The sequence below is a fragment of the Hylobates moloch genome, unplaced genomic scaffold, assembly GCF_009828535.3.
Source record: "Hylobates moloch isolate HMO894 unplaced genomic scaffold, HMol_V3 SCAFFOLD_13, whole genome shotgun sequence".
NCBI classification, from domain to species: Eukaryota; Metazoa; Chordata; class Mammalia; order Primates; family Hylobatidae; genus Hylobates; species Hylobates moloch.
In genome coordinates this window covers 66978886-67050974 of record NW_026652288.1, presented here as the reverse complement: position 1 = coordinate 67050974, position 72089 = coordinate 66978886, and the positions used below count along the sequence as shown (strand labels likewise).

At 37.2% G+C, this 72089-nt stretch overlaps 2 protein-coding genes across 2 annotated transcripts in view; both read right to left on the bottom strand.

The window, feature by feature from the left end:
• AADAC (arylacetamide deacetylase) overlaps positions 1-3970 on the bottom strand; it is a 14451-nt gene extending 10481 nt beyond the window's left edge. Inside the window, exons 1-2 of the mRNA XM_032172241.2 lie at positions 3788-3970; positions 413-635 (exon numbers count right to left, since the gene is read on the bottom strand). Of these exons, the coding sequence (XP_032028132.1) occupies positions 413-635; positions 3788-3925 (361 nt within the window). The 5' untranslated portion in view covers positions 3926-3970. The remainder of the gene's footprint in view (positions 1-412; positions 636-3787) is intronic.
• A 30433-nt stretch (positions 3971-34403) lies between these two features.
• Positions 34404-63551, bottom strand: AADACL2 (arylacetamide deacetylase like 2). Its single transcript, XM_032172240.2, has 5 exons — positions 63414-63551; positions 54074-54296; positions 50870-50939; positions 49348-49519; positions 34404-35006 (listed from the first exon to the last, which is right to left on the bottom strand). The coding sequence occupies exons 1-5, from the start codon at positions 63549-63551 to the stop codon at positions 34404-34406; spliced, it is 1206 nt and encodes a 401-aa protein (XP_032028131.1).
• Between the last annotated feature and the right edge of the window lie 8538 nt (positions 63552-72089).

The following is a 72089-nucleotide window of genomic DNA, read 5'->3' as shown; positions in this document are numbered from 1 at the left end:
CAAAGTGCTGGGATTACAGGCGTGAGGAAATTTTGTCTATTCAAAAATGTATTCAAAGATCTAAAAATATTACCAGGCATATAGTAAATATGAGTAAATGGATGAAAATATTAAATGGTTCTGTAATATCAAGTGGAGAATGATAGAAATAACAAGGCTTTCTTAGAGTAATTGCGATAAATAGAAAAAAAATGTTTCTTCTCACCTCTACCTGGGTTGATGAGGAAATGCATATGTGGAAAAGAGTGATATAAAGCTTCAAGGAAAAGTAAAACTTCACCAGCAGAACAAAGCACGAGAAGATAAAAGAGGCGGTAACGTCCATGCCGAAGGGCATGTATACCTACTGAAGACTTAGTAAAATGTTGGCGAACTACCTCAGTGACAGAGATTTTTCAAAGCACTCACTTACCAGCACTTCCTATGCACCAGCCTCCACCATGGATGTAAAACAACCCCCTTCTTAGTGCTTCGGACTTTCTCTTTGGCACATATACCCGAACAAGAATGTTGTTGAATTTTGTCTCAGTCACAGTGACATTTTCATCTGAGGTTGCTGGGACTTCATAAAAGCTCCCGACAACCTTAAAGGAATCCATAAAATGGTGAAGTCCCAGCAGCTCCACAAATGTAGCCTAAAAATGAAATTCACAAACATCTTGAAATTCAAGTATCAAATGGCAAAGAGATCTATGGACTTACAGGTAGACATTAACCCTAATAAACTCAAATGGAATGAACTAAATTTTCATGCATGAATCCTGTTTGGTCCTTTTAAAAGAAACCAGAGATTGTGCCACTGCACTCCAGCCTGGGCGACAGAGCGAGACTCCGTCTCAAAAAAAAAAAAAAAAAAAAAAAAGAAACCAGAAATGCAAAGGTTATACCTAGGGTGGTTCTTAAAAAACAGGGAGTATACTGTGAAGGAAATAAAAATATTTCATCCCAAAATATATCTCCTTGACATATTGCAAGGTGGCTTTTCAGAAGGGCTGGAAATACAAGAATAGCTGGAAAGCTTTTCTTTTGTGGAGGCGATTTGCATCTGTAGAGAAAATCTGCATTGATGCAGGCTTTCTCTGAGAGCCTTCATTTGTCCAGATCTAGGAAAAAGCAACTGAGAATCTGACACCTTTAAAAGTCGGAAAGAAATTTTTACCATCTATTCTCTCTGAGGGCTGCTACCTGTGAGGATCCACCTATATAACAAGACCACTTGTGCTAACCATGTCTCCTCCTCTCTCCTTCCCATAACCTGTCTTGCCACCATATCATTTTTTGGCCAAGCCACCATTCTTTCAGTAACCTCAAGAGAGTAAAAAAAAAAGTGTTAACCATCTGGCAATTTCTTTGAGATTTTATATTTTGTAAGTCTATTATGTATGCTAAAAATGTATATGCCTTTTTCTCCTATTAACCAGACCTGTCAGTTGACTTTCAGCAACCTTCAGAGGGCAAAGATGAAGTTTTATTTTGACCCCTGCTACTAATTTAGTTCCTATTTCACTAAAATGTGTCAGGCTCTCTACCAAGCTTTAGGTTTTCAGAAATGAACCAGACAAATGCTCTTCTCAAGAATCTCAGAGTTAAGTGTGAAAGACAAATAAATGCTTATGAAACAATGTAAATACTATTACAGAGCTCTATACAAGGTACTTTGGGAGCAAACAGCAGGTGATTACAAAAAGCTACTTGAGAGTAGAAACTGGAAAAGCAATTTTGTCTGAGGCTTGAAATAAATACCTTTTCCTAAGCCTTTTGCTAACCAAATAAGAAAAGGAAAAACCCTGGCAGGTCGAGGAACTGGTTTAGTTTAGAAATAGGGAGGTGCAGTGAGGCGTGGCTATGGAGCTGGTTCCACATGAGAGCTGGGAGTCAGGGTTGGGAGGCAGGGAAGGAATGAGGGGGAGAAAAAGGGAGGGCAGCTTGCCTGCCTGCAGCCCATCCTTTCACTGTAGAATGAGTCAGTGTTCTGAGCACTCTATTGTAGTCATCTCAGTAATACTAACAATTTGCTTATATGGGAGGAAGATAACATTTTCTTATCCACGTCAGATATGAGGAAAGTGAGCCCAGGAAGGTTAAATATGTCGTCCATGCCTACACAGCTAGTAAATGATATTTACCAGGATTCTCAATCCAGTAGTTTGATTCTTGATGTAATGTTCATAATGTAATCCTTTAATAAAGGGTATGAACACTCAAAGATTGCCAGACATTTCAGAGAAGCCAGCAAAACTAATCAGGAAAAAAGGGACAAACCAGGAGCATAAACGATCACAAAAAAGCAAGCAAACAAACAAGCAGATAATTCGGGAATAAGAAAGGGCATTAAAACAACTTTTAAAAGGTATATCTACTGAGAGCTCTGAAAATACGTTACTTTCATAAATTGTGGACAGAATGTAAGTAAATGAATGAATGAATGAACTAAAAGGCTACCAGAGAAGAATATATATATAATTGCTTAAATAAATAAAAATTAATATAAAGACTACAAGAAAAAAATCAAAGACCTCTCACATATTGTAGCACAGACAGCAAATATGAGGAAAAAAAATGTGTCCCTTAAAGCTTTTTAATAGCTCTGCATCACATACAGAATTAAATCAAAACTTACTACCAGTGCCCACAAAGCACTGTATGATATGGCTTCTAACCTCTCCAAACTAATTGCAACAATTTCCCCATTAAACCCAAATGTTTCATAGGATTTCTTGGACTTGTCAATATTCTGTAGCTGGGGTGTTTGTACTTGTTGCTGTCTCTGCTGGAAAACATTTTTCTTAGCACTTAGAATGGTTGGTTTCTTTTCATTCTTCTGGTCCCTAAGTAGATGTTTCCTCTTCAGAATGGCTTTTTCTCACCATGCATGCAGTAGCCCACTCTTGCCTTCTGCCCGAATTACTCTCTTTTCTTCCATCTTACCTCCTTCAAGGTATTTCTCATGAACTAAAATCATTTATTCATTTAATTCGAATTTATTTTTTTCTCCACCAGTAGAATGTCAATTGTGTGGGGACAGACTACTTGTTTGCCTAATAGGATTTGAGAGAGTTGAATTGTTGAATAAATGCAAAATAAAAGATTAATCCAGGAGTTACAACATTCATCTGGTTTAAGTTCTGAAAAGAGATTTGTTTTAATGAAGATAATAAAATAACCAAAGAAGTAATAGTAAAATATCCTCAAGGATCCAGAGAGAGCTACACCTTTTTAATTTGCCAGCATCCAAGCTGCCCAGTTGCCAGGACACCCAGGTCTCCCTCCCTCTCTCATTTGTGCATACTGTGCCCTCTTGTGGTTAACACTAGGCATGTGCCAACCAGCTTGTGCATTGATTCTTTTCTTGAGAACTTATTTACCTGTCCTTAGTCTATATTCTGAATCCCAAAGATAAATGCATAAAAATCTATAATTAACATATTGCTGCATAATCAGATGATCTCTAATTTGAGTATAAAATTTAAGTAACAAAGCATACCTAAGATAAGAATTTCAAAGGAGAGCCACTATCATGACATTAAAGCTACCTAAACAAAGTACTTTTTAGCAAAACCTATTCAAATGACTCCTTGCTTGTTGTTCTTGATATTTTTTAACATGATTCCAATACATAAGACAGAAAACAAACAACATTTCTAAGTAATACATTGTCAAAGGCCACAGCAGTTATTTTAAAAGATGAAGAAGTCAATAAATCAAAAGAATAGAATCTTGAAAAACTTAATTCTCTGGGTCAAATGGTGGTGTATGCACATCTGAATTCATAAAATTCCAAACTTACCAAATTTTGCATAGTTTTCAGATGTGCGTTTATCCACATTATTCTCCATGGCTCCTCAACGTTATCTGGGAGAGGCGTATAAATATAATATGCTATGAGGATCCCCAGAGTCAGAAGGTACAGCGATTTTCTTCCCATGGTGTACGTCCCGCTTCTTGGTCTCTAGAAACACAGAAAGTAAACTTATATGATATGCCTGATAGTGTACTTTAATAAGCAGTGTGCTTCAGCTCCACCCAAAAGCTTTATCTTGCTTTTTTGAATATAGAGTTGCTTACTTAGTTCAAGGGTTGGCATAATAAGGTCAAAATTTTACCTGTTATCCAGACACAGTCGTGTTAAGTCCAACTTCAAAGTTTAATGATTAATAGGAAACTAGGGCAAAGTTTGTCAATGATCATACTGTTACCTGTATTCCAATAAACAGCAGGTATTGAGTAATAACTCAGGAACAAATTCTTTAACTCTAACAAAATTATCCATAGAAAACATACAGAATTCAGAATCTTTGTTTTAAAATAGCTTATCATGGAAAAAACAAATTATATATATACATATATATACACACACATATATACACATATATGTACATATATACGTATGTATACATATATGTACGTATACATACATATATATGTACGTACATATATGTACATGTATATGCACGCATATGTGTACATATATGTGTGTATATATGTACGTATGTATGTGTGTATATATGTACATATATGTGTGTATATGTATGTATATATGTACGTATACATACTATATGTGTATACATATATATGTACATATATGTGTGTGTATGTACGTACATATATACGTACATATATACACATATATATGTATGTATATATGTGTGTATATGTATATACACACATACATATATACATATATATGTACATACACATATGTATATGTATATACATATACACACATATATATGCACATATATATGTGTGTGTATATATATATTTTTTTGATACAGAATCTCACTCTGTCACCCAGGCTAAGTCAATAAGAAGTGTTTTGTGTCAATAAGTCGTTTGTTTGAGGGTGTGTTGGGCAGTGGGATTTCCATGCACTGGGAAGTGGGGACGGGGTTTAGGCAAGTGCTTCACCCTGAGATTTCTGTGCAGGGCCTGTGTCAGTTATTGCAGAATCCTGATGTTTCTCCTGTGACTTGGGTCTGACGGGGGTTGGAGATTTTGAGAGTTTGTGTGGGGTTTGTTTCTGTTACTGTTTGGATGCCTGTCGGGGGAGTGAGTGTTAGGGTATAGTTGCATAAGCTAGAGGAGAGGGTGCCTAGGGGCACTCCTGAGGAAAGTTCGCGTTCTATGCATAGGGATGCTGGTTGGCTGAGTTCTGAGTCTGAGGTAAGTGTTCCTAAGATAACCTTGTGTTCTGAAGTATGTGTGGTAAGATTGAGTTTGTAAGTTTTGAGTGCATTTACTTCTCCAAAACTTTGGTAGCGGGGGTGGAGGGTCATATTGGTGAGAACCCAGTCTTTGAGGGGAACTGGGAAGGCATCTTTTGATATGGTTTCTGAGGGGTGTACCAGCAGGCCTTGGCCAGGGAGGGGTTATTTTGACTGAGTATCATATGTGCCTGTTGAATGGTGCACTGTAGGTGGAGTGGTAGCAAGAAGGAGGAGGGAAGAAGGAGTAAATAGACAGAGAGCAAGTGTAAAGGTAAAGAATTCGGCTTCATCTGGAGTGAATTCCTGTAAATCTCCTTGAAATATAAGATTGGTGATCCAATCAAGGAATGCTGTGAGGGTGGGATGTTCTGGGTAGGACCATGAAAAGTTTTCTGTGATGCAGTGAAGGAAGAGTGTGAAATGGCAGGACTGGCAAAGACAGGACATTTAGGAGGGGCAACTATCTGTTGGTGGTGGCTATTATACCTGCTATAAGGAGGATTATGAGGCAAGAGGTTACGGATATTGAGATTTTTTTTTGTCTGAAATTCCACCCAAGAGGCGAGACAGTATATATTCCTATGGCAAAGAGTAGAGTAAGTAGGGTGATTCCTGCAAGGGCAGCATAATGGATGATTTCCATTAATAAGGGTTTGGATACTTAATGGTAAGGGATGATAACTTATCTGCTATGGTTCATGAGGGAAGAGTGGGGTCTTCAGAGATGGGCGTTAGGCGGAGTCGAATTGGTCCGAGAAGAGTGCTGGAGTATTTGCAGGGAACAGCTGGTTGGTTATTTGGTGGCAGGTCAGCTGCTGGTGCTCTTTTTAACCTGGAAAGATGGTACCAAGAGTTGTGTCCTGAAAGTTTGGCTGTGGTGGGGGTAGCGAGAAGGACTTGGAAAGGGACTTCGCACTTTGGTGTGAGACTTGTTGGAGTAAGGGTTTTTAGGAAGACATATTCTCCTGGAAGGAGTGTTTGGTCAGTGGTGCCTTGGTGGGGTTTTGGGGGGCCTGGTCAGCTTGTTCGTGGAGGAGATGATGGATGAGGGAGAGTGTTGGGAGGTATTCTAATTGAGACTCAGGAGCAGGTCTGTTTTGTAAGAGGAAAGGGCATCCATACATTAAGTCGAATGGACTGAGGAAGGAGGGGGCCTTTGGACTGGCTCTGATATGAGCCAGTGCTATGGGTAAAATGGAGGTCTAAGGTTTTTGACCTTGAGAATTCCATTTGCCCTTTGGACTTTTCCAGATGACTGGGGCTGGTATGGGATATGGAGGCGCCACTGAACACCAACGGATTGAGAGACTTGCTGGGTAATTTGGGAGATGAAGCTAGGCCCCTTATCTGATTGTATGGGGCGAAGGAGACCAAATCTAGGGATGATTTTTGTTATGAGAATTTGAGAGATTTCTGAAGCTTTTTCTGAAGGGGTAGGAAATGCTTCTACCCAACCTGAAAAAGTGTCTATGGGAGTAAGAAGATATTTAGTTTTTTCGACAGGAGACATGTGGGTGAAGTCTACCTGCCAGTCCTCCCCTGGGAGTGTTCCTCTGAGCTGATGTGTAGGGATGAGGAGAGGGCGGAGGGCCCCTTGGGAGGAAGTAACAGAGCATATGTGACAGTTTGAGGTTATGTCCTTTAGTGAGGTGAATAGATGGGGGGAGGAGAAATAAGGGCAAAGGAGTAGGTACAGGAGGCGCCCACCGATATGGAAGGATTGGTGAAGAGATGTTAGAATTTCCTTGGTTTGCTCTTGGGAAAGAATGAGCTTTTGGTTTTTGATGATCCAGTCCCCTTGAAGGGAGCCTCCTTGCTGTAGTAATGAAGCGTTTTCGGTGGGAGAGTATCTGGGTTGGACTGCTGAGGTGACAAGGAGGATGGGAGCAGGGATAGGAGAAAGGGAGGCCTGTTTTGGTGCCTCATCAGCCTATTTCCTCTTGAGATTTCATCTGATCCTGCCTAATGTCCTCGACAGTGTATGACTCCTGCTTCAGTTGGGAGGTGTGCAGCCTGAAGGAGTTGGTAAATAAGGGGGCTATTAGTAATGCGGGTTCCTTTGGTGGTAAGGAATTTTTTCTCTTACCAGATGGCAGCGTGGGAATGAAGAATGTGATAGGCATACTTGGAGTCTATGTATATGTTGACCTGTTTGTCCTTGGAGAGGGTTAGGGCTCTTGTGAGAGCTGAGTTCTGCCTTCTGGGAGGAGGTTCCTGGGGGTAGGGGTTTAGCCTCAATTGCACGGTTTAAAGTAACTACTGCATACCCAACAATTTTAGGAAAGCCAGGGGCTCTGGAAGAGGAGTCATCTATGAATAGTTGGATATCTGGATTAGTGAGAGGCTTGGAGGAGATGTTAGGGAAGTGTGGCTGCAAGTGATCCAGAATGTCAGTGCAAGAATGAGTAGGAGGGGAAGAGGATATGGGGAGTAGGGATGCCAGTTTGAGGGGGGCACTTTTGGCAAGGCTGAATTCAGGATTTTTGATAAAGAGGGCATAGAGCGACTGAATTTGGGAAGGAGAGAGGGAGCTTAATGCCCAGGAGGAGAGGAGATCCTGTAAGTTGTGAGGGCTGTGAATAGTGGTGCTTTGGCCAAATGTTAGTTTTTTGCTTTCCAGAGGCAAAACGGCTGCTGCTGATGATGCTTTAAGACAGGTTGGCTGCCCTTTGACAGTGTTGTCTAGTTGTTTAGAGAGATATGCTACAGGGTCAAAGGAAGGAGGATTTCCCTTTTGTTGCCCTAAGACCCCAAGAGCTATTCCTTGGTTTTTGGCGGTATAGAGAACGAAGAGTTGGGAGAGGTAGGGTAAGGACAGGGCAGGTGCAGTGATGAGAGCAGTTTGGAGTTTACAGAAACTGGGAAGTATGTTGTGTATGGGGCTTAGGGGTTTATTGAGGGGGCCTTTGGCTGCTTTGTAGAGGGGTTGAGCCAGGAGGGAAAAGTTGGGAATCCTTCTTCTAAAGAAACCTTCTAGTCTTAAGAAAGAGAGAATTTCATTTTTTGAGGAAGGCAGAGGCAAGCTGTTTATTAAGGTTGCTTGTGCCGGGGTCATGCCTTGGGCCCTGGGGGATAGTTGGACTCCTAAGTATGTTACTGTCGGGGCAGATAGCTGGGCTTTGGAGAGGGAGACCCTATATCCTTTGCTAGAAAGAAAGTTTAGAAGGGTGATGGTGTGAGTTTGGAGTCCTCTAGGGAGGGGCTGCAAAGAAGGAGGTCACCAATGTATTGGAGGAGGCAGCTGGGGGAGGGGTTTAAGGTGGTGAGGTCTTGGGCTAGAGCTTGTCCAAAGATGTGAGGGCTGTATCTGAAGCCTTGAGGGAGGACAGTCCATGCGAGTTGTGACTGAAGAGTGTCAGGATCTGTCCAGGTGGAGGTGAAGAGGTCTTGGGAATTAAGGTGTAAGGGAATGGTAAAGAAAGCATCCTGTAGGTCGATTGCTGTATAGTGGGTGGTGTTGGAAGGGATGAGGGAGAGAAGTGTACAGGGGTTAGGGACCAAGGGGTAAATAGGGAGCACAGCCTGATTGATGGCTTGGAGATCCTGAACAAGTCGGTATGAGCTGTCAGATTTTCCAACAGGGAGGAAGGGGGTGTTATATGGAGAATGTGTTGGTCTAAGAAGATTATATGAGTACAGCTTGTTTATAATGGGTTGGAGCCCTTTTGGTGGGTTAGGGAGATAGGGTATTGGGGAATGTTAGGAAATTTGGAGGGGTCCTTTAACTGGATTTTGATGGGGTTATGGGGTGCAGCTATGGAAGAGTGTAGGGGGACCCTCGGAAACTATTGCTATGGAATAAAAGATGAAATGCTCCTGATTATTGTAAATACAAAATTGCATGCAGGATTGTGTAAAGACAATGCCAGGTTGGACTGCCAGAATGAGCCAACAGCGCGTGATGTGCCTCCCCATGCAGAAAGCCTATGAACGGATGTGCAGTCATGGAGGTTTCACATCACCAAGATTCCTATCCCAGAAAAGCAGATGTTCATAGCTCTGGGAATGGAATGCCACCCTTGTGGAGAGCCTATAAATGGATGCATGAGGGGCACCTGTCCATATGGTAAGATAGGGCTATAAACGCCCTCATCTTGCCACAGCTCTTCTAGGCCTCTTTAGGGTTAAGGCATACTCCCTTCTGAGAATATCTGGTCTAACCGGTTGTCTACCTTCACGTCCTGTTTCTATGGATTGTTTGTAACCAGCTTTTGCTGCAACTGTTACTGCTGATTAATATCTGGCTAATCATAAGTTATGGAAAGACTGTGTTCTGTTTTAAGGCTCTGTTAGAAATTACTGATGCACACACTATATTGTAAATTCTTATCTCTGCATACTGTACTTCTGCATACAGATGTTATGTTAAGAATTACTTCATCCCCATGTGACCATCTCATCTCATAATCAAATGACCCTAAATCCCTCAGTAACCTACCCCCACCCTCACTAAACTTAATAATAAATGCTGGTATATCCAGTGCATTGTTGGCGCTGCAGGACCAGAAGGTGGTGATCCCCCTGGACCCAGCTTTCATTGTCTTGTGTGTGTCTGTTACTTTTCGACCTGCCGATCTGCCTGGGAACAAAGAAAGAGCCCCGTTGCATTGTGGGCTGCTGGCCAGATCCTGCAATAGAAGAGGTGGTGGTATCCCACACCACTGGGTTAATGAGAGAGGAGGGAAGTGGGTACTGGGGAGAAGGGTCAGGGGCTGGACTAGCGGAGAGGAGCAGAAAGGACTCTGGTTGAGAGAGACAGAAGAAAGTGATGGAATCTTTTAATTTAGCTAAAAGGTCTCGGCCTAGAATGGGGATGGGACAATGAGGCATGATAAGGAAGGAGTGTGAAAAAATAATATTAAACAAGGAACAAGTAAGGGACTCAGTGGCGTGTGGATGAGAGACGAATCCATCAACCCCCATGACAGAGATCTGAGAGGGATGAGTGGGTCCTGAAAATTCAGGCAAAGACAAGTAGGTGGCCCTGGTATCAATTAAAAAAGAGATCAGCTTACCTGTTACTGGCAGAGTTATCCTGGGCTCCGAAGCAGTGATGGCAGATGGGACCGGGGACCCTGGGCTCTGTCATTCTTCAGCGGCCAGACCAAGGAGCCGTGGTAGGGTGAGTGATCTTTCACTCTCTGCCTTGCCAGGGCTTTGAGGAGTTGGTCTGTTAGCCTGGTTTTTAAAAGGACAATCAGACTTCCAGTGGCTGGTCTGTTGGCAGGCTGGGCAAGGAGTTTTTGGTGTCCTTGGGTTAGGACATGCCCATGCCCAGTGACCTTTGCTGTACTTAAAACAAGGCCCAGGAGGGTTACCGCCATTGGGTTTTTTGTGCCCTTGGGTACTATGGCTAGGTTGATGGATAGCCGCTGCCAGAAGCTGGTATTTAGCACCATCTCTTTGGGCCTTGTCTAATTTAATCTGTTCCTCCCTGTTATTGAAGTCTTTGAAAGTCAGGTTAAGGAGATCTTGTTGTGGAGTTTGAGGGCCATCTTTGACCTTTTTAAGTTTGTGCTGTATGTTAGGAGCAGACTGAGAGATGAAATGGGTATTAAGAACGATAGTTTCTTCCTGGGAGGTGGGGTCTGTGCGAGTATATTTTTGGAGGGCCTCTGTAAGGAGAGAAAGAAATTCAGCAGGATTTTCACCGGCTCTTTGGGCTTTGCGCTTTCAATTTCTTTGAGCTTTTCAAAATTTATGGCCTTATGGGTTGCTTTGTTAAGGCCTGCGATGAGGCAAGTAATCATATGGTTACAAGATGCCTGGCCAGGGTCTGTGGGTTGGTACTTCCAGGGGGGTTCCTCCAGGGGAACTGCAGCAGCCCCTATGGGCTTAGTAGGGTCTTGCCGACGAAGATCGTTGGCATGTGCCTGTGCTGCAAGCCACACTCTTTCCTTCTTTTCTGGAAGGAGGGTAGAAGAAAGGATAATGTAGAGATCATGCCAAGTGAGTTCACAAGATTGGGTAAGGTACTTAAATTCTTTGATATAAGTGTCAGGATTGGAGGAAAAGGACCCAAGATGTTTTGCAATTTGGGAGAGGTCAGAGAGGGAGAAGGGAACGTGGACTCGAATGATGCCTTCGGCTCCAGCCACCTGTTGGAGGGGAAGTATGGGGGCTGGTTGTTGGGCATGCTGAGTTTGAGAGCGGGTATGAGGTGGAGATGGGGATGAATCAGAGTCAGAAGCTGGGTGGTTGGAGAGGGGGGGAAAAGAGGGAGGGCAGGAGCTGGAGCATAGGGCAGAGGGTCGTGGTGATTGGGTGGAGCATTATTATGTTGACTGGGCAGAGGTGGGGGAAGACGTCGGCAGGGTCAAAGGAGGAGGAATCACTAGAAGGAAGGGGAGCTGAGGATGAGTCTGGCTTGGAGCGGGCGAGGAGGATTTGGAAAGTGGAACAGGACTGATAAAGGGAGGGGCAGCTACGGAGGGCAAAAAAGGCCTGAACATAAGGGATTTCAGACCACTTTCCATTGCGATGGCAAAAGTTGTCTGGGTCCCTGAGGATGTTAAAATCGAATGTGCCATTTTCAGGCCATTGGGAGCCATTGTCCAATTTATACTGAGGCCAGGCTGTGTTACAATAAAAGATGAGCCTTTTTGGTAGAATTTCGGAATGGAGGCCCAGGGCATTAAGATTGCGGAGAAGACATCCGAGGGGAGATGTCTTTGAGGGAGTGGACTGAGAGGCTCCCATGGTAGAATGAGTGAGGGAGGGGTGGAGATGGGAGAAGTGGCCAGAGACTAGAACGATAGGAGAAGGCATCCCCTGTCCTACAGTTCAAGTCGGAGAGGTGCGATAATTCCCCATTCAAGCATCCCTGAAAGGCAGACACCAAGGGCCTGGAGGCCGGGAGGAGGAAACCCTTGGCCCAGTGCTGCATCTTTTGGGAAGGAAAGAGTGGACAAGGGTTCCGGACAGAAGGCAGAAATCTCCTTTACTCACCCCTGAGGTGGCCCTGGTGTTGGATGTGTCTGCCAGCAATGGAAAGGAGTAGGAAATCCTCTGGGTCTCCGGCAGGTTCTGGAAGGGGGAGTTCGGCCGGGGGAAGGGGGAAGGGGGAAGGGAAGGAGAGAGGGAGAAAGGGAGGCCGAGCTCTATCACCTTCCCGGGTTTTGGCACCAAGATGTAAAGGGTAATTGGAAGGATAGCCAAGAAAGGAATGAGGCCAACAGACCCGAGTTCAGGCAAGCTGATTTATTGTCAGTCCTGCTGGGCTACCTCCTGACAAAAGCAGAGGAGGCAGCTGAACTTACAGGCTATAGCAAGGTTTTATAGGGTGTAGAACTGGGTCAGGGTGAAGGAAAAAGAAAAGAGTTGTGGGGTCCTTTGTGCCAGGTGTCTGACCACTTCCTGGGGATGTTTTTCTTGCCAGTTCTGTTGTGTAAGGTAGACGTCTTGACTGCATCCTGGAACTGGTCAGACAGTTACAGGCGGGTTTGGTGTAGGAGGTTTTACTTTTGACCTTTGGGGCTTAGGTCTATGGGAGGGGGAAACAGTCCAGTTGGGTGAACCCTAACAATAATAATAAATCACATTCCTACATTGCTAAGCTCACTGATGTTGACACCTTCCTGTATTTACTGTCATAACTTTTTTTATACATACGTAAATCTTTCCTGGCTGAAGCCTAGAGTAAATAATTTCTTCAAGGAGTCCTGGTTTCCTTTAGTGTCAAATGTTAGTAGAGAAAAAAATCTTGGCATTATATGTACTCATTGGTACTAAGCCATTTCAGTTTGCAGAGCTAGAAAAGATAGATTTTGAAAATATGAGTTTAAAATGATGTTTAAATTTAATACTACAAGATTGTCTTGATTTCATTACTTTTACAATTTTATATAGTTTTTCAAGTAAACATTTCATTTTCATTTTACATTACTGAAACCTTATGTTCTGTTGTATAAAATTATAAAACATTTATATGCAAAAAGGAAAATTAATAAGTCCATCCTCTTTCCTGATATTCTCCTCTCTTGGCTTCACGTAGATCTTTAGCCCTTCTCAGTCACCTAAGAGTGTACCCTCCCTCTTCACCATTTGCAAGTTGCTTCATGTCAGCACTCTCTAAGCCCAAACTTGTAACACTGGCAATCAGAACCTCCCTTAAATCTAGGCAATTGAGGCCTCCATCCCAAGCCCTACACTTAAAAGGACTGTCTGGCCTTCCTCTGATTGCCAGCTTCACTGTAGGGCATAGACTAGCAGAGCAAGGGGCCATGTCCATTCCATTCTAGGCCATACTCCCAGCACCCTGGACCTTGAGCCTTGAACAGTCTTTCTACATTTCATCTATTATCTTGCTCATTGAAATATCCCACATGAAAAAAAAATACTAGCTATTTTATTAAACATGAAAACTGAAGCAATTTTCCTGGAGTACATTTTGATCTTGGAAAGGATAATAATATTGTTGGAGAAAAAATTGAAAGGAAAGTACAACCCATTATTTAATCCTATATTGTTAAACAGGAAACAATTCAAAGAAAGCAAACTATGCTTTAATATTCAATTATTTATTTTTATTTGTTTTATAGACCGGGTCTTACTACTGTGCCTAGATTGGTCTCAAATTCCTGGCCTCAAATGATGCTCCCACATTGGCCTCCCAAAGTGCTGGGGTTATAGACATGAGCCATCATACCCAGCCAATATTTAACTTTAGTATATGGAAACTCTGCAGTTTTCCTACCTCTATTTGGGGACATAAGAGAAGCATATTTGGAAAAGAATTATTTATTTGAGCCATGAAGGAAAAATAAGTCATTTCCAGCAGTATGTTGGCAAGCTCACAATGCAACAGTATGTTGGCAGGCTCACAAAGGAGCTTGGTAAATCTGTGAAATTTGTAAGTTCTGTCAGTGAATGGAAGGGTCAGAAACTCTTAGGTAGGGTAAAAAACTATTAAAATATTTCAAAGTTCAACTGTTACTAAACTTTTATTTAGATTGAGATTTCAAAAATTCAATTAATTCATGTTGCTTTAATGAAATAAATTTAGGAAGCAGGAACATGATATTAATTTGTAGATTATGATAAAAGAGTAGTCAAAGTAGTATCGAAATTGTATTAAACAAATTTTCCACTAATTGATACTTACTGTTACTACTCAAACATGAGCCACCACCATGGTTATAAAATAAGCTTCTTCTTCATGATTCTGTCTTCCATTTTGGCACACATATGCAGACAACAATGTTGTTAAATTTACTTCTCACAGTTACATTTTCATCTGAGGTTGGTGGAACCTTTAGAAAGCTTGAAAGGAACATCATAGGCTCTATCAAGTTGTTTCGCCCCAACATTTCAGCAAACAGGGCCTAAAATAAAACACATACACATACACACACATTCTAAGTGTCAAAAATATTTTTGAATAAGGAAGTGCACATTAATATCTGATATGATCCCAATGGTCTTAAATTACATACTCTCAGAAAAATGATACCATCTGAAGATACAGAAGCTCAAAAATTGTAAAATAAGAATTATTCTAAGTGAAATGAATCCTCATTTATGCATCACTCAATAGGAATACCATGTGGGTCTATAATCCTGTTGCGAAATACTGTGAAGACCAAGCAGAATCAAGTAAATTCATCATCCTAAAACAAAACAAAACCACCACCAGCAAAAACCTCAGAGCCAAATGAGAGACATGAATGACAAAACAAGGTCTTACCATAGATATAGACAAAGTTATTTGGGATAATCATAAAGATGTAAGAGAAAGAAAAGAATTTCAACTTGGAGTTAAACTGGAACTTGAAAAGAAAGTACAGTTTGGACAACAAACTTAGCAGAAGGCCTCTCAGGCAGATTAAATGAGCTTAGCCCAGAGAAAAACAAAAATATAGGAAGTGAGAAGTGCAGGTCTTGTGCTATCCCTATACTTCTGGGTGTATGACAGTGGGTAAGAGGAGCGAATCCTTAAGAAAAATTTAATAAAACACACACATGTTAAGGAAAAAAAACAAAGGAAACCATCAAAAGCCGTGATAGAAATATTGAAAAATTGAGTTAGTTAAGATTAAGAATTTATGTTAATCAAACTGTCCTATAAAGTGATTGAAAAGACAAGCTATGACCAGGTATGGTGGCTGGTGCCTGTAACTCCAGCACTTTGGGAGGTCTAGGCAGATCACTTGAGGTCAGGAGTTCTAGACCAGTCTGGCCAACATGGTGAAATCCTGTCTCTACTAAAAATACAAAAATTAGCCAAGTGCGGTGGTGGGCACCTGTAATCCCAGCTACTTGGGAGGCTAAGGCAGGAGAATCGCTTGAACCCAGGAGGCAGAAGCTCCAGTGAGTCAAGATTGCGTCACTGCACTCCAGCCTGGGCGACAGAGCAAGACTCCAACTCAAAAAAAACACAGAAAAAAAGAAAGAAAAGACAAGCTACATTGTGGACAATGATATTTGTAATACATACAAATAAGAAAATATGAAAATATTAGTATATAGAATGTACAACAAACTTGTACAAAGAAGGAATAGACCAACAACTCAATAAAGTAGATGAAAAACTTCTACAGTTTTTTCATGGAAAGCCTAGTTACTGAGATTTCAAAGAAAAAACCTATTCATTTTTCAAGTATATATTTCAAAAGGAAATACCTATAAAACAAGATGGTAAAATAAGCACTGTTTTAGCATCCTCTCCATTCTCCAAATATTATTAAAATGGTGAGGCCAGGTGCAGTGGCTCATGCCTGTAATCCCAGCACTTTGAGAGGCAGAGGCGGGCGGATCACGAGGTCAGGAGATCGAGACCATCATAGCTAACATGGTGAAACGCTATCTCTACCAAAATTACAAAAAATTAGCCAGTTGTGGTGGCGGGTGTCTGTAGTCCCAGCTACTCAGGAGGCTGAGGCAGGAAAACGGCATGAACCCAGGAGGCGGAGCTTGCAGTGAGCCAAGATCGCGCCACTGCACTCCAGCCTGGGTGACAGTGCAAGACTCCGTCTCAAAAAAAAAAAATTATTAGTTGGCGATTAACAATCCTATCTCATTAATTCTTACATGGTCTAATAACAGGTTATTATTACTAGAATAATATTCTCCTTTTAATTATTGTTATTCCGTAATTAGAACAAGCGTGCAGCAAAACCGTAGGCATATAGAAAATTCAGTTTCTTGTAGAGCCTCCGCAAGTTATAGGTAATGTCAGAGCAAACATTAACATTTCATGGTACAAATGTACATTTAAAATTAATTCAAACTTTTATAAAACCCATTACACCAAGAGTAAAATCTTTTCTAAAGAATTCTTTCAAAGGAATCATCAACTCCAGATGTACTGAAATTTATATTTTAAATGTTATCAGAAATGTATCCCAATGTTGTCACAGTCCATAAAATACTCTTCCCAGTTCTACTAACAGTTGTATCAGAAGAATGAGCCTTCTCAAAATTAAAAATCATCAAAACTTAATTTCAGTCTTGCATTTGCGGAGAACAGCTGACTTCACTTTCAATTATGTCAATTGAAAATGGGCTGGGCACGGTAGCTCTCACGCCTGTAATCCTAGCACTTTGGGAGGCTGAGGCAGGTGGATTGCCTGAGCTCAGCAGTTCGAGACCAGCCTGGGCAACATGATGAAACCTCGTTTCTACTAAAATACAAAAAATTAGCCAGGTGTGGTGGCACACACCTGTAGTCCCAGCTACTCGGGAGGCTGAGGCAGGAGAATTGCTTGAACCCGGGAGGCAGAGGTTACAGTGAGCCGATATCACACCACTGCACTCCAGCCTAGGCGACAGAGCAAGACGCTGTCTCAAAGAAAAAAAAAAAAGAAAAGAAAAGAAAATGAAGCTAAAAAAATTTAATTTGAATGATAAATTTACAAAAAAGTGGGCCAGAAAAATCTTATGATCAATCAGTATATCACATTGATAAATTGTTGTTATTCATTGTATTATATAAAATGATACAAACGTGTTTTTGCAATTTGTAACTTTATGTCATATTCATATCACTATTACTCCTATTACAGTTTATAAATAATAAATGTTTTTTTAAAGAAAAGTCTTTAAGTTTTAATATTTTTAACTGCATCTTTAAATCTGCCTTTTGAATAAGGTTTCCTTTATTTTTATTTTGCTCTGCCCTCCACAAATTATGTAGCCAACTCTGATATGCACTTTTATATGCACATTGGATAATATGGATGTACAGAGGAGGAGGCTAGACTATTATGATGCTTCCCTAAAAGAACAAATATGTGAGCCCATGTCATGAATATCAGTGTACTCAAAAAACTGCCCGAGCTAGTAGTTACAAAGGCGAAGACATCAGATATTTCCTTAGTGTTGTGTAAGCATTCCCAGACTTAGCACACAGTAGTAGCATTGTAACTCAGCTTAAAGGATTAAATGTGGAAGAGAAAGTTTCTATTCTCTGAGCTCTTTAGGCAGAGTCTAGGGGCACCCTTACTAATAGCTTTGGTGTCCTGTTATGAAGTTAGCAGACAAATTGGTCCTTTCTGGGTCCACAACTCTTTTCTGCTCTTCTTCAATAATAGATAGCCCTGCTAGTGAGAAGTGCTGTGGTGTGTGCTGTCAATACTGTTTTAAATTCAAATGGCTATGATAATATGCTGTATTGATTTACAGCAGTTTTAGTGCTGGCTTAGCAGGGTTAGTGTTTTTCTGCAGCAATAAAGGTAGGTTTATTTGGTGGCCTCTGATTCTCAATATCCCATAACAGTGCATTTCATACATAATACTTTTATGAGTCAGGCTGTTTTACTTAGGTGAGGTACAACATATTTCTTGCCTCTCTATTCAGTGAGAACTATTCAGTGACCATAATGTCAGATATACCAAAACCTGATACTCCAAGTTTGTGGGCAGATTCCAGTATTCCTAGAAAGAAAGATATTTACTGAGAAGCTCAGACAAATTTGGCAATAAAAATATAAATCCAAACAAAAATAAGTTTCCAAATGCTTGAGAAGAGTCTTGATTTGCTACTGAAAACATAATTAATCATCAGTACCTATTAGGGCCACCCAAAATCTAGATTTTGATTACTATTTAAATTCCAAAAGTATTTCCCTGAACAATTTTGAAAACTTTATCACGGCTAAAAGTTTGAAAGTCATTGACATTACCTGACTGGGTGAATTCTTTTTTTTTTTTTTTCAATGCAAGTGAAACTTTAAATAAAAGAAAAAAAATCCAAGCTCCAGGTTCATGGTAGGCTGCTGTGATGGTTTTCTAGTGTTCTGAGGACAGTGCTCAGAAACGCCATTTTCACCCTCATTTTTGGCCACTCGTGCATTTAAGGGAAATCTGCTCCTTTATATTGAATGCACCACCACCATTTTTCTTGGAAAGAAAATGCTGTGCTATTCTCTCCATGCCTATCTTTATCTAATTAAGTCTCCTAGATTATGGAGGAAGAATTTCCTTTCAGCTTTTTCTTAGATGCCTGACTTGCACGAATCTTTTATAATTATCTTAAATCACAAGGGACTTTCCAAGAAATGGGACTTGGATAGAAAACTGGAGAAAAGTGAAAGTTCAATCTAAACTTCTCACTACTTATCAACATAAATTCCAACTGAAGCAGAGATTTGAACATAAAAAAGAAGCCAGGAAAGCCCCAGAAGAGACTAAAGGGGAATTCTTCTATAGTCTTGGAGTATAGATAAACTTCTTAGCTATGAATCAAATTTTAGAAGACATAATTTAGAAGACCAATAAATTTTGATTTAAAAATGAAGAGTAGTAAAAAAATACTTCATCCTGGCCAATTTATTGTAATAAGGACAGAGGACAAACTGGGAAAAAATTGTATTTTCCTAATATAGAAAGAAATTTAAAAAAAAACAAAAACCCAATTAAAAATTGGACAAAGAAGCTTCTTGGAGTTCAAAGGAAAATAAATGCAAATGTCTCAAACATAAAAGATTTAAAAACTTACTCTTAGTAAGTGATGTATAAAATTAAATTATACTAAGATACCACTTCTCATTTATATTAGAGAAATGAAATCCAGAAAAATCATAACACACTTCATTGAGAAGCTAACAGGACAAAGATATACTCATGCCTTGTTTGTAGGAGTTGAAATTATTAAAGGACAATTTTGCAAAGAGTAGCAAAATTACAATTGACCCAACAATCCCACTTCATAGATTATTTATTGATGAAATCTAGCTTCCAAATTAAATGTTATTATATAATACTGTATTCATCTGTTCTCATGCTGCTAATAAAGACATATCTGAGACTGGGTAATTTATAAAGGAAAGAGTTTTAACTGACTCATAGTTCCACATGGCTGGGGAGGCCTCACAATCATGGCAGAAGAGCAAGGGATGTCTTACATGGCAGCAGGCAAGACAGAGCTTGTGAAGGGGAACTCCCCTTTATAAAAACCATCAGATTTTGTGAGACTTAGTCACTATCATGAGAACAGCACAGGAAAGACCTCCATGACTCAATTAACTCCCAGTGGGTTCCTCCCACAACACGTGGGAATTGTGGGAACTACAATTCAAAATGAGATTTGGGTGGGAACATAGCCAAACTATATCAAACACCATTTTATTGTTTGTAAAGACAAAACATTGGAAAGAACAAAAGTTTTCATCTGAACAGATCTGATTAAATAAACTATGGTTTATACAGATATTGAGTCCTATGCCACTATGTAAAAGAATGAGGACAATTTGTATGTAAAGCTGTAGAAACTTCTCTAGGATGTATAATTAAATGAAAATGTAAAGACCATAATAGCATACATGTGATGCTGTTTCTTATGTAAGAAAGAAGGATAAGAATATATTTTTCTATTATCTGTATTCATTATCACTAGTATTATTTGTATGCAGAATACCCAGGATGGGTCACAAGAAGCTAATAAGACTGATGATCTATAGACGACTGGGTTGAGAATAGGATGAATAACGTTAGAAATGGGAGCAGGATGTGTCATTGTGTGCTTTTTTTTCCATATTGCTTTGATTTTCAACTGTTTAAATGTATTACTATTTAAAACATAAAATTTGCTTTAAATTACCTTGGAAACAAGGAGTGGGTACATAAGAAAGTAATGCGCTCTCCATTCTTGGAATTGTGGATGTTAAGATCAAAGACCTCTTCCTGTGAAGATCCAGCAATTTCTAATCTCTACCACTAAACAATTCCTACTTGTTACAGTTAAACTTTACTCTCTCTATACATTGCTATATATACATATATGTACACACACATACACATATTTATACACACATGCATATATACACACACACACATATATATATATAACTGTGTTTACATACACATACACATACAGAAAGAGAGAGACTGAGAGAGTTAATTTTGTAGCAAGAAGATTTGAGGAGACAGACTGGGTCAGGTTCTCAATGAAATAGTCATAGTAGAGAGAGAGACATTCTTCCGAAACTACTAACCACATCTCTCATAGTTTCTATGCATTTTCCAGTCAGTGAAGCTATAGCATATTTTCATAAGAACTTACCCATCTGTAGTGTATACCCCAAATCTTCTATTAATGATTAAATGTCACAGAGTAGCTCAAACATATGACTTCTGGGTGTTGTATGAATCATACCTAAGTAAAATCATACCTAAGTAGAAGAATGTTTTAAAGTTATTGTATATTTTATGACTTTACTGCTATTAGAATAGGTCATTTTTATTGTAAATATAATCCGAATATCACCTTGTTCATCTTGTTAGTTGTATACTTTAGGATCATTCAGGGATACAATAAAGAAGCCAGTAACATTTGGCAACAAGAAACCAAGTACATATAAAACTTATTTTGTAAAAAGAAAACAACTAGAATCCTAAAGAACTTGTCTTTCTTGATGAATAAAATTTTTCACTTACCGAATATGACGACTTTCCATAACAGCATTTAGCAGCATTATTTTCCATGGTTCCTTAGCATTATCTGAGAGGAGTATATAGATACAATATGCTATGAGGACTCCCAATATCAGAAAGTAAAAGAATTTCTTCCCATTTTGTAACCCTGTTTCTTCCACAAGACAGCATTATAGTTTACATCAATGCCTGAAATTAAATAGACATTGGAAAACCCCCATCCAAAACTATTATCTAACTTTCTATCCCAGAGAGTTCTTATTAGCAAAACAGCTTGTCATGTTGTATCAAGTTTTACCAATAACAGTACAAATTCCAGTGAGCACTGTGAAAAAGGAAATACTTCTAGCTACTTCTGTCCAAGCTGCCAGCATTATTGTATCTTCAGATCGTCACTGGGCAGAGGCCTGTTGCCCACCGACTTGAAGAAAAGCATGTTAATTATCAGATATTCTGGAAAATATAGTAGAAGCACATCCCCCAGTGGAGAGAAAAACAAACTGATTCATTAAAAAGTTCTGATATACTTTAAATAATTAACTTTATTTTATCTTTAATAAAAGCCAAGTAATTACGGGCAAATTGAGTATCTTAAGTACTGATTGGAGTGGTTTGTAGTGAATAATGGAAAACCTTGTTGCAAAAGAAACTGAGTCATGTCTTAGAAAGGCTGACTGGAAGATAAGAAAAATAAAGGACTTTGTAATATAAAAGGCACTAAAGTAGGCTTTAAAAATACAACTTTTAATCTATATAACTTCTTGCTCTTTCATATTCTATCTTAGTTAATATATGACCTCACCTGATATGTTGTTGAATATTAAGGTACTTGATAAGAAATGAAGGAGTCCTTGATGTGTCTTTAAGCTTATTCTGCTGTTCTGCTGTCTTTAATGTAAGATTCACTCGTCTCTTTCTTTTCTCTTTTCTTTTCTCTTTTCTTTTCCTTCTCTTTTCTCTTCTCTTGTCTTCTCTTGTCTTCTCTTCTCTTGTCTTCTCTTCTCTTCTCTTCTGTTCTCTCCCTTCCCTTCCCTTCCCTTCCCTTCCCTTCTCTTTTCTTTTCTTACAGAGGGTGTTTCTCTGTTGCCCAGGCTGGAGTACTGGAGTGCAGTGGTGGAATCATACCTCTTTGTAGCCTCTACCACCCAGGCTCCAGGGATCCTCCCACCTCATCCTCCTGAGTAGCTGGGACCACAGGTGTGTGCCATCATTCCCAGCTAATTTTTTTAAAGAAATTATCTGTAGTGATGAGGTCTTGCTATGTTGCTCAAGTTGGTCTTGAATTCCTGGGTTCAAGCAATCCTCCCACCTTGGCCTCCCAAAGTGCTGGGATTACGTGAGCTACCACGCACAGCCAAGTCTTACTCTTTCTTTAACACGGTTCTGTGTTCTAGAAAGGCAAGAAAACAATTTGGATAACCACCTTTTTCTGTGTTGTCAAGAAAATTTTTGCATGGAGAGTGGATAATATAAATGGAAACATTTCAATTTACAGCAGCACTTGCCCAGGAGAGAATCAAAATTTAATGCCGTGTTTCACTATAATTCTTCTGACACTATCCTCTTAAAGAACCAGGACCTTTAAGTAATCCTGCTAATCCTGACATGAATCCAACCAAAGATTCTTTCCTGATGAATCAGGATCATTGGGGCTTGTTTAAAGCAATTGTGTGTAGTCATTTGGACTCATCTGTACTAGAAGGGCATCTAGTTTTCAGTAAGCGATAACAAATAGTGAGGTATGATTTCAATCTCATCCAAAAGCAAACCTTTCTCACATGCCACAAATATATCACATGTACCCCATAAATACTATGTATCAATCATAAAACAGATATGTGAATATTAAGCCTAACTTTTAAGGTTTTGTTTTTTTTGGGGGGGGGGTTGTTTGTTTGTTTTTTGAGACCGAGTTTTGCTCTTGTCATCCAGGCTGGAGTGCAATGGCGCCATTTCGGCTCACTGCAGCCTCCACTTCCTGGGTTCAAGCAATTCTCCTGACTCAGCCTCCCCAGTAGCTGGGATTAGAGGCGTGTGCCACCATGCCTGGCTAATTTTTGTATTTTTAGTAGAGACGGGGTTTCACCATGTTGGTCAGGTTGGTCTCAAACTCCTGGCCTCCGATGATCCACTGGCCTCGGCCTCTCAAAGTGCTGGGATTACAGGCATGAGCCACCATGCCCATCTTAAGGTTATTTTCTTAACTATAATATTCTCATTTCAAATGCTACTCCTCCTCATGGCATAGAAGGTTTTGTTGTTGTCATTGTTGTTGCTGTTTTTTATTCCCTTCTGCCAAATGTGATGTATTTTCACCAGTGCCCTAGGGCAGCTTTATTGGTGTCCTTCACTCCTGTATATTAGGGTTTTATTTCTTAAGAGAGATAGAGGACAAGGATCCCAAGGGACTTCTGCCACCATTCTGCAGCAGCTGCCATTTCCCTCCCTGGCCCACACCATAAGGGAAGCTTTCTCAGCAGTCTCCCCAATCTTGTGTTTGTGTGCATAAATCTATGTAATATCTATCTATCTATCTATCTATCTATCTATCTATCTATCTATCTATCTATCTATCTCTATCTATCTATCTATCTATCTATCTATCTATCTATCATCTATCTTCCTACTATTATGTAATCAATCTATGTAATCTATCTGTATAGCAGATATATATCACAGATAGATTTCTCTTCAAAACATTATAATTTTGAGCAGGTTGCTTCTTCATGATTTTCAATGTCTGAGTTGATGCTCCATTGAATTCTATCTTACTACTCTCCATATTTATTTACTGAATCCCAAGGAAGAAGAGTAAAATAAAAAACAATATGAAGAAAGAATGCTAAAATCAATAGACTTCAGCTGAAGTTCTAGCAGGAAACACTTTTGCAATCGTCACTTTGTGGCCAGTCCATGTTGGTGTGCTGCACCCATTAACTCATCATTTAGCATTAGGTGTATCTTCTAATGCTATCCCTCCCCCCTCCCCCCTCCCCCCACCCCACAACAGTCCCCGGAGTGTGATGTTCCCCTTCCTGTGTCCATGTGTTCTCATTGTTCAATTCCCACCTATGAGTGAGAACATGTGGTGTTTGGTTTTTTTGTCCTTGCGATAGTTTGCTGAGAATGATGATTTCCAGTTTCATCCATGTCCCTACAAAGGATATGAACTCATCATTTTTATGGCTGCATAGTATTCCATGGTGTATATGTGCCACATTTTCTTAATCCAGTCTATCGTTGTTGGACATTTGGGTTGGTTCCAAGTCTTTGCTATTGTGAGTAGTGCCGCAATAAACATACGTGTGCATGTGTCTTTATAGCAGCAAGATTTATAATCCTTTGGGTATATACCCAGCAATGGGATGGCTGGGTCAAATGGTATTTCTAGTTCTAGATCCCTGAGGAATCGCCACACTGTCTTCCACAATGGTTGAACTAGTTTACAGTCCCACCAACAGTGTAAAAGTGTTCCTATTTCTCCATATCCTCTCCAGCACCTGTTGTTTCCTGACTTTTTAATGATGGCCATTCTAACTGGTGTGAGATGGTATCTCATTGTGGTTTTGATTTGCATTTCTCTGATGGCCAGTGATGATGAGCATTTTTTCATGTGTCTTTTGGCTGCATAAATGTCTTTTTTGAGAAGTGTCTGTTCATATCCTTTGCCCACCTTTTTATGGGGTTGTTTGTTTTTTTCTTGTAAATTTGTTTGAGTTCATTGTAGATTCTGGATATTAGCCCTTTGTCAGATGAGTAGGTTGCAAAAATTTTCTCCTATTCTGTAGGTTGCCTGTTCACTCTGATGGTGGTTTCTTTTGCTGTGCAGAAGCTCTTTAGTTTAATGAGGTCCCATTTGTCAATTTTGGCTTTTGTTGCCATTGCTTTTGGTGTTTTAGACATGAAGTCCTTGTCCATGCCTATGTCCTGAATGATATTGCCTAGGTTTTCTTCTAGGGTTTTTATGGTTTTAGGTCTAACATGTAAGTCTTTAATCCATCTTGAATTAATTTTAGTATAAGGTGTAAGGAAGGGATCCAGTTTCAGCTTTCTGCATATGGCTAGCCAGTTTTTCCAGCACCATTTATTAAATAGGGAATCATTTCCCCATTGCACACTGCTGAATTCGACCAGAGGTACAAGGAGGAGCTGGTACCATTCCTTCTGAAATTATTCCAATCAATAGAAAAAGAAGGAATCCTCTCTAACTCATTTTATGAGGCCAGCATCATCCTGATACCAAAGCTTGACAGAGACACAACAAAAAAAGAATTTTAGACCAATATCCTTGATGAACATTGATGCAAAAATCCTCAATAAAATACTGGCAAACTGAATCCAGCAGCACATCAAAAAGCTTATCCACCATGATCAAGTGGGCTTCATCCCTGGGATGCAAGACTGGTTCAACATACGCAAATCAATAAATGTAATCCAGCATATAAACAGAACCAAAGACAAAAACCACATGATTATCTCAATAGATGCAGAAAAGGCCTTTGACAAAATTCAACAACACTTCATGCTAAAAACTCTCAATAAATTAGGTATTGATGGGACGTATATCAAAATAATAAGAACTGTCTATGACAAACCCACAGCCAATATCATACTGAATGGGCAAAAGCTGGAAGCATTCCCTTTGAAAACTGGCACAAGACGGGGATGTCCTCTCTCACCACTCGTATTCAACATAGTGTTGGAAGTTCTGGCCAAGGCAATTGGGCAGGAGAAGGAAATAAAGGGTATTCAATTAGGAAAAGAGGAAGTCAAATTGTCCCTGTTTGCAGATAAGATGATTGTATATTTAGAAAACCCCATTGTCTCAGTTCAAAATCTCCTTAAGCTGATAAGCAACTTCAGCAAAGTCTCAGGATACAAAATCAATGTACAAAAATCACAACCATTCTTATATACCAATAACAGACAAACAGAGAGCCAAATCATGAGTGAACTCGCATTCACAATTCCTTCAAAGAGAATAAAATACCTAGGAATCCAACTTACAAGGGATGTGAAGGACCTCTTCAAGGAGAACTGCAAACCACTGCTCAATGAAATAAAAGAAGATATAAACAAATGGAAGAACATTCCATGCTCATGGGTAGGAAAAATCAATATCATGAAAATGGCCATACTGCCCAAGGTTATTTATAGATTCAATGCCATCCCCATCAAGCTACCAATGACTTTCTTCACAGAATTGGAAAAAACTACTTTAAAGTTCATATGGAACCAAAAAAGAGCCCACATTGCCAAGTCAATCCTAAGCCAAAAGAACAAATCTGGAGGCATCATGCTACCTGACTTCAAACTATACTACAAGGCTACAGTAACCAAAACAGCATGGTACTGGTACCACAACAGAGATATAGACCGGAACAGAACAGAGCCCTCAGAAATAATGCCGCATATCTACAACTATCTGATCTTTGACAAACCTGAAAAAAACAAGCAATGGGGAAAGGAATAATTTCAATTACCATAGAATTAATTAGTTTTAAATAAGTCATGCTATTCTGATAAAACTCACATTACTATGAATCCATCTTTGCTGATGCCTTCTCCAGTGATGTATTACTAATTAATTTTCCAATGTTTCTCAACTTTATAAACTAAAGGAAGGTCATTTTTTTTTTGCAGCTATGGTGATTTTTTTCCAGTAATTACTTGTTTTTTTTTTTAACTTTTATTTTAGGTTCAAGGGCACATGTGCAGGTTTGTTACATAGCTAAATTCCTGTCACAAGGGTTTGTTGTACAGATTATTTCATCAGTCAGGTACTAAGCCTAGTTCTCAATTGTTATTTTTCTGCTCCTCTCTCTCCTTCCACCCTCCACCCTTAAGTAGGCCCCAGTGTCTGTTATTTCCTTCTTTGTGTCCATGAGTTCTCATAATTTAGCTCTCACTTATAAGTGAGAACACACAGCATTTGGTTTTCTGTTTCTGCATTAGTTAGCTAAGGATAATGGCCTCCAGCTCTATCCATATTCCCACAAAAGACATGATCTCATTTTTTTTATGGCTGCATAGTATTCCATAGTATATATGTACCACATTTTCTGTATCCATTCTGTCATTGATGGACATTTAGGTTGATTCCATGACTTTGCTATTGTGAATAGTGCTGCAGTGAACATTCACATGCATATGTCTTTATTGTAGAATGATTTATATTCCTCTGGGTATATACCCAGTTACAGGATTGCTGGGTTAAATAATAGTTCTGTTTTTAGCTCATTAAGGAATCTCCACACTGATTTCCACAATGGTTGAACTAATGTCCACTCCCAACAACAATGTAGAAGCATTCCCTTTTCTCTGCAACCTCACCAGCATCTGTTATTTTATTTTTTTGACTTTTTAGTAATAGCCATTCTGACTGGCGTGAGATGATATTTCATTGTGGTTTTGATTTGCATTTCTCTAATGATCAGTGATATTAAGCTTTTTTTCATATGCTTTTTGGCCACATGTATGTCTTCTTTTGAAAAGTGGTATCTGTTCATATCCTTTGCCCAGTTTTTAATGGGGTTATTTGTTTTCCTCTTGTAAATTTAAGTTTCTTATAGATGCTGGATATTAGACCTTTGTCAGATGCATAGTTTGAAATATTTTCTTTCATTCTGTAGATTGTCTGTTTACTCTGTTGATAGTTTCTTTTGCTGTGCAGAAACTCTTAAGTTTAATTAGATGCCATTTGTCAATTTTTGCATTTGTCACGTTTGCTGCTGGCATCTTCATCATGAAATTTTTGCCTATTCCTATGTCCAGAATGGTATTGCCTGGGTTGTCTTCAAGGGTTTTTATAGTTTTAGGTTTAACATTTAAGTCTTTAATCAATCTTGAGTTGATGTTTACATATGGTGTAAGAAAGGGGTTCAGTTTCAATCTTCTGGATATTGTTAGCCAGTTATTTCAGCACCATTTTATTAAATAGGGAGTCATTTTCCCATTGCTTGTTTTTGTCAGCTTTGTTGAAGATCAGTTGGTCACAAGTTTGCAGCCTTATTTCCAGGCTCTCTATTCTGTTTCATTGGTCTGTGTGTCTGTTTTGAACCAGTACCATGCTGTTTGAGCCATCTGTGACAAACCCACACCCAACATCATACTGAATGGGCAAAAGCTGGAAGCATTCCCCTTGAAAACTGGCAGAAGACAACGATGCCCTCTCTCACCACCTATTCAGCAGAGTATTGGAAGTCCTGGCCAGAGCAATCAGGCAAGAGAAAGAAATAAAGGGCATCTAAATAGGAAGAGAGGAAGTCAAATTATTCCTGTTTGCAGATTGCATAATTCTATATCTAGAAAACCCCATAATCTTGGCCCAAAGCTCTTTCAGTTGATAAACAACTTCAGCAAAGTTATAGGATACAAAATCAATGTACAAAAGTCACTAGCATTCCTATACCCCAGCAACAGCAAAGCCAAGAGCCAAATCAGTAATACAATCCCATTCACAATTGCCACAAAAAGAATAAAATACTTTGGAACACAGCTAACAAAGGAGGTGAAAGATCTCTACAATGGGAATTACAAAACACTGCTCAAAGAAATCAGGGGTGACACAAACAAATGGAAAAACATCCCATGCTCATGGATAGGAAGAATCAATATCATTAAAATGGCCCTACTGCCTAAAGCAATGTACAGATTGAATGCTATTCCTATCAAACTACCAATAACATTCTTTGTAGAACTAGAAAAAACAAATTTAAAATTCATTTGAAACCATAAAAGAGTTTGAATAGCCAAGGCAATCCTAGGCAAAAAGAACAAAACTGGAGGTATCAAGTTACCTGACTTCAAACTATACTATAGAGAGTGTCATTTTTTCCCCCTATTTATATCTTACCCATGCCCTCTAGGTTTTATATATGTGCCCCCAATAGCACATGGCAGTCACATAATTATTTCAATACCTTCTGTCTTCTTTTTCATTCCCAATATTGTATTTTTTTTAACTCTCTCTCTGAGTCTGGGGACGGGTGTGTGGTGTTATTTGTCTTATTCGTCTTCAAAAATTATCAGCTTTTTATTTACTTAACCTTTCATTTCATTTTCTTTAAGTGGAAAAGTATAAGCCATATTTTAATTTTAGGGAAACACTCTAATAGACATTTATTTTTGTCCATTATCACATCCATTCTAACAGACATTTATATACATATATATCCAAATATATATATATACACCAAACTGATGGAATATAAAATCCTATACAATTCACCCTGTCATGCACATCACTGCCTGTGACAACCGGTAGGGAAAACAGTACACATCGAGGACACAGATCTTTTTGAACCGCTGCAGTAGCTCAGTACTGAGACTGAAGATTGCCTTATTCGGTGCAAGCTGCACAAAAATTAGTGAAAAGAATTTGGTTGGAGATGAAGTAAAATAATCAAGCAAAGAGCATAGGCCTGCAATTGAAAGCAGTCTTCTCTTTGAGTTCACATCAAAGCTGAAAGTATATCACATGGAAGTGAACTTGGATTCTCCATATTCATTAACAGGCTCGATGCTATGTGAAATTTACATTATACTTATTTTTATATATGTATTTTTTTATTATAATTATAAGCAGGCTGAAAACATGTGCAGCTGCACACAGCTGCAAAGGCTGCTGCCCAGCCTCTAGCTCACTGAGGACCCCATGGGAGCCAGTAGGGTGGTCCATTACAGCCAGGGGAGTAGCGTGTGGACCCCACGAAGGCCTAGGTGAGGCTGACCCCATTCCCCCAGTTGTTTGGGGAGTCATGAGCAGTGGCAGAGGAGGAGGAGCTGGCATCGTAGATGGCAGTCCAGCGTGCCGCCACTGCCACACAAAACCTAGGTTACAGATGTCATTTCTGATAACAGATTGAAATAGATTTCATGATTTGCATATATATTTTAAATGCTTCTTTACACACATACTGTCTCACACACAGATATATACATATATATGTATAAATTTTGCATTGGCCTTAAAGTGTCATGAGAAATTTTATCTATTGCACGGTGGGCCTAGCCATCTATTTGATGTGTAGTAATCTTGGATATGCTCCTGCTGTGTTACTTCTGCAAATACAACAAATGTGATTTAAAAAAATAAATAAAAAGGAGAGAGGACCTCCTGCTGGGGTTGGAGTCAAACAAAGGTGTACCCAGATAATCTTCCTACAAATGCGGATATTTCTGTCCACAGTGAGGCTTGGAGTAGACTTCTGTGAACTGTCCATGGTGTCATTAGTGTCATTAATGTCTCCCCAAGGCCCATGCTAGGAGAAATTGTTCTGGTAAGTTCTATCAGTGAGAGACTGTTTGAAAAGAATCTAGAGAGCTATGTGAAAAAATTAAAAGTACCAGTTCACATAATCCAAATGGAACAATGTTCTGGATTAATCAGAACTAGATTTGAAAGGAGCTGCTGTGTCTCAAGGGCAAGTGATTTTCTTCATAGATGGTGAGTGTACAATAGGCTCAAACATGACAGGAGAAGAGTGTTATGTTCTACCATTGATATGATCCATGAGGGTACTTCTGAGCTCAAGGCAGGCTCTGATATGACCTATGCTGTATTCAGCTAGCAGCTCAGTTTTTAATGGTATCCTGTTCCCCAGGGAGAAATGCACAGAAGGAAAATTGATGGACTCTTCCTTTCAGAACACCACCAATGGCACAAGGCCTTTATTTACTTTTAAGAAATTGGAACATATGATACTTGCTAGGTGTTCTTTTGTGTTCCACCAAATATATATATATATAAAACTATATATTGTGATATATATATATCACAATATATATATATCACAACAAATATATATCTCACCATATATATAAATATATATATCTCACCATATATATAAATATATATACATCACCATATATATATATATATACATAACATATATATATGTTTGAGTCCTAACCCCCAATACTTTACATGTGATTTTATTTGCAGATAGGGTCTTTACAAAGACAGACAGGTTAAAATGAAGTTATTAGGATGGGCCCTAATCTAACCTGACTGCTATCTTTATAAAAAGGGAAAATTGGGGAAGAACACATACAAAGGGAGAATATCATGTGAAGATTGGAGTTATGCTGCTACAGGCCAGGAGTCCTGAAACAGATCCATCCTTGGTGCCTTCAGAGGGACCATGGCGTGCTGACACCTTGATCTCCAACTTCTAGCCTTCTGAACCACGAAGCAATAAATTCCTTTTATTTATTTAAAGCACTCAGTTTGTGATACTTTGTTATAGCAGCTCTAGCAAACAAAAACAATGCTGGAATGGATGTCTCAGCAGAAAAACCTAGAAATTTCCTTTAGGATGTGGCACTGTTTGGAGGTGCTTTGGAAATTGTTACTACTTTACATGTTAGCTATGTGTGTCAGAAACCTACACCTTATGTTTCCAGGAGACACAGGCATATTATCAGTAAAAAATAATAGATCACTTGTAGAAATTCGGATAGCTGAAGTCAAGAATTTCTTCTGTATACTTTCCCTGGGTGTTATGCAGGTAGGTTATGGAGCTGTATCATCAAGACTTGGGACTTGGACTAGTACACAAACTATAACATAAACCCTTGCCTTGGTACCTAGAGAATATTAAATTTGACTCTCAGGTTCTGCATCACAGTTTCTCTTACAAAGGAAGATGAGATGTACATACAAATCAATGTCCGGATAACAGCTACAAAGAGACTGAAAACGTTGGAATTTTTAGCTGTAATGTCATGGTGTGTAATCAAGTCTTCCCCTATACTGTCAAGAAATAAATTAGATTTGTTAAAAGATACAACATTACATCTAGGTAGTTTCTATACCACTGTAGGATGACTATAGTTAACAATAATATATTACAAAATCTCAAACAGCTAAAAAAGGGATATTGAACGTTCCCAACACAAAGAAATGATAAATGTTTGAGATGATGTGCCTATTACCCTGATATAATCACTATATATGATATGTATTGAAACATCACTATGTATCCCATGAATATGTACAATTAACGTCAGTTTAAAATGAAATTTAAAAATAAAATAAAATACATTAGGGTAACAGATGACTTTCGTTCAGTTGTTTCCAAACTTGATGGCTTGATCAAAATCCTCACGCCACCACACAAAAGGGAACAAACTTTGAAAGTAAGACCCAGTGAAATGAACACTTTAGCATACAAATGGTAACAGTGCCTGGATGAAGCCACAAAAGAAGTTAGTGAGAGGTAAGGGACTTCAACGGAAGCTAGTCTAGCTGTAGTTCCATCCAGAAATATTCTGGGACCAAATTTACAAAATAAATAAAAAGAGATTGACTGGCCTACCTTAGCATACATTTCTACCACATACTTAGCTTTTCTGCTCTGCAAGATACAAACTTTTTCAAAAATTAAAACAAACTTAGTTATTATCTAGCTGTGAGCCATCCTTTCTGTTTAAAGGCTTGAAAGTGCATACTAGTGACACTACACACTAGTGTAGTGCTTAGAAAATTGGAAGGATTTTTAGTCAGGAATCATTGTGAAAATGTTCAGACAATAGGACAATCAACAAAATGTGCTTCCTAGAGAGCTGCATTTTATTTCTAGGACTTGTTTTCCTAATTAGAACGGGTAGCCAGTATATTAAATGATGAAAAAGAACTGGAACCAGATTCAGTATCATGAAAAACAAATTACAAATTTTAAAATATATCACGTTTAAAGGAGATTAAATCAGAATTATGAAAAATACAATATTCTTAATGTATATAGTATGGCATATAGTATCAAATCTCCATTTAGATTTTATTTCTCAGAGGAAAAAGTAACAGATTCCCATGACACTTATTTTCATTTGTCATAGTCATGGATGCGTTTTTAGCTTTGGGGTACTGAAATTGAGTGAAAGAAAAAGGGCTCTTTGAACATAATTAATTTCTCTCTACATTAAAAAAATCTTATTTTCTTTGTGGACTGTTGAAATTGTAATTCTTAATTCTGAATAATGGAGAATTGAGAAAAATGTCTGGTCCCAACTGAGTAAGTTGTTTTTGGGTCAATTGGATGGTAGATTTTTCCCACACACATGCACATACTCATACATATGCACATTTCTTACTACATTTTTAACTTCTTAATTGGATTCAACTGAATATGCTTAATACTCAAAATTTATAACATCGTACCATGGATGTGTTTTCACAGCAATACATTTTCAGTGTTTTGTTTATGATTCCACTCAACAAAAGGGCTACAGAAGTGATTTATTCTTTAGGTAATTTGAGATGATATATTTGAAAGTTTTTTGGAGAAGCTTTTCTAGCCCATACTCAAATGTTCTTCATTATTGAATGTATATTTAGATCAGATTCTTGAATTATAATATTGATCTGCTGCCTCCTTTAAAAAATAAAATTTGACTGAAAATGTTTTTAAAAATGGCCTCCCAAAAGATAACTACATCCTAATCTCTGAAGGTTACTTTATATAGAAAAGGGTGAGGAAACCTGCAAATGCAATTAAATTGAGGATCATGAGATGCAGAGATTATCCTGGACTATTCAAGTGGACCCTCCTAAATGTAAACACATGTGTTTTTCTAAGAGAAGCCCATAGGGAGGTTAGACACAGGCAGAGAAGAAGGCAATGTGAAGATGAAGCAGAAAGATTGGAAGATGCTGGCCTTCAAGATGAAAGTGATCTAACAATAGTCAAAGAATACTGGCAGCCACCAGAGGTTAAAAGAGGCAAAGAGCACCTTCTAGAGAGTCTCCAAGGGAGTCGTGTCTCTTGCCTATGACTTGGTTTGGGCCTAGTTAATACTAATTTCATACTTTAGGACCCCAGAACTGTAAAAGAATAAATGTCTGTTGTTTTAAGCAACTGAATTTGTAGTAATTTGCTACAATAGTCACAGGAAACTAATATAGGGCACTTAGAGTTTATTTAGTCCAGTGGTTTCCATACATTTTTAGCAGCAAGTTTGTTCCATGTTTTTTCCCCTTCCCACTCACTACAACAATTTCTGTGCCTATCTGGAAACTATCTTCCTTAATTTGCCAATAACCACTCTTATTTCTCAACTTTAATAAGCATTGGTTCTTATTAGGACCAACATAATTATAATAAATTATAAGTAAGGAGAAAATAGGCAGGATTACATACATTTTACATATTCAGGGTCTGTAAGTCAGAAAATTTAACAACTCTTCAAGGACACACATTAACAGCTACAAATTATGCAAATTTAGATTTAGATAACTCAAATGACATTGTTCTTCGCTCCAAAACCACAAAATATCACAAATTACAATCCACTATGTAAGGGCTATACATATACATCACATATTTATAAATTCTTATCCAGCCAACTTACATACATATCTCTTATCCTAAGACCTAGACGTAAATAAAATGGTGAAGTCATGTATGATAAAGCTCCATGAATTCCATCCTCAATATGGTCATGAACAACTTGGACTCCAACATTTTGAAGTCTTGTAACATACATAAGTCCATCATCTCTTAAGAGATCATGTTGACAGGTAAGAATATAGGTTAGTGGCAAATTCTGTAACTGAGAATCATTGGCCAACAAGGGTAATGCTCTGCTGTCTGTAAGTCCTGGCAATGAATAACTAAGTCCTCCAAGAATTGGTTCAGTATATACATAGTCTTTTCTATACTTCTCAGGAAGAAGAATACTCCAGTTAACAAACTTAAACAGATGTCTTGACTCCAGAGGCATGTGTTGGTTTCTTCTCATTACCCGGGGAAGTGCTTCATCCTTGGTGAAATATAAGCTCACGAGTTTTATGGCTACATCCCTGGTCAAAACTATACCATGCTCGTTTTCTCGGTGAGATGGCAAATAAGAATCTGTTATCTGTAAGCCAGGGTAAAGTAAAACTTGCATCTTGATTTTATGTTTTATTTCAGCATCATTCTGCACCTGAAAATATATGGTAATATCCTGTAATGCAAAAATTTCCAAAATACCAGGACAATAAAATTTAATTTTAATTATCTAGCAATCATGAGATAAACAAATCTACATAAATTGATGTGATATATCATAATTATTTTTATAATATTTATAATATATTACCATGGCATAAAACAATTCAAACCAATTTAAATTTAAGGTTTTAAAAAATATTGATTTTGTGTGTGAGGAAAAAAGGAGAAAGTATAAGAGAGCAGAGGGAAAGAGACAGAAAGAGAATGTACAAGGCGAGAGAGATACACAGGATTTTTTGGTCAAAAATCACAAATGAAAATGATCCAATTCTGAAGATATTTCTAGTGGAAATTGACAGTACATATAAGTTTGTAAAAATCCTTCTTAAATAAAGTAACCAGAGTGAGTGGAAGAAATAAATATGGCTATTAAATCATATTATTTCATTATAGAGTCTAAAAAAATTCTTAAACATTTTTAGAATATATTATTTGGAAACAAGGTAGACATTACCAACATCATACCATAATTTTTAAGAAACATTATCCCAATGCAAAAGCACATGGACCAAGGTGAAGAAAAAAAAAGCCCAATCAACAGGCATCTTATGAGAATGATGCAGTGTTGGAGAAACAAAGGGAGAAAATTATGAAAAAATTGATGTGCACAAGTTTGATATGCAAGGAAAAAATGTGAAGTACTTGATAAGGAGTGCCTTTTCTTTTTCAAAGAGAAAGGCATTTGAGGCCTCACTTACGACCCTGCAGACTGCAGGAGACAACGTTGAATTAATCTCCCAAGAGCTATTGCCTTGGCTAGAGTCTGGGATCTGGACAAATGAAAATACCTGCTGCTGCTCCAAGTGAAAAGCTCAGGACCACGGGATGTACCTCTAAGTCAACCAGTCACCACAGTGGTTAGCTGAACTGAAAGGAAAAACTGAAGTGAAATCCAAGCAGTACCTCAGAAAGGGAAATGGTATCCTACCATCTCCACAGTGTACTTCCAAGATGCTAGAGGTTTAATAAGTGTAGAATCAAAATGAGCTAAAACAAAGTTATCTTACAGCAACTTTCCTAGATCCCAAATCTCTCTGCCGTGCCCTTAGGTAGATAATTTACTAATCAAAGATTGCTATCAATAGCCCACCCTCAGTCATCCTACTCTCAATCTCACTAATCTAGGGGAAAAAAACAAACAAACATAGAACACATAAACAGGGGCAGGTCAAAAAGTGTCCATCAATACCCTTGCCTGACCCTAACTTTCCTTTCTGGAATGCCATATGAAATAAATCACTTCAACAAATGTGTCAGTATTTCCCATCTCTAAGTTCCCCATTATGTCATTTGTTACTTTGCCATTGAAGGCTTTTTTCCTCTCTCTCTAATATTCTTCAAAACCCATGCTAAAGTCAGTTCTCTTCAAGATATTGGAAAAGCACCTGAGTCAGATTCTCCGAGGTTGGCAATTTTGCCATAGTCTTAACAACTATGTTATTTATCTGGTGTGTTTCAGATATTTTCTACACATTTTATATGTACTCACAAGCATATATGTGTGATTATGCATGTAAATACCTGATCAAAGGAAACTCTTCTTTTTTAAATTCCCAAATCTCTATTACCTCTTTAAGGCCAATCATCACTTTTCCTTTATTACACAAAAATGTACATGATTAATCTTTCTACTTGGTTTTGAATTTCACAAACACTGACATGATACCTAAGTTGTCATTGTACCCCTTACTGGGCCTAAGATATTAAAGTCATTAATATCACATGGGAAAATAATAGAAAAATGGGTATTTTAATAATATGGAAACCATAATATTATAAACCATAATATTTGATTTATAATACTTTTAACAGGACATTATATCTGGAGCCAGGAATAATCGGATCCGAGAAACAGTAACAAGTATAAAACAAGTAGGTTCCAACAGTAATGCTGAATTATTGACCTATCTATAGCTTAGTTCTTTCCTCCTAGACCTATAAAGTCTCGAAGACAGCCAGCTAAGCAAAGTTCAGAAGTGCACATAAACATTAATACTAAACCAAAACAAGCCTAGAATGGAGCATTCTATAAAATAGACATGAAGTAATGGATATGTATTTCTGATTTTGTGGGTAACTAATATGTACTTGAGTGCAAAAAAATGTGACATTCATCTCAGGATGTTATTACTTTGTAAAGAACAAGAATGAAAAAGTAAAAGGTCAAAAAAGTTGAGAGAACATATCTAGCTCATGGTAATGTTCTTAGAGTTTAGACACTGGTAACTGTATTTCAAATTTCTATTTACCTTTTTATTATATTTCCAATATAATAAAGACCTTTGGATAGCTAAGTAACTTAAAGGTTGTGGAAGAGCTTCAATAAAGCCCATCCTTATTCTTAATCTTTTTCAACAATGAACTTTATTTTCATGAAAACACACTGGATAGTAAGCATTTGAACTTTCCTTTTATAATTAAACACCATTAATCCTAAACTTATGGTATTTACAGTAAAATTGTCTCATATAAATTATTTGCTCTGCCCCTCCCTTATTAAGTCCCCCAGTTTGAATCTCTAATTGGTTCAAGTTATAGGCTGTGTTTTTCAAGTTATAGGCCATGCCACTGGTATTGTTTTCATCAAGAAAGTAACTTATTTATACCATGATGAAGACTGTTCTCCTAAGTCTATACTTTTGAGAGCAAAATTTGGGACCCAGTTCATGAAAAGCTTCTATGCCATGCTAAAATGCTTGGAGTAAACATGTGGACCAGCACGATTTTCACTCCTACATCAGTTTTTTTCATTCACAAACATCTCTCCTGGACAGCATGAATTGGGAGTGGTGGCTGAAAGGAAGCTGGTAACAAAGTCAGAGAAGGGATGATCCATGACTTCATGCCCTGTGTCATTTTATGACTCAACTGCTTCAAAGCCCATTCAAAGCAGTAATCTGCCATGGACACCGGTGCTTGGCATAAAGTCATCTCCAGACAGTCTGAAGCATTACTGAATCCTCTCCCATTTCCCAAGTGCCCTGTGACCATTCAAAGGGCATGGCACTTTCCTAGAGAATAATAGTTTCCACTGCCAAGGGAACATATTACGGCCCTTGCACTTTGCCCCCCCATCATCTACTACCCTTCTCAATCCAGTTACTGGTTCGCAAGATACCCTACCATCTAGCTCCCTGGTTTGAGTGTGTGTTATTCAAATTCCTGCATGCCCACACCAACTTATCCATAGCCTGTCATCCATGGAAGGATGGATGTAGACAAAATATTAACTTGTTATTTGAGGAGTTCCCACATTGCTAATGGTAAGTATTGTTCACCAAACTTAACATATCTGCCACTTTCAACCCAGAGCACTCAACTTCATAGCAACTGTGATTGCTGTCCCCACTAATTTTCCTTTCTATCAACTACCCCTAACAACTCCAAACTTGATTCCAACAATACACAGCTAGCCAATGAGTATCTGGATAAACTATGAACCACCATGAAGAAATTCCAATATGGGAGGATTTTTTGGCCTCATCCTAGCACGCATGTTCCAACCATGCTGGAAACTGCGAAACTCCCACATGGGCTAGAGTCCAAGATAATCAACCTGCTCTCCTCCTTGCAGATTAATCCTGTCCTTTCCTGATCTTCATTCTTCCCCTAAAATCCCACTTCCCACTTTATGTCCTAAAAGTGTGACAGTAAAACAGATTATATCACTCAGAAGTGCAGGACTCACAGTGATACCACTTCCAGGTGCAAGTAAAAGAAGACAGATATTTCTGCTTCTGATGGATTTCAGGTGACCTCTATAGCACTGATATGCTGTGAATACACAGAGGTAAACAAACAAAATAACAGAAACTAACATACATGCTATCTATGCATGGGACATCATCCCATGTCCAAGAATGCTGCATGTCAATCATGTTTTTCTAAAAATCATCACCATTAATTATAATTTCTGATTAATATTTGCTATTAAACTGTTTTTAAAGAGTTTTTAAAATATTTTTAAAGAAGTGTCACATATGTAATATCATATATAGCCATAGAAATATGGGATGCCATAGAAATATTATTATAAATAAGATCATAAGGCTTTATTACCACCTATGAAAAATGATACAAATTAGAAGCAAAAGTATATTTAGAAAGACCAAAGCTATAAACCTAAATAAGTAGAGCTATCGCATATCACAACTTCCTCTTTAAATTACCTACATTGATATACTTATTTTTTAGAATATCTAAGAGAGTAGGACTTACTAATTACTTCAAAATATCAAATCAATTCCCATTGTTTTATGAAAGTAAAAAGAATATCTCTGATCCTAAATAAGAGCAATGCATACATTCTTTTAAAATAAAATGTGGCCATGAAATTGGATTTAAGTGATATGATTAAAGTTTAGAAATAGTTTTTCCTCTTAATTAAACATGAAGGCACCATGTCCACAAGAGTTTTCTAAGCGATAGTGATCATCCAGATCGTTGTGACCAGCAAGCCACATTAGTGATTTTAGGACACATCATGTGATGTTGCCAGGAAATCTAGCAATAATAGGTTAAATATATTCATTTGTTTTCAATAATAAAAATACAAGTGAAAAGTGGACCAAGTCCACAAGAGAAAATGACAGGATAATGTATGCGTCCTAATCCATGAGAAAATCCTTTTATAATCCATCTTGAATTAATTTTTGTATAAGGTGTAAGGAAGGGATCCAGTTTCAGCTTTCTACATATGGCTAGCCAGTTTTCCCAGCACCATTTATTAAATAGGGAATCCTTTCCCCATTTCTTGTTTTTGTCAGGTTTGTCAAAGATCAAATAGTTGTAGATATGCGGCATCATTTCTGAGGGCTCTGTTCTGTTCCATTGATCTATATCTCTGTTGTGGTACCAGTACCATGCTGTTTTGGTTACTGTAGCCTTGTAGTATAGTTTGAAGTCAGGTAGCGTGATGCCTCCAGCTTTGTTCTTTTGGCTTAGGATTGACTTGGCAATGCGGGCTCTTTTTTGGTTCCATATGAACTTTAAAGTAGTTTTTTCCAATTCTGTGAAGAAAGTCATTGGTAGCTTGATGGGGATGGCATTGAATCTATAAATTACTTTGGGCAGTATGGCCATATTTCACGATATTGATTCTTCCAACCCATGAGCATGGAATGTTCTTCCATTTGTTTGTATCCTCTTTGATTTCATTGAGCAGTGGTTTGTAGTTCTCCTTGAAGAGGTCCTTCACATCCCTTGTAAGTTGGATTTCTAGGTGTTTGATTCTCTTTGAAGCAATTGTGAATGGGAGTTCACTCATGATTTGGCTCTCTGTTTGCCTGTGATTGGTGTACAAGAATGCTTGTGATTTTTGTACATTGATTTTGTATCCTGAGACTTTGCTGAAGTTGCTAATCAGCTTAAGGAGATTTTGGGCTGAGACAATGGGGTTTTCTAGATATACAATCATGTCATCTGCAAACAGGGACAATTTGACTTCCTCTTTTCCTAATTGAATACCCTTTATTTCCTTCTCCTGCCTGATTGCTCTGGCCAGAACTTCCAGCACTATGTTGAATAGGAGCGGTGAGAGAGGGCATCCCTGTCTTGTGCCAGTTTTCAGAGGGAATGCTTCCAGTTTTTGCCCATTCAGTATGATAATGGCTGTGGGTTTGTCGTATATAGCTCTTATTATTTTGAGATACGTCCCATCAATACCTAATTTATTGAGAGTTTTTAGCATGAAGGGCTGTTGAATTTTGTCAAAAGCCTTTTCTGCATCTATTGAGATAATCATGTGGTTTTTGTCTTTGGTTCTGCTTATATGCTGGATTACATTTATTGATTTGCGTATGTTGAACCAGCCTTGCATCCCAGGGATGAAGCCCACTTGATCATGGTGTATAAGCTTTTTGATGTGCTGCTGGATTCGGTTTGCCAGTATTTTATTGAGGATTTTTGCATCAATGTTCATCAAGGATATTGGTCTAAAATTCTCTTTTTTGGTTGTGTCTCTGCCTGGCTTTGGTATCAGGATGATGCTGGCTTCATAAAATGTGTTAGGGAGGATTCCCTCTTTTTCTATTGATTGGAATAGTTTCAGAAGGAATGGTACCAGTTCCTCCTTGTACCTCTGGTAGAATTCAGCTGTGAATCCATCAGGTCCTGGACTCTTTCTGGTTGGTAAGCTATTGATTATTGCCACAATTTCAGAAGCTGTTATTGGTCTATTCAGAGATTCGACTTCTTCCTGATTTAGTCTTGGGAGGGTGTATTTGTCGAGGAATTTATCCATTTCTTCTAGATTTTCTAGTTTATTTGCATAGAGGTGTTTGGGATTAAAGACTTAAATGTTAGACCTAAAACCATTAAAATCCTACAAGAAAACCTAGGCAATACCATTCAGGCCATAGGCGTGGGCAAGGACTTCATGTCTAAAACACCAAAAGCAATGGCAACAAAAGCCAAAATTGACAAATGGGATCTCATTAAACTAAAGAGCTTCTGCACAGCAAAAGAAACTACCATCAGAGTGAACAGGCAACCTACAGAATGGGAGAAAATTTTTGCAACCTACTCATCTGACAAAGGGCTAATATCCAGAATCTACAATGAACTCAAACAAATTTACAAGAAAAAAACAAACAACCCCATCAAAAAGTGGGCAAAGGACATGAACAGACACTTCTCAAAAGAAGACATTTATGCAGCCAGAAAACACATGAAGAAATGCTCATCATCACTGGCCATCAGAGAAATGCAAATCAAAACCACAGTGAGATACCATCTCACACCAGTTAGAATGGCCATCATTAAAAAATCAGGAAACAACAGGTGCTGGAGAGGATGTGGAGAAATAGGAACACTTTTACACTGTTGGTGGGACTGTAAACTAGTTCAACCATTGTGGAAGTCAGTGTGGCGATTCCTCAGGGATCTAGAACTAGAAATACCATTTGACCCAGCCATCCCATTACTGGGTATATACCCAAAGGACTATAAATCATGCTGCTATAAAGACACATGCACACGTATGTTTATTGCAGCACTATTCACAATAGCAAAGACTTGGAACCAACCCAAATGTCCAACAACAATAGACTGGATTAAGAAAATGTGGCACATATACACCATGGAATATTATGCAGCCATAAAAAAGGATGAGTTTGTGTCCTTTGTAGGGACATGGATGAAACTGGAAAACATCATTCTCAGTAAACTATCGCAAGGACAAAAAACCAAACACCGCATGTTCTCACTCATAGGTGGGAATTGAACAATGAGAACTCATGGGGACAGGGAAGGGGAAAATCCACTTCCGGGCCACTCTTGTGGGCTGGGGGGTGGGGGGGCAGGGACAGCATTAGGAGATATACCTAATGCTAAATGACGAACTAATGGGTGCAGGAAATCAACATGGCACATGGATACATATGTAACAAACCTGCACATGTACCCTAAAACCTAAAGTATAATAAAAAAAAAAAAAAAAAAAAAAAAAAAAAAAAAGAAAGAAAAAAAAAGAAAATCCTTTTATAATGTGAATTGAAACAGATGAGTCATTTTTTAAAATATATCCCTCAGTGGTGATTATTGATACCGAATTTTTAAAGCCATAATCTATAACATATTATCGATCACAAGATCATGACACATTGGAAAAAATGAGCTCTATAATAATTTCAAAGTAAAAGTTGATTCTTATGGCCCAAAATAAACACAGTACAGGGAATAAAGCTTTTCAATGAAAATGTAATTCATATAGAAAGTTTAGCAGTCCATGAAGAACAAATAACTTAAAGTATAATCACGAAAGGATAAAGAAAATCACCTTTTTAAATGCTCATTAAGTACACTGAGTTCTTCTGCAGCCTGTTCATCTGCATACTGCACTATGTTCCCTTTGAACAGATAAATCAGAATGTCTAAATAGATACTAAGTTCTTTTATAATTAATTAAGAAATAGAATGATGTTAGATTTTTATTCACTTTTGTGCTGCCCTACAGATTTTACTGAGAATCACGTCTCTGTTTGTTGCCTGTGTGATCAAGTATTGTCCTGCTGAAAAGTTATAAGGTAGGGTATCACATATTCATGAATCTGTATGGCTACATCCAATTGCTATTTCTTTTCTCTTTCTTTCTTTTCTTTTTTGTTTTTTAGAAGCAGGGTCTTGCTCTGTCACCCATGTTGGATTGCAGTGGTGTGATCCTAGCTCACTGCAAACCCCAAACTCCCGGGCCCAAGCAATCCTCCTGCCTCAGTCTATTGAGTTGCTGGGACTACAGGAATGTACCACCACCTTTGGCTATTTTTATTTTTTTATTCCTAGACTGGTCTTGAACTCCTGGCCTCAAGTAATCCTCCCCACTGAGCTTCCCAAAGTGCTGGGATCTTATTTAGGATCAGAGATATTCTTTTTACTTTCATAAAACAATGGGAATTGATTTGATATTTTGAAGTAATTAGTAAGTCCTACTCTCTTAGATATTCTAAAAAATAAGTATTTCAATGTAGGTAATTTAAAGAGCTAATACATCAAGCCCAATTGTTGTTTCAGTTATGCTTGCTACACTTACAAAGCCAAGCAAATGTTACAAATGTGCAAGAAATTAGAGATATGGTAAGATGTTGCTTAATCACTACTGGGTAATTGTTGGACAGCTTTCAGAATCTCTACATTCCCCAAACCGGTTTCAGATGAAATTTTAGACCAGACTGCTATACAATGTTACATAGTAATTAGTGTAATAATCTCTAAACAGGGCATTCTCCAATTTTTACCCTCCATCATACTCCTCATTTTACTCCAGCAAGATCTTTCAAATAAATGACATTATTTCAAGTAAATAGCAAATAAGTTCAGTCTGGAAGAGTCCTCAAGAATCAGCATGTCTAATGGTTTGCAAACTTTCTTCTTGGCAATGAAGTCCTCTTTTAATTTTCTCCTAAGAAAATTTACTTAGAGCTCTAAACATGAAGGGCAACTAAAGTGGAATAGGTTGGGTTGAAGGGAGGCCCAGGTATAGAACCAAAGGTGAAGCTTTGTTATCACTGCAATTTTGGTTTCACAATAGGGTTTTGTGTGTGTGATGTCATAGATTAATATATACATATAGGCATATATATATGTACATGTATATGTATGTATGTGCATATATACTTACACATGTATGTATAACATATATTTCAAGTGTATATGTATATAAAAATATGTATGTATATAAACTTCTTCTAGTACTTTAATCCTGAATCTTATAATACTTAAGAGGAAAGAAATTTTAAAAAATAAATAGAGAGGCACCTAGAGTAACCTTTTGGTTCAAGTTTTCATAACTAAAGTCATATTTTATAAAGTACAGAACAGTGTTTCTCAAAAAGAAGTTTGAAGAAGACTAGTTTCATCTTTTTTTTTTTTTTAAATAGAAAGGTAGACAAGTTGACATAAGGAGTAGACATCAGGAAAAAACCAGCACTCTTGAAAAGTGGCAAGATCGTGAAAGATAAGAAAAGGCTGGCAAACTATTCATTAGGAACATAGATGCGTAGGTGGAGGAAGTGATGAACGGAGACTCATAGGTTAGCTTAGGAACCTGGATGCACAGGTGGCGGAAGCTGACATAATGAGTAAGCATCACAGAAAAATCCCCAGCACTGTTAAAAAATGTTGAGGTCATGAAAGGCAAAGATATTCTGGCTAATTTTCCATTATGAACATAGGTGTAAAAATTATAAGCAAAATACTAGCAAACCAAATTCAACAGCACATTAAAAGGATCATACACCATGTTCAAGTGGGATTTATCCCAAGGATGCAAGGATGCTTCAATACACACAAGTCTATCAATGTGATATACCATAGTAAGAGAATGAAGAATAAAAATTACATGAACATCTCAACAGATGCAAAAAATGACTTGACAAAATGCAATATCTTTTCATTATACAAACTCTCAACAAATTATATGTAGAGGAAAGTACCTCAACATAATAAAGTCCATATAGACAAGCTCACAGCTAACATCATACTCAGTGGTAAAAAGCTGAAAGCTTTTCCTCTGACATCAGGAACAAGACAAAGATATCCATTCTCACTATACCTATTTAATAAAATACTAGAAGACCTAGTCAGAGAAATTAAGAAAACAAAAAAACAAACAAACAAAAACAGAAATAAAAAGCATCCAAATGAGAAAGAAGTAAAAAAGTCTGGGCTGGGTGCAGTGGCTCATGCCTGTAATTCCAGCACTTTGGGAGGCTGAGGCCAGCAGATCACAAGGTCAGGAGATTGAGACCATCCTGGTTAACATGGTGAAACCTCGTCTCTACTAAACATACAAAAAATTAGCCAGGCGTGATGGTGGGTGCCTGTGGTCCCAGCTACTGGGGAGGCTGAGGCAGGAGAATGGCATGAACCCAGGAGGCGGAGCTTGCAGTGAGAGGAGATCACACCACTGCACTCCAGCCTGGGCGACAGAGCAAGACTCTGTTTCAAAAAAAAAAAAAAAAGTCTGTTTTCATATTACATGATATTAGATATAGAAAACCCTAAGACTCTACCAAAAATCTGTTAGTACAAGTAAATAAATTCAGTAAAGTTGTGGGATACAAAATCAACATAGAAAAATCACTTGCATTTCTCTGTACTAACAACAAACTATCTTAAAAAGAAATTTTAAAAAATCCCATTTCAATAGCATCAAAAATAAGTACATAAATAAAACACTAGGAATAAATTTAACCAAGGAGGTAGAAAGATCTATACACAGAAAGCTATAAAATATTAATGAAGGAAATTGAAGAAGACACAAGTAAATGAAAAGATTAACCATGTTTCTGGATCCAAAGAATTAATACTGTTAAAATGTCTATACTACACAAAGCAATGTACAGATTCAATGCAATTCCAATCAAAATTTCAATGGTATTTTTTACAGAAATAGAAAATTCATGTGGAACCACAAAAGACTGAATAGTCAATATAATCTTGAGTAAAAAGAACAAACCTGGAAGGCATCACAATGCCTGATTTCAAAATAAACTGCAAAGCTACAATAATCAAAACAGTAAGGTACTGGCATAAAAACAAACATATAGACCAATGGAACAGAATTAAGAGCTAAGAAATAAATTGTTGTCTTAGTTCAGTTAGAACTTCTACAATAGAATGCCTGAGACTGGGTAATTTATTAAAAAAATTTTATCTCACAATTCTAGTGGCTGAAAGTTTCAATATTGGGTATCTGCATCTTATAATGGCCTCTGACTGCTTTAACTCATGGCTGAAAGAGAACTGGGAATCTGCATGTGCAAAGAAATCACATGACAAGAAAGGAAGCAAGAGAGAGAAACCAAGGAAGCCAGATTATTTTTAATAATCTGCTCTCTGACAAACTATTTCCTTCCCTGGAGAGCAAGAATTCACTCATTCATTCCCTCTGAAGGGCATTAATCTATTCATGAAGGATCCACCCTCCTGCCCCAAACACCTCTCACTAGGCTCAGTCTTTCAACACTGCCACATTGGGGATCAAATTTCAACATGAGCTTTGACTGGGAAAGACCAAGCTATAGCAATGGTCAATCGATCTTTGACAAAGGTGCCAAGAACACACAAGAGGAAAAGACAGTCTTTTTAATAAATAGTTTTGAGAATTCTCATATATCCACATGCAGAAGAATGAAATTGGACACTCATTTCATTTCATATACAAAAATCAACTCAAAATGATGAATCAAAGGTCTAATACTTAATATAAAACTGTATAGCTACTGGAAGAAGGCTTAGAGAAAAATGACTTGATATTAGTCTAAGCAATAATTTGGGAGGTATGACTCCAAAAGTACAGGCAACAAAAGCAAAAATAGATATATGGGATTGCCTCAAACTAAAAAGCTTCTGCACAAAAAAAGAAACAATCAACAGAGTGAAGAGACACTCTACAAAATAGGAGAAAATAATTCAAACCATGAGTTCAATAAGGGATTAATATTCAAAATGTATAAATAACTCAACTAAATGGCAAGAAAACAAATAACCCGATTTAAAAAATGGGAAATAGAACTAGGTAGAACAAGGACCCCTTGTACATTTTGTTGGAAATGTCAATTCGTATATCCATTATGGAAAACAGTATGGAGTTTCCTCAAAAAATTAAAAATGGAACTACCAGATGATTCAGCAATACCACTTCTAGGTATATATCCAAAGGAAACAAAGTCAGTAACATGAAGAGATATCTGTACCCACATATTCATTGCAGCAGTATTCACAGTAGCCAAGATATGGAATCAAACTGTTTGTCAGCTGGATAAATGGATAAAGAAAATTTGCTGTGTGTGTATGTATCTACACAATGGAATATTATTAAACCTCCAGAAAGAAGAAAATCCTGTCATTGGTGACAACATTGATGAACCTGGAGGTCCTTACACTGAATGAAATAAGTCAGACAAATACTGCATAATCTTGCTTATATGTAGAACCTAAGAAAGTTAAACCCCTAGAAGTGGATAGTAGAGTGGTGGTTATGAGGAGCTGGGGATATAGATGAAAGAGGATGGAGATGGGGAGAACGGGGAGATGTTGGTGAAAGGTTACAAAGTTTCAGTTATGCAGGATGAATAAGTTCTGGAGGTCTAATATTAAGTGCGGTGACTATAGTTAATAATACTGCATACTCGAAATTTGCTAAGACAGATCTTAAATATGCTTACCATACAGAAAAAATAAATGGTAACTATGTGAGGTCATGATTACATTATTTAGCTTTTGTTAATTGTTTAAAAATGCATACATATATCAAAACATCATGTTGTACCATCTTAAATACATATTATTTTTCCTTTTCAACTGTGCCTCAATACAACCTTACAAAAGAGAAAAAAAAAAAAACAGAAAATAAGAGAGTTGGAATTCTTCCCAAATTATTTAATAAGGCTAATGTAATTTTTCTCTCAAAACCTGACAAAGGCAGGTGGCGGAGGTTGCAGTGAGCTGAGATCGCGCCACTGCACTCCAGCTTGGGTGACGGAGCAAAACTCCATCTCAAAAAAAAAAAAAAAAAAAACAACAACAACAACAACAACAAAAAACCTGACAAAAAGTGTTAAAAAATAAAGATTAATCTCAAAAATACAAAAAATTTAATGAACTAGAGCAAACGGAAAGCAGCAACATATAAAAATTTTAATTCATCATGACCAAGTAAGGCTCATGCCTAGAATGTAAGCATAATTTAACATTTAACATTTAAAAGTCCATTGGCATAATTTACCACATTAAAAGAATAAATAAGAAAAATTACATGATCGTCTCAATAGTTGCATTAAAAACATTTGACTAATTCAACACCCATTTATGCAAAAACTATTAGCAAACTAGGAGTAGAAATAACTTCCTCAATCTGACAAAAGCTAACTATGAAAACCTTCAGTTAATACTATATTTATTGATGAAATATTGAAAAATTTTCTCTGAAAATACAAAGCAAGAGAGTTATATTAAATATTTTACTAGAGGCCCCAGACAGTGCACTAATAAAAGAAAAATTAAAAGGAATAAGTACTGGGAAGCAAGAACTAAAACTGTCTCTAGTCATTGAAAATATAGAAAATCCTAGGAAACTAAAAAAACACACACACACACACAGAACACTAGAGTTATAAGTGAGTTTACTGAGTATATGATGGGAAAAGGCCAATATCAAAATCAATTGTATTTCTATATAGCATAGAAATAAATTACAAATTACAAATTCCAATATGTTCCAAATGAGCATTCAGAAAATATTATTTTAATAAAATTTTTAAAAAATATCTCAGAGTAAAATTTGAGAAAAGATTTCCATGATTTCTACACTGAAAATAGTAAAATACTGCTGAGAAATTGAAGAGGATCTCATAAAGTATGAGACATGCCATGTACACTAATTGGAAATCTCAATATTGTTGACATGTTAATCCTCCCCAAAGTTATAGATTCCATGCAATCCTAATAAAAATTCAGTTAGTCTTTCTTTTTAAAAATTGATAAGATAATCTAATATTTTAATGGGAAAGATATGGAATACTAGATTTTTTTTTAAAGAAGAACAAAGTTGAAGTCAGTGTAGTATTGGCAGTAGGATAGACATGTAGATCAATGGAACAAAATAATCCAGAAATAGTCACATTAAGGTTAAATAAATGTTTACTCAAGTACTACTGTAATTCAATGGGAAAGAATGGTCTTTTCAACAAATGGTGCTGGAAGAACTGAATTATCTAGAGGAAAAAAAATGAGCCTCAACTTCTACCTCCTATCATAAAAAAAATATAATGTACCTGTTGAGTGACCGCTGTTGCTAAATTGCCCCCAGAACTGTCTCCCGAAATGCAGATTCGAGTGGGATCCACTCCATATTTTGTAAGAATTTTTTCCAGAAGAAAAAATTTGACTGCAGCAAGGCCATCTTCAAACTGAGCAGGAAAGTGGTGTTGAGGAGCCAGCCTATAGCTTTAAAGAAAGAATAATAAAGCATTTATGGTTGTATCTGTCCATCTAATTCTCAGATACCAAATAGATGCAATTTAATGCCAGCCTTTATTGTTCATTCTTCTAAAAATCAAGCCTAAGTTTTCTACTAATTCTTGATTAAAATGAAAATTATTTTAATAAAGTATAAGGTTTTCAATCTTGTACCTAAAATCCATGGATGGAATTATTTGTGAGGAGTCAGGGGAGTGTTATGAAGTGCCTAGGAATTGTAAGCAAAAATTTTAGTCCAAGTGTATTTTAGAATGGAGATGGTCTATAGCTTACATCATATTCTCAATGTAACTCGTAATCCAAATATTTTTTTTAAAAGTGCTTGTTTAAAAAGCACAATAGGCTGCAGATCTGAGAGCATATTGTAGGCAGTGTCCTATTTTATCAAGGACATTTAGGTTAAAAATTTTATAAGCTGACGGTGCGTATACTTCATCATGGATAATACCCAGTAGTTATTACTAGATAAAAATTTTGATATATAAATAAAATTTAAATATGCCAGAGAGCTTGCTTATTTCTGGTAAATGCATTTGTAAGGCAAATTATCGCACTCTTCTTTTCATGGGCACAAATTGATTTTTTCCCCAGTGTATGTAGACCAGTAAAACAGGAAAATACATCTAGCAGCCAATTCATAGAGCTTTTTCTTTTTGATCTTCAGAATGCTAAAACGTGTATATTTCTACAGCCAATATGAAATGTTGGTAATAGGGTTCTTAGAATTTTATTATAAGCTATCTAGAAAACTCTAAGTAATTTGTAGCTTAGACATAGATGTGTACCAAAAAGATGTTGGTATCTTTATTTAAAATGCAGTGGATTTTACTTTTTGGACAAAGAACAACACAAATTGTAGGGATTTGATAGAATGTATAAGCCAGGCACCAACATATTATTATATCAAAACAGATATAAAATAGTATTTAGATTACTTCAAAACCTATGAAATTAAACTTTTCTTGCCTGCTCAAATACAATCCAATATCCCAAATGTGTAATAGTTAATATACTTCCTTCTGTCCGGCTATGTTACTTGGGACACTACTAGCGCCTTATAGGACCTAAGTCTTAGGAGTCTAGAGCAAGTGTCTCCAAAACTGCTTACTCTGGGGTATAATTCAGATATTCTCACAATCACAGAAAAGTAATGGGACACTGAACCTCTTTGAGGAGCAGTCTATGTTGCAATGGTGACAAGTAAAATATATTAATTTAAAAAATTATATTTGAAGCATAGCTGACTTGATGTGGAAATCAAACCTCTACATGGTAAAGGCAAAAATCATAGCAGCCAGAAAAAAGTCATTCTCTTACTCCACGCCTACAACAACAGCATCAAGTGTGTTTGCCGTCCATCTATTCAGGAAGTCAAAAGCCCTCTGTTCTGAAATGAAGAAATAAACATCAAAGTATTTTCTGTAATTAAAAAGCTATAGAAACAGTTACAGATATGAATGTGGAAATAACTGTGGTTTGTGAATATCACATAGGAGCTTTTCTTTCCACCCCCCATTTCCAAGCAGATGGACCTGAATCCATATGGCACACTCTCCCCTTCCTAGTCTTTTCAGCCACTCTCTCTAGGAGGAAGAGGATGACTTCACCAATTGATTATTTTGGGGAGGATCAGCTAGAATAGGCTCAGCCTATTGTAATTTCGTCTTGACATCTGCTGTCTGTATGCAATGACCCTTCTCAGGACCCTTTGTATCCTGGTGCATTCTACTTCATCTGAAATAATGGTAATGGTTTGACTTGCATTTATGTGAACGCTGTGTGTAATTTTTTAACTGGTTCAGAAGTCGGAGGAAAAAGAAAGTAATAGTATGTATTGAGTCTTTAAACATGGTTCTTCAAAACCTCTTGTCTTCTTTGAAGATGCCACATAATAAAATAGTCCAATAACATTGACATTAAGACAGAGTCTAAGGAATAGCAACTAGATATGAGAGAACCTCTGGCAGGTCAGTGTGAAGACTTGATATACATATGAATTTTGACATGCTTGACATACAAGCTATTGACTTTCTCCAGACACATAACACACCCACATAACCACACACACACACACGCACACACACACATTTTTCCCCAGGTCCCCACATATCCTATTTACCAGGGCCCTGGCCAAGCACCTTGGCAAATTCTCTGACATCTGCTGCTGCTTTATTTACCACAAGATCCTAGAAATCCAGAGAATTCTAGAGTTGTGATCAAATTCCAGACTTTTCTGGACCTTCTCTTGCACATTAACAAAACTGCAAAGTAAAAACTAACCACTGGGTGTATATATAACCTGGAAAACAGGAAAGTAAGTCGCCTAGTCTTTTAAATAGAAAAAAAAAATGTTTTATTAAAGATAAGTTAATTTTCAAGAAAAGGCCATGCATAGATGAAGACCAAAATGTACAAGACCTAAGAACTCTCTGAACTTCACCTTGTTAACAAAAGACCATGAGATCTTCAGAAGAAAATGGGAGAGCTTTATTTTCTATTAAAAAAAAATCTGCAGATTAGGGAGACATAGCCTTTCATGTAAAACAAAAGTGTGCTCTAGAGACCAAAAAGAGGGTCTGTGGCTTAAATATGGAGAATCGGTTGGCACCCCTCAATCACAATCAGGTATATATATGTAAATAAAGGATTCAAACTTATTCAAATAGTTTAAAACAGCTGATTTCTGATTGGGTAGTTTCCAAGCCCCAAACCAAAAGTCTGTTAGATACCCTTTTCAAGCAACTGGTGGGATGAGTTTTCTAGTCAAGGTGTTTCAGCTTGGAAACATCTTAGCTCAGGGGCGCAAACAGGATGTTTGGAGCTGCCTTCTCTGGGAACAAAGTGATGTGTGACCTCCCTTTTCTCACTCATTATGGACACTGAGCTCTTAGTATCATAATTTGGGTATCTTTATCAGCCACAAGGAGTCCATTTCATCCAGAGACCTTGGGGTCTTATTTACAGTTTCATTTCATAACCTTTAAAGCCACTCAGTGATGTATTTCAAATCTATGTCTTCATTTTCATCTCCCAATCCTTTTTGTCATAGAATTAAAGCCATCTTTTTATTTGCTTGTTTGTTTCCCATTTTTATCTCAAACTGTCTCTTCATAGAATATTTGCTGATATAATCTATCTGGTCATGTTTCTTTTATTCCATGCCTTTTTATTGTTATAGTGTCTGTAGAATGCATATAGAAACAAAAAGATATGAGGATAAATGTTGAAAAACAAAAATCACAAAAGTATGTAAAAAGTCTACTAGAGCAACATTTTCCTATATTTCTTGGTTCTCAAAGCAACTTTGGTATGTTTTAGAGAAGATAAAAGAGGAAGCCTAGGGGGAAAAGAAAGAAAATTAAAATTTGCAACTACTAGAAAATATTTATAATGTCTATTTTTTCTTGGTGAAAAAATAGAAAGTGTCTAAGTCTTTTCCAGTGTATTCACATATGTTTGGGAGATCTGAAAACAAATAATTTGTAAATGTAAAACCAAAATATTGACAAAAGACATCTAGAATTTAGCTAAGCAGAATGTTGGAATGTCATATCTTGAATAGTAATTCTCACAGTTTTAGAAATTACTGATAACAATCATTGCCTATGTCAGTAAAAAGAGATATAACCCTAATGATCAGGAATACTTCTTAGCATTTTTCAATCAAAGTGATATTTTCCTTCAGTGGCCACTTCTTTTGTGCTTACTCAAGTCCTAGGTAATATGTATATGAACACTTGGATATTTCATACACCTCATAAAAACTTCAGTGGAATGAATGCATTTCTTTGGAGAGAAATGAGGCAAACTTGGTATTTATCTTATCAAGAAAGCAGGTTATTCTGACCATTTTAATGCATGATATAAATTAAATTATAGATGAAATATAGATGAAATCTAATTTATTGAAAACATTAAGAAGGTTTTCAATTTATTGAAAAACATTTATTGAATAATCACTGTAAGAAAAATGCCTAAAAAAACAAGTAGGGAGCCTAGATTTTATGGGAAGAGTTTATTATTGCCTAGTACTATTTCGTGTTTTCTTTTTAGAGTCAATACTAACAACTGCATTCTAAGCCTTACCAGTATTTATATTATGTTATCAGTAACTGCAAACTAGATCTTGTAGCAACCAATGGCAAATGCTTTTGACTTGTTAATTAAAACATCTGTGTGCCCTCAATGTTTCTGCTCCTGAATTCAAATCCCAAGAAAAAAAGTTTAACTGACTTTATATCCTATTTTCATTTGATATATGTTCATTCAATATGAAAGCTAAGGATAATAAAAAACAAAACAAAACAAAAACTGAATTTAAAATCCCCATAATATTATTGGCCAAACATATGTCTATGTCTCTTTATTAGATATCTCACATCTATATCTATACTTATCCATATCCAGACAAGTATATATATAGATGTATATATCAGTATAAGTGTGTATATTTATATAAAATAGTTCTTATATCAAAAATGTAGAGCTAGCTACACTTTTTCCTTATACAAATGAACTTACTGGAACTTCCAAAACAAAAACCACCACCATGAAAATATATTACAGCTCGCCTTCGGGTTTCTGACTTTCTTTTTGGCAAGTACAATCGTACTGGGATGTCAACAAATGTTGTATCAGTCACTGTGATGTATTCATCTGAAAGTGGTTGGGTATAATCCAGCCTGAATATCATGGATATAAACTCTTCATATCTCATAATACCCATATTTTCAAAACACATAGCCTGTAAGAACAAAACAAACAAAATTAAATATTTAGATATTTAAATAACACCAAATGTATTTAAAAAGAAAGTTAAAAAGGAAGAAAAAATAAGCAAGGTAAACAAAAGAAATAGACTATTTATAAATATTATTTCCAAATAATACTGTAAAGATCTTATTGCATAACCTTCTTGCCCTTGAAAATCTCAAATATCTGGCAAGCTGGCTGAATAGGAACAACTCTGGTCTGCAGCTCCCATGGAGGGCAATGCAGAAGGCAGGTGATTTCTGCATTTCCAACTGAGGTACCCAGTTCATCTCATTGGGATTTGTTAGGCAATGGGTGCAGCCCACAGAGGGTGAGCTGAAGCAGGGTGGGGCATTGCTTCACCCAGGAAGTGCAAAGAGCCAGGGGACCTCCCTCCCCCACCCAAGGGAAGCCGTTGAGGGACTGTGCTATCCAGCCCAGATACTACGCTTTTCCATGGTTTTTGCAATCTGCAGATCAGGAGATTCTCTCGTGTGCCTACAACACCAGGGCCCTGGGTTTCAAGCACAAAACTGGGTGGCTGTTTGGGCAGACACAGAGCTAGCTGCAGGAGTTTCTTTTGTACCCCAGTGTTGCTTGGAACTCCAGTGATACAGAATCGTTCACTCCCCTGGAAAGGGGGCTGAAGTCAGGAAGCCAAGAGGTTTTGATCAGAGGGTTCCATTCCCCCTGGATCCCAGCAAGCTAAGATCCACTGGCTTGAAATCCTCACTGCCAGCACAGCAGTCTGAAGTCAACCTGGGATGATCTAGCTTAGTGGGGGGAGAGGAGTCTATCATTACTGAGGCTTGAGTAGATGGTTTTCCCCTGACAGTGCGAAGGAGGCTGGGAGGTTTGGACTGGGTGGAATTCAGCACTACGTAGCAAAGTGGCTGTGGCCAGACTGCCTCTCTAGATTCCTCCTCACTTGGTAGGGCATCTCTGAAAGAAAGGCAGCAGCCCTAGTCAGAGGCTTACAGATAAAACTCCCATCTTCCTGAGACAGGGCACCTGGGGAAAGGGGAAGCTGTGGGCACAGCTTCAGTGGACTTAAACTTTCCTGCCTGCTGGCTCTGAAGACAGCAGCTGATCCTAAGAAGGAGGATTCTCCCAGCACAGTGCTTGAGCTCTGCTAAGGAACAGACTGTTTCCTCAAATGCATCCCTGACCCCTGTGCCTCCTGACAGGGAGATATCTCCCAGCAAGGGTCAACAGACACCTCATACAGGAGAGCTCTGGCTGGCATCAAGCTGGTGTCCCTCTGGGATGAAGCTTCCAGAGGAAGGAGCAAGCAGCAATCTTTGCTGTTCTGCAGCCTCCACTGGTGACACCCAGGCAAACAGGGTCTGGAGTGGACCTCCAGCAAACTGCAACAGACCTGCAGAAGAGGAGCCTAACTGTTAGAAGAAAAACTAACAAACAGAAAGCAACAACATCAACATCAACAAAAAGGACCCCCAAACAAAAACTCCATCCAAAGGTCATCAGCCTCAAAGATCAAAGGTAGATAAATCCATGAAAATGAGGAAAAACCAGCCCAGAAACGCTGAAAATTCCAAAGACCAGAATGACTCTTCTCCAAATGATAGCAACTCCTCTCCAGCAAGGGCACAAACCTGGAAGGAGAATGAGATTGACGAATTGACAGAAGTAAGATTCAGAAAGTGGGTAATAACAAGCTCCTCTGAGCTAAAGGAGCATGTTCTACCCCAATGCAAGGAAGCTAAGAACCTTGATAAAAGGTTACAGGAACTGCTAACTAAAATAACCAGTTTAGAGAAGAACATAAATGACCAGATGGAGCTGAAAAACACAGCACTAGAACTTCGTGAGACATAGACAAGTATCAATAGCTGAATCAATTGAGTGGAAGAAAGGATATCAGAGATTGAAGATCAACTTAATGAAATAAAGTGTGAAGACAAGATTAGAGAAAAAAAGAAAGAAAAGGAACAAACAAAGCCTCCAAGAAATATGGAACTATGTGAAAAGACCAAACCTACGTTAGATTGGTGTACCTGAAAGTGACAAGGAGAATGGAATCAAGTTGGAAAACACACTTCAGGATATTATCCAGGAGAACTTCCCCAACATAGCAAGACAGGCCAACATTCAAATTCAGGAAATACAGAGAACACCACTAAGATACTCCTTGAGAAGAGCAACCCCATGACACATAATCATCAGATTCACCAAGGTTAAAACAAAGGAAAAATGTTAAGGGCAGCCGGAGAGAAAGGTCAGGTTACCTACAAAGGGAGGCCCATCAGACTAACACTGGATTTCTCTGCAGAAACTCTACAAGCCAGAAAAGAGTGGTGACAAATATTCAACATCCTTAAAGAAAAGAATTTTCAACCGAGAATTTCATATCCAGCCAAACTAAGCTTCAAAAGCAAAGGAGAAATAAAATCTTTTCCAGACATGCAAATGCTGAGGAATTTTGTCACCACCAGGCCTGCCTTACAAAAGGAAATAAAGAGAACATATGGAAAGGAAATAAAATGGAAAGAAACATGGAAAGGAAATAAATGTGGAAAAGAAAAACTGGTACCAGCCACTGAAAAAACACACCAAAATATAAAGACCAATGACACTCTGAAGAAACTGCGTTGATTATTGTGCAAAATAAACAGCTAGCATCATAATGACAGGATCAAATTCACACATAACAATGTTTACCTTAAATGTAAATGGGTTAATGCCCCTATTAAAAGACACAGGCTAGCAAATTGTATAAGGAGTCAAGACTCATCAGTGTGCTGTATTCAGGAGACCCACCTCACATTGAAAGACACACATAGGCTCAAAATAAAGGGATTGAGGAAGATTTACCAAGCAAATGGAAAGAAAAAAAAAGCAAGTGTTGCAAATCTAGTCTCTGATAAAACAGACTTTATACCAACAAAGATCAAAGACAAAGAAGGACATTACACAATGGTAAAGGTACCAAGGCAACAAGAAGAGCTAACTATCCTAAATATATATGCATCCAATATAGGAGCACCAGGCTTCATAAAACAAGTTCTTAGATACCTTCAAAGAGACTTAGACTCCCACACAATACTAGTGGGAGACCTTAACACCCACTGTCAATATTAGACAGATCAATGAGACAGAAAATTAACAAGGATACTCAGGACTTGCACTCAGCTCTGGACCAAGGGGAACTAATAGTCATCTACAGGACTCTCCACCCCAAATCAACAGAATATACATTCTTCTCAGCACCATATAGCACTTATTCTAACATTGACCACATAATTGGAAGAAAAAACACTCCTCAGCAAATACAAAAGAATGAAAATCATAAAAAACAGTCTCTCGGACCACAGCACAATCAAATTAGAACTCAGGATTAAGAAACTCACTCAAAATCTCAGAACTACATGGAAATTGAACAACTTGCTCCTGAATGACTACTGGATAAATAACTAAATTAAGGCAGAAATAACAAAGTTCTTTGAAACCAATGAGAATGAAGAGACAACATACCAGAATCTCTGGGACACAGCTAAAGCAGTATTAAGAGGGAAATTTATACCACTAAATGGCCACATCAGAAAGCTGAATAGGTCTGAAATCGACACCCGAACATCGCAATTAAAAGAACTAGAGAAGCAAAAGCAAACAAATCCAAAAGCTAGCAGAAGACAAGAAATAACAAAGATCAGGGCAGAACTGAAGAAGATAGAGACATGAAAAAAACCTTTGAAAAATCAATGAATCCAGGAGTTGGTTTTTTGAAAAGATTAACAAACTAGATAGACTACTGGCTAGACTAATAAAGAAGAAAAGGGAGAAGAATCAAATTGACACAATAAAAAATGATAAAGGGGATATCACCACTCATCCCACAGAAATACAAACAACCATCAGAGGATACTATAAATGCCTCTATGCAAATAAACTAGAAAATCTAGAAGAAATGGATAAATTCCTGGACACATACACTCTCCCAAGACTAAACCAGGATGACGTCAAATCCCTGAATAGATCAATACAAGTTCTGAAATTGAGGCAGTAATTAATAGCCTACCAACAAAAAAAGCCCAGGACCAGACATATTCACAGCCAAATTCTACCAGAGGTACAAAGAAGAGCTGTACCATACCTTCTGAAATTATTGCAAGCAATAGAAAAACACAACTCCTCCCTAACTCATTTTGTGAGGCTGGCTTCATCCCGATACAAAAACCTGGCAGAGACACAACAGCAACAAAAAAATTCAGGCCAATATCCCTGATGAACATAAATGTGAAAATAACACAATAAGATATGGGCAAACCAAATCCAGCAGCACATCAAAAAGCTTATCCACCACGATCAAGTAGGCTTCATCCCTGGGATGCAAGGCTGGTTCAACCTATGCAAATCAATAAACATAATGCATCACATAAACAGAACCAATGACAAAAAACTCAATAGATGTAGAAAAGGCCTTCAATAAAATTCAACATCCTTTCATGCCAAAAGCTTTCAATGAACTAGGTATTGATGGAACATATCTCAAAACAATAAGAGCTATTTATGACAAACCCATAGCCAATATCATACTGAATGGGCAAAAGCTGGAACCATTCCCTTTGAAAACTGGCGAAAGACAAGGATACCCTCTCTCACCACTCCTATTCAACACAATATTGGAAGTTCTGACCAGGGCAATAAAGAAATAAAGGGTATTCAGATAGGAAGAGAGGAAGTCAAATTGTCTCTGTTTGCAGATGACACGATTGTATATTGAGAAAACCCCATTGTCTCAGCCTAAAAACTCCTTAAGCTGATAACTTCAGCAAAGTCTCAGGATACAAATCAATGTGCAAAAATCGCAAGCATTCCTATACACCAATAATAGACATGCATAGAGCCAAATCATGAGTGAACTTCCATTAACAATTGCTACAAAGAATAAAATAATTAGGAATACAACTTACAAGAAATGTGAAGAACCTCTTCAAGGAGAACTGCAAACCTCTGCTCAAGGAAATAAGAGAGGACACAAACAAATGGGAAAAAAATTCCATGCTCGTGGATAGGAAGAATCAATATCATTGGAAATGACAATACTGCCCAAAGCAATTTATAGATTCAATGCTATTCCCATTAAGCTACCATTGATTTTCTTTGCAGAATTAGAAAAAACTACTTTACATTTCATATGGAACCAAAAAAGAAGCTGTATAGCCAAGACAATCCTAAGCAGAAAGAACAAAACTGGAGGCATCACACTACCTGACTTCAAATCATACTACAAGCCTGCAGTAACCAAAACAGCATGGTACTGGTACCAAAACAGAGATATAGACTAATGGAACAAAACAGAGCCCTCAGAAAAAACGCCACACATCTACAACCATCTGATCTTCGACAAACCTGACAAAAACAAGCAATGGGGAAAGGATTCCCTATTTAAAAAATGGTGCTGGAGAAACTGGCTAGCCATATGTAGAAAGCTGAAACTGGACCTCTTCCTTACACCTTATACAAAAATTAATTCAAGATGAATTAAAGACTTAAACATAAGACCTAAAACCATAAAAACCCTAGAAAAAAACTTAGGCAATACCATTCAGAACATAGGCATGGGCAAAGGCTTCATGACTAAATCACCAAAAGCAACTGCAACAAAAGCCAAAATCGACAAATGGGATCTAATTAAACTGAAGAGCTTCTGCACAGAAAAAGAAACTATTATCAGAGTGAACAGGCAACCTACAGAATGGGAGAAAATTTTTGCAATCTACCCATCTGACAAAGGTCTAAAAGCCGGAATCTATAAGGAACTTAAACAAATTTACAAGAATAAAACAAACCCATCAAAAAGTGGGCAAAGGATATGAACAGACACTTCTCAAAAGAACACATTTATGCAGCCAACAAACATATGAAAAAGATCTCATCATCACTGATCATTACAGAAATACAAATCAAGACCACAATGAGATACCATCTCACACCGGTTAGAATGGTGATCATTAAAAAGTCAGGAAACAACAGATGCTGCCATGGATGCAGAGAAATAGGAATGCTTTTACACTGTTGGTGGGAGCATAAATTAGTTCAACCATTGTGAAATACAGTGTGGCAATCCTCAATGATCTTTAATCAGAAATAACATTTGACCCAGCAATCCCATTACTGGGTATATACCCAAAGGATTATGAATATTTCTACTATAAAGACACATGCATACATATGTTTACTGCAGCACTATTTACAATAACAAAGACTTGGAACCAACCCAAATGCACATCAATGATAGAATAGATAAAGAAAATATGGCACATATACACCATGAAATACTATACAGCCATAAAAAGCAATGAGTTCATGTCCTTTGCAGGTACATGAATGGAGCTGGAAGCCATCATTCTCAGCAAACTAACACAGGAACAGAAAACCAAACACCACACGTGCTCACTCATAAATGGGGGTCGAACAATGAGAACACATGGACACAGGGAGGGGAACATCATGCACCAGGGCCTGTCGGGAGGTGGGGGAAAAGGGGAGTGAGAGCCTTAGGACAAATACCTAACACATGCAGGGCTTAAAACCTAGATGATGAGTTGAGAGGTGCAGCAAACCACCATGGCACATGTATACCTATGTAACAAACCTGCACGTTCTGCACATGTATCCCAGAACTTGAAGTAAAAGACAAAAAAAAAAAAAAAAGATAAATCCTTGTGTATAAAAAAAGAAAATCTCAAATATTTAGTATTTTAGACTGAGAGCTGTCCTATTCAAAATCCATTAATTTACTAGCAGTTTTTTTATGCCGCTGTAATTATTTTTGATTTGTAAATTTTTTTCAGAAAAAAAAAACATTTTGTAGGCATGCTGTCATGTGTTCTTTTTTCATTGTTCATTTTATTTAATCCAAAGTTTTAAATATCTTCATATGAACACACTAGTAAAATCCAAATTTTTGGCTTTCAACTCCAAAAAGATTAGGGCACTTTCCTCATGTTTAAATTCCATATTTGATGTCATTGAAAAAAGCTGCCTTTGGTATTTCTGACCAGCTTCTTGAGGACTTTTGTGTTATGTCACTGGACAGTTTACTCATAAAAAAACTTAAAAATTACATGGTTAATAACACATTAAACAATCCTTATTATTACAATTATTCCAAGGAAATTAAGGTATTTGCAGGGCAATTGAGAACATCTAGCCACTATACTTTATTTTCTTAATTTTAATTTAATTTTTTTATTTTTTGAGAAGGAGTCTTGCTCTGTCGTTTAGGCTAGAGTGCAATGGCACGATCTCGGCTCACTGCAACCTCCGCCTCCTGGATTCAAGTGATTCTCCTGCCTCAGCCTCCCCAGTAGCTGGGATTACAGGCATGTACCACAACAGCTGGCTAATTTTTGTATTTTTAGTAGAGATGGGGTTTGCCCACGTTGGCCAGGCAGGTCCTGAACTCCTAGCCTCAGGTGATCTACCTGCCTTGGCCTCTCAAAGTACTGAAATTATAATCGTGAGCCATCGTGCTAACCCTTACAATTTAAAGATGAGGAAGTATGCAGAGACTCTAAGTCGTAGCCAGTAAATGTCAAAGCCAAGTTTGCATCCATTTAAACCAGCATCTTATGCTACTACTTACTAGCTGATTGACATTGAGAAAACTACTCTCTGTAGCTCAATTTCCTTGTCTATATGATAGTAATAATAATACTTCAGTGGGTTGTAGTAGGGTTTAAACAAGTTAATGCCCTGAGATAGAAATTAGATAGTCAAGGAAGGGAACATAGTATTTTCTCTGTGGAACTGACACTTGCTTACCCACATATGCTTACTCAAGAAGTAAGAGCAGGCTGGGCGCAGTGGCTCACGCTTGTAATCCCAGCACTTTGGGAGGCCGAGGCGGGCGGATCACGAGGTCAGGAGATCGAGACCACGGTGAAACCCCGTCTCTACTAAAAATACAAAAAATTAGCCGGGCGTGGTGGCGGGCGCCTGTAGTCCCAGCTACTCGGAGAGGCTGAGGCAGAAGACTGGAGTGAACCCGGGAGGCGGAGCTTGCAGTGAGCCGAGATTGCGCCACTGCACTCCAGCCTGGGTGACAGAGCGAGACTCCGTCTCAAATAAAAAAAAAAAAGAAAGAAGTAAGAGCATTGGAGAAAAGTTATGGAGAAGGTAAGCCTCTAGAAGTGATTACAGGGGAAAATATTAGCAGATATCAGAAGGAGTTGACTGTGGTTTCACAAAGCAAATGTACTGTTTGCTGTACAAAACATCATAAGACAGCCTCTTCTTATACCATGGATTGCTCTCTTTTTTTCTGATCATCTTCTGCTGTGGCCTTCTCCTTTGAGCCTCTTATTGTTACCCTTTCTGGAAGCTGTCTGGCTTGGCAGAAAGAGTATGGGTTTCAAAATGAGACAGTTTAGAGTTCGAATTATGGAGTTGTTACTTTTTACCTGCATATGTTCTTCTCAATCTCTTCCCCAACCCCATAACCTGATAAAAATAATTGCAGGATAGTGGGGAATCAGTGGAAGTACATATTATACAAAACCTGTACAACTTAAGAACTCAAAAATATTAGTTTCTAACCCTATCTCTCCCTTTTAAAGGAGCTATTTTTGCATGAATTTATAATTTATTCTGCACATGCCAAGTCAGATAATGCCTGAAAACCAGCAATTTAGAACTGAAGGTGGACAATGAAAGCCATTAAATAGTAAGAGCCTTAAATTAATATCAAAGAGTTACAAATATCAATAATGTGTATTTGAACAACTAAAAAATAATTACAGGACTAGGTTGTCCCTGAAAGTTCAAATTTAAGTCAAGTTCTCAAATAAACCTCAAAGCCTTTTCCTTTAGCAATACCATTTATTTTATACATATCACAATAAATTTATTTTGTACATGTCACATTTAGACATAAAGTCTTAGAAGTGAGAATTCTGTCTCACTGTTTCGCACAGATGTAGGGAGTTTTATTTACTTAATGTTGTTTAATTAATTTACTCAAACAAGCAATGGTTCTTTCAAAATGGTGATATTAATACTATTAATAAAAGAGTTCATAAGCACTCATTTTTAGTCAATAAGTCATCCCAATATCCAACAGGAAAAAAAAAGTTAACCTTACCGTAAATGTACAAGTTTTAGCGATGGCATCCAAGGCCATTATTTTCCAGCTTTCTTCAATGTTGTCTGGCATGGGTGTGTAAAAATGAGAGACAAAAAGAACACAAAGCAGCCCCAAACACAGAGCTTTTAGCCCCATAATATCCCTTTTTCCAGCTTCTTCACAGTACTGAGATTAAAATTTTTTATAAATACTGAATAGTAACTAGTAGAGCAAATGTAGACTTGGGAACTCTCTCAGGTGATATGATCGTCTTAACAACATGAAGCTAATTTTCAATTCAAATGTTACAGTGTCAGTAGTAACTTGTTTTGCAAGTACACAGACTGGAACAGATGTCATAATTCATGAGGGCGTGCATGCATTATTATCACGCAATGTAATACTCTTACAGTGTTTCTTCACCCTGTGATACCATCATCAGCCCAAAACAACTTTATTATTGAGAGTTAAACCTAAATGAGACCTAAATGAACCTAAATGAAAGCACTGAATAAGTCATGAAGTAAATTTTTGTGATTTGGTGGTGGTTGCAACATATTTTAAGAACAGGTTTGTTTGTCTGTTTTAAGTTTGCTGATATTAAGTCAAAATCCAGGCTAATGCCATTATCATGGATTATTAACCATGTTAACAAAATTTTCTTGTGGTGGAACAAGTTTTGGATTAAAAACAAGGGATGAGGGGACTTGTCCAAGTTCTATTAAGCATCAAATTAGAATTTTTCCATAGACTAAGCCTGGAAGCTCAGTGCAATTATCTGTTTTTAGAGGATTACATAGTATGATGATGAACTTTATGTGTCAATTTGACTGAGCTAAGGGATGCTCGTAAACAGTAAATAGCTCGTAAAAAAGTATTTCTGGGTATGTCTTTGAGAGTGTTTCTGGAAAAGATTAGCATTTGAACTGGTAGAGTGAATGAAGAAAATTACCTTCCCCAATGTGGGTAGGCAGAATCCAATCCATTGATGCACTGAACAGAACAAAAATCTGAAGGAAAGGTAAATTCACTCTCTTCTTGGGCTGGGACATTGTTGTAACTCTAATTCATATTAGTGCTGCCTCAGCACCACCTTCTTGGTCCGTCCCCAGCTTGTCACAAATGACCTGCATATTTTGAGACAGTCTACACCCAGTTTCTGTTTCTACATGGATGTGGCCCCATTTGCTGCCTCATTTCTGCTTTAAGTCTGGTAAACACAATCATGTAACCCAAGTTCTCACACTTAAACTCATGCTTCCTTCAAATTAACCAATCCAACTCTGTTGTGGAAAACCCACCTAGGTAATCCTGAACCCCAGTAACGGGTTCTACCCATAGGTCCCTCCATCTCTCACTTGCTTTTCACCTGCTGGGTGAGAGACAGTGTCCTTGACTGCCTCACCCTTTCCATTGGCTCTGCAAGGTGTTTTACACTCCTCTTTCTGGAATCTGCAAGTAATTGTAGTCTAAATGTCCTCATTGTGCTGCACCTGACTACACCAAACCTAACTTAAATTCTTCTTCACTTAACAAACCACAACAGACATCCATCTTCTCCTGCCCTTGGATATCAGAGCTTCTAGTTCCTATGCCTTTAGACTCTGGAACTCACACCAGACACCACCTCCCTGCTCCCAGTTCTCAGGTCTTCAGACTCAGACTGGTTTTATAGAACATAACTTTCCTGGTTCTGGTTCTCCACCTTATATACAGCATACTGTGGGACTTCTTTGCCTAAATAATTGTATTGGCCAATTTACACTTTATATATATATATACACACACACATATACATGCTAATATATGGAGAGATACACACTCATATTTGTATATTATAAATATACAATATATAAATTTATATATTTATAGCATATATATTTATATATAGTATATTTAATATATAGTATATTTATATATTATATGTATATATAATAAATTATATGTTTATATATTATAAATATATAAAAATAAGTGAGTATATAACATATAAATTTCTATATCTTTATATATTATATATGCATATATAATAAATTTGTATATTATAAATATATAAATATGTGTATCTATCCATATGTTATATATATAATACAACAGATAATATATAGATATAAATATAGAGATGTATATAGATATATAGATGTATATATAGATATGGATATATAAATACAATGTATGATATATATATATATAGATATACCCGTGTGTGTGTGTGTGTGTGTGAATGTGTATATCTATCTATCTAGCTAGCTATCTCCTGTTGGTTCTATTCCTTTAGAGAAACCTGACTAATACATATAGTGACTTTGTTCATGTGTTTCAGTGGTAAATCTTTAGGACTAATTCACATGAATAATTTAGCCTAGGGTGGCAGAGAACATCAAATACAAACGTTGGACTTTGCCTGCTACAACCTGACAGGCTGAGAGAGACCCTGCCACATTACAGCTGATCACCTGAAAATTCTTCAGAGATACAAGGACTACTAGAGATTTTCTCTCTGATGTGTCAGGACATAGTAAATAGTAAGTACAGGATTGGTACTTATGGGAAGTAATTTTTAGTAATAGAATACACTCATATCAGAGGTCCAATATATAATTTTAATGATATAAGTATATATATCATTATACTGACATAAGTAAATGTCATAAGTATATCTATCATATATATCATTAAAGGTATATATTGGACCTCTTTAGTGCATGAGTATTAACTCCAAAGTCTATCAAAATTGAATTATTTAAACATTTATTTTTATTCACCTATATTTCAGGCTTCTCTGAATTCTTTAGTTATAACAATATAATCTATCATTTAAAGAAGAACACTATTGCGTCTATTTGATTCTCCCCTCTTTTCTTCTTTATTAGTCTTGCTAGCAGTCTATCAATTTTGTTGATCTTTAAAAAAAAAAACCAGCTCCTGGATTCATTGATTTTTTTTGAAGGGCTTTTTGTATCTCTATCTCCTTCAGTTCTGCTCTGATCTTAGTTATTTCTAGCCTTCTGCTAGCTTTTGAATGTGTTTGCTCTTGCTTCTCTAGTTCTTTAAATTGTGATGTCAAGGATTCAATTTTAGATCTTTCCTGCTTTCTCTTGTGGGCATTTAGTGCTATAAATTTCCCTCTACACACTGCTTTAAATGTGTCCCAGAGATTCTGGTATGTTGTGTCTTTGTTCTCATTGGTTTCAAAGAACATCTTTATTTCTGCCTTCATTTCTGTATGTACCCAGTAGTCATTCAGGAGCAGGTTGTTCAGTTTCCATGTAGTTGAGCGGTTTTGAGTGAGTTTCTTAATCCTGAGTTCTAGTTTGATTGCACTGTGGTCTGAGAGACAGTTTGTTATAATTTCTGTTCTTTTGCATTTGCTGAGGAGTTCTTTACTTCCAATTATGTGGTCAATTTTGGAATAAGTGTGATGCGGTGCTGAGAAGAATGTATATTCTGTTGATTTGGGGTGGAGAGTTCTGTAGATGTCTATTAGGTCCGCTTGGTGCAGAGCTGAGTTCAATTCCTGGATATCCTTGTTAACTTTCTGTCCCGTTAGTCTGTCTAATGTTGACAGTGGGGTGTTAAAATCTCCCATTATTATTGTGTGGGAGTCTAAGTCTCTTTGTAGGTCTCTAAGGACTTGCTTTATGAGTCTGGGTGTCCTGTATTGAGTGCATATGTATTTAGGATAGTTAGTTCTTCTTGTTGAATTGATCCCTTTACCATTATGTAATGGCCTTCTTTGTCTCTTTTGATCTTTGTTAGTTTAAAGTCTGTTTTATCAGAGACTAGGGTTGCAACCCCTGCCTTTTTTTGTTTTCCATTTGCTTGGTAGATCTTTCTCCATCCCTTTATTTTGAGCCTATGTGTGTCTCTGCACGTGAGATGGGTCTCCTGAATACAGCACACTGATGGGTCTTGACTCTTTATTTTTTTTTTTGAGACAGAGTCTCTCTCTGTCGCCCAGGCTGGAGTACAGTGGCACAATCTCGGCTCACTGCGAGCTCCACCTCCCAGGTTCACGCCATTCTCCTGCCTCAGCCTCCTGAGTAGCTGGGACTACAGGCACCCGCCACCTCACCTGGCTAATTTTTTGCATTTTTAGTAGAGGTGGTGTTTAGCCCTGTTAACCAGAATGGTCTCGATCTCTTGACATCATGATCTGCCCACCTTGGCCTCCCAAAGTGCTGGGATTACAGGTGTGAGCCACTGCGAACTTTTTAAAAACACTAAATTACATTAACAGTATTCACCCTACTGTGCTCCAGAACACTAAAACAGTATTCTTCTCATCTACTTATTGCTTTGTATCCATTAAGCAACCTGTCTCTATCCTCTTCTTTCCCCTACCTTCTCATACTTTAATAACCACAGTTCTCTTCTCTTCTGTGAGCTCAGAAATTTTTAGTACCTATATATGAGTGAGAACAGGTAATATTTATCTTTTCGTGCCTGGTTTATTTCATAATGTCCTCTGGGATCATCCACACTGCAAGCAAATTACAGAATTTCATACTTTTAAATTTTTCATTCTTTTTTATCTTGTGTATATATACCATATTTTCTTTATATAATTAAGTTTTTTGTGGTTATTATTATCTTTATTATGATTTGTTATAGAAATTATGCTGAATTTCTAGTTCTAGATCCCTGAGGAATCGCCACACTGACTTCCACAATGGTTGAACTAGTTTACAGTCCCACCAACAGTGTAAAAGTGTTCCTATTTCTCCACATCCTCTCCAGCACCTGTTGTTCCCTGACTTTTTAATGATCACCATTCTAACTGGTGTGAGATGGTATCTCACTGTGGTTTTGATTTGCATTTCTCTGATGGCCAGTGATGATGAGCATTTTTTCATGTGTCTTTGGCTGCATAAATGTCTTCTTTTGATAGTGTCTGTTCATATCCTTCGCCCACTTTTTGATGGGGTTGTTTTTTTCTTGTAAATTTGTTTGAGTTCATTGTAGATTCTGGATATTAGCCCTTTGTCAGATGAGTAGATTGCAAAATTTTTTTCCCATTCTGTAGGTTGCCTGTTCACTCTGATGGTAGTTTCTTTTGCTGTGCAGAAGCTCTTTAGTTTAATTAGATCCCATTTGTCAATTTTGGCTTTTGTTGCCACCCAGCCATCCCATTACTGGATATATACCCAAAGGATTATAAATCATGCTGCTATAAAGACACATGCACACGTATGTTTATTGCAACACTATTCACAACAGCAAAGACTTGGAACCAACCCAAATGTCCAACAATGACAGACTGGATTAAGAAAACGTGGCACATATACACCATGGAATACTATGCAGCCATAAAAGTTGATGAGTTCATGTCCTTTGTAGGGACATGGATGAAGCTGGAAACCATCATTCTCAGAAAACTATTGCAAGGACAAAAAAACCAAACACTGCATGTTCTCACTCATAGGTGGGAACTGAACAATGAGAGCACTTGGACATAGGAAAGGGAACATCACACCCTGGGGCCTGTTGGGGGGTGGGGGGAGGGGGGAGGGATTGCACTAGGAGATATACCCAACATAAATGACGAGTTAATGGGTTCAGCACACCAACATGGCACATGTATACATAGGTAACAAACCTGCACGTTGTGCACATGTACCCTACAACTTAAAATATAATAATAAAAAAGAAATTATGCTGAATTAATGAAAGAGGTTGCACAGCCTTTTTAACTTTTTACTTTATGCAAAATATTTTCATGAGCATTTACATGAATTGATTTGAAATATGAAATAAAATGGGCTACAAACTTATCTGCTTCTGATACCTTTGTAATAGACTGTCACTCAACTTCCAGTCACTTTAATGCTAAGTATTCTATTAATTTTCTTTTTTCAACTAAGAGGCTGTCTTTGACCCCTTTATATCTCAGGAAATAATTATTTCCTTCATGTTTTAAATGAACTGGTAATTCTGTACCTACTTCTAAAACATATCAGATACAAAATTACTCTGTCACTAGCAATTTGCTTAAACAAGTTTCTAGAGAAAGATGTTACATATTATCATAAAATTGATGTTCAATCATGTATATTAACCAAAAGATTGATAATTTGGATGGTAATTGAATTTATATAATTCATATTTAATTCTTCTTTGCTTTTTTATGTTCCATGCTCTATAAGTATATTTAACGTTTAAATAACTTACCTCAAAATATTTGCATTGTGAACCAAAAGATGACAGTTTTCTAATCTTTTCCCCATGCTCATGACTTATTTGAAATTTAGCCATTATACAAAATACTCAGTAAAACTTTGTGAATGAATCAATGAACAAATACATGCATGAATGCTGCAATTAATCTACAGACGTTTCCTGCTGTACAATGTTTGCAAAACAAACTTTGAACATATAATACCTACTCACATGACTTAAATGATTAATAGTTAAGTCAGGCAAACAAATTTTTTGTGTCGATTCTGATTTAAAATGAGTTTATCAATGTCACTTATGATTTATAAGTGAAACAACCAGATCGTTATTGCACAGGAGGTCATAGCTTTGTACATGTCATGGAACAACTAATAGCAAAGAAAACATATTCATCAACACATTCTCAAGCTTATGAAATATAGCTCAGTATTTGAATTTTAGTGAAGAGATGTATATGGTAAAGTCTGCTGAAAATTAGTGAACAGATTATTGTTGAGATGACCAAACAGCAAGTGAATAAGCTGCAGGCCAAAAGAAAAAAGTTTTGGTATTTGATTATCAATCAAATCCACAAGAACAAGTGAATTTACACAACACCATATTCAGTCAGTGTTAATAAAAGATCCAGAACAGAGAAAACAATGTCAGGCAAACAGCAGCATCACAAGGACCTCAAAAATCAGACATTACTTCTAATGCCTCATAATGGGAATGCATTTTAATTGTGAGGTTGGTATAGGCTGACATGGGCATTGGACTCATCATCACAAGGAAGTCAAGAGCTACTGAGTTTATCAGCTTAAATATCTTGCTTCTTAAATATCCTGCATAAAGATATATGATTTAATCTGGGAATTCAAAATAATAGAATAAATAATTTTGGCTGACACGTATAGTTGGGTAGGAAGCTCCTTGGATTAATAATCAGCACATATCAATCAATGTAGTAAAATTTGCTAAAAGTTTGTAGCAATTTTGCTAAAAGTTTGAGTAAGGGTGAAAATTTCAGGCTATAGAAATAATTTAGAGTGCAGAAGTTAATTTTTTTTCTTCTATAGGCAAAGAATCCTAGCAATACATTTGAAATCAGATTTTGTTTTATTAAGTGAATAGAAAAAAAACTAATAGAATTTACATTGGGCAGATATAAGTAATGTATGAGCCATACCTAATCGAAAAAAAAATGACTGCAATATAATGCAGTGATAACCCCATACAAATGTCGTTGCAATTTTCCTTCCTTAAACTTTCCCCTCACTCACCATTACCATTCTTATCACTGCCAGGAAACTGTTATGCCTACGTTGCCTATAACCATACTCACTTTTATACTTTACTGTTATTAGTGAATATTTAGTGTTTATCAAGCAAAGTAAATCAAATTGGAATAATACAATAATGTCTTCATTTTAGCAAGGTTTAACAGTAGAAAAACTAAATAATTTATTCAAAAGTACACAATTTAAACTTAGATTTAAAGGTACTCTGATTTAAACTTTGATTTATCCCAAACTCTACCATCGTTCTATCCATTAAACTCACAAGACTTTAAAACATAATCTTTGGATTATAATACTAACTAAGTGATTACTTACATGTATGATTTATGGATTTATAGATTTTCTTCTAACCAACTAATATACTTATCTTTTATTCTAATGCCTAAGAGTAAATAAAATGGTGATGACATGAATGATAGAGCTCCATGAAATCCATCCTCTATATGATCATGAACAACGTTAACTCCAACATTTTGAAGTCGTGTGACATATATAAGTCCATCATCTCTTAGAACATCATGTTGGCAGGTGATGATATAAGTTAATGGCAACTTTTGTAACTGGGAATCATTCACTAACAAGGGTGATAACCTACTATCCAAAAGTGCTGGATATGTTACGTCAAGTCTTCCAAGAATTGGTTCCATATAAATATAGTTCTTTTTATACTTATCAGGAAGAAATGTACTCCAGTTGACTAACTTGAATAGATGTCTTGATTCTTGAGGCATATGTTGGTTTTTATTTATTGCCTGAGGAAGTGCTTCATCTTTGGTCAAATATAAGCATGCCATTTTAATTGCGATATCCCTTGTTAGGAATGGGCCATGTTTATATTCTTGGTGAGATGGCGTGAAGATATCAAGTATTTGTAAAACAGGGTAAATTAAAGCTTGAGCCTTAATTTTATTTTTGAATACTGGGTCATTCTTTAGCTGAAAATATATAATAAAATATGATTTAGTCAAAAGTTTTTAAACTATAGAAGTTCAAGTCTTCACTTCAATAACATGAGTTATTATAAGATAAAGTTACAAAACCGACAGTACTCAATGATTATTTTCAAAATATTTATACTACATCTCAGGAACATTAAACTATTTTATTCAAGGAGGCCAAGTAAAATGGCCAAATAGAAGCTCCACCAATCATCCTCTCCATAGGAACACCAAATTGAACAACTATCCATGCAAAAAAGCACCTGCCTAAGAATAAAAAACCAGGTGAATAATCACAG

Bases quoted from the DNA above. Each gene is read 5' to 3' on its own strand.
- AADACL2 (XM_032172240.2), bottom strand. From the start codon at position 63,551: ATGGGGCTAAAAGCTCTGTGTTTGGGGCTGCTTTGTGTTCTTTTTGTC. The intron at 50,940-54,073 runs GTAAGTTCATTT...TCTTCATTTCAG, and splicing joins TTTTTGTTTTGGAAGTTCCA to AACAGAGGGCTTTTGACTTC. The intron at 35,007-49,347 runs GTACATTATATT...ATATATTTTCAG, and splicing joins CAACAGCGGTCACTCAACAG to GTGCAGAATGATGCTGAAAT.